This window comes from Cucumis sativus, chromosome 5 (genome assembly GCF_000004075.3).
Source record: "Cucumis sativus cultivar 9930 chromosome 5, Cucumber_9930_V3, whole genome shotgun sequence".
Classification (NCBI taxonomy): Eukaryota; Viridiplantae; Streptophyta; class Magnoliopsida; order Cucurbitales; family Cucurbitaceae; genus Cucumis; species Cucumis sativus.
In genome coordinates, this window is record NC_026659.2 from 10,944,197 (window position 1) to 11,010,126 (window position 65,930).

At 30.7% G+C, this 65,930-nt stretch overlaps 4 protein-coding genes across 6 annotated transcripts; 1 reads left to right on the plus strand and 3 right to left on the minus strand.

Annotated features, from left to right (window-relative positions):
• Positions 1-9,047: 9,047 nt before the first annotated feature.
• On the minus strand, positions 9,048-12,055 carry LOC116403748 (AT-hook motif nuclear-localized protein 1-like). 2 transcript variants are annotated; one of them, XM_031885288.1, is made up of 6 exons: positions 11,861-12,055; positions 11,370-11,706; positions 10,515-10,582; positions 10,268-10,399; positions 9,670-9,831; positions 9,048-9,565 (listed from the first exon to the last, which is right to left on the minus strand). In XM_031885288.1, exons 2-6 carry the CDS (start codon positions 11,686-11,688, stop codon positions 9,329-9,331), a joined length of 918 nt encoding a protein of 305 aa, XP_031741148.1. In that variant the 5' UTR covers positions 11,689-11,706; positions 11,861-12,055; the 3' UTR covers positions 9,048-9,328. The 2 variants fall into 2 exon arrangements, with proteins under 2 accessions (XP_031741148.1, XP_031741147.1); XM_031885287.1 differs by having other exon boundaries at positions 11,370-12,055.
• Positions 12,056-19,457: 7,402 nt separating this feature from the next.
• Positions 19,458-20,161, plus strand: LOC116404026 (AT-hook motif nuclear-localized protein 1-like). The gene is made up of 2 exons (XM_031886173.1): positions 19,458-19,541; positions 19,646-20,161. Exons 1-2 carry the CDS (start codon positions 19,458-19,460, stop codon positions 19,880-19,882), a joined length of 321 nt encoding a protein of 106 aa, XP_031742033.1. The 3' UTR covers positions 19,883-20,161.
• Positions 20,162-31,742: 11,581 nt separating this feature from the next.
• LOC101213383 (NADPH-dependent pterin aldehyde reductase) lies at positions 31,743-33,866 on the minus strand. Its single transcript, XM_004149581.3, has 5 exons — positions 32,927-33,866; positions 32,774-32,843; positions 32,492-32,685; positions 32,168-32,340; positions 31,743-31,961 (listed from the first exon to the last, which is right to left on the minus strand). Exons 1-5 carry the CDS (start codon positions 33,212-33,214, stop codon positions 31,862-31,864), a joined length of 825 nt encoding a protein of 274 aa, XP_004149629.2. The 5' UTR covers positions 33,215-33,866; the 3' UTR covers positions 31,743-31,861.
• Positions 33,867-41,696: 7,830 nt separating this feature from the next.
• Positions 41,697-51,795, minus strand: LOC101212019 (non-lysosomal glucosylceramidase). Of its 2 annotated transcripts, none has more exons than XM_004149576.3 (20): positions 51,522-51,795; positions 50,273-50,351; positions 49,145-49,255; positions 48,738-48,794; positions 48,566-48,636; positions 48,089-48,188; positions 47,863-47,933; positions 47,445-47,545; positions 47,250-47,353; positions 47,087-47,140; positions 46,869-46,924; positions 46,668-46,706; positions 46,406-46,550; positions 45,377-45,558; positions 45,227-45,294; positions 44,433-44,505; positions 44,303-44,364; positions 43,299-44,223; positions 42,521-42,811; positions 41,697-42,372 (listed from the first exon to the last, which is right to left on the minus strand). In XM_004149576.3, exons 2-20 carry the CDS (start codon positions 50,345-50,347, stop codon positions 42,102-42,104), a joined length of 2,856 nt encoding a protein of 951 aa, XP_004149624.1. In that variant the 5' UTR covers positions 50,348-50,351; positions 51,522-51,795; the 3' UTR covers positions 41,697-42,101. The 2 variants fall into 2 exon arrangements, with proteins under 2 accessions (XP_004149624.1, XP_031741550.1); XM_031885690.1 differs by having other exon boundaries at positions 49,145-49,239; positions 51,522-51,794.
• Between the last annotated feature and the right edge of the window lie 14,135 nt (positions 51,796-65,930).

Here is a 65,930-nt window from a genome sequence, read left to right on the forward strand (position 1 = left end):
ATGTGACGCGATAGGATTAGTTGACGAGGAAGAAGCATGCACTTGATGCAAAGAACTAGGCATTCTATGTAGTAACACAGGGAGAAGTGTCTACGCCTAAGTGCCTACACTGACATCTTACTATTTTAACTTATCTTAGACTTGTTTTGTTTTTTTTTTCTTTCCTATAAACTAACTTTTGCTGAGATACCAAACAAAATTATAAATTTCAGACCTTAGGAAAACTTAAACCTTTTGAAGAGCTTGGAAGGATAAGTGTTGATTGGATTTAAAATTAATAAACTAAAAAATGTGTCATTAAAAGTATGTGATGGTTATTGGTAAAGAGGAAAGTTAAGTTAAGGTGCAAAGTTGAGGAAAATTTGGCTATGTGTCAAGGGATTTAGTATTAGGCATTGAGAGGTTATATGGTTATGGGTGGCTAGAAATAGGGAAAATAACCCCTAAAGAGGTTATTAGGCATTTTGGGCTTGAGGTTAGGCGACCAAGGCTTGTGGGTGACATTAGGCGAGCAAACCTCCAAAGGAGTCTTATGAGGCAACCATTATTCACCTAGCCGAGAAGAGCTTGTCTTTTAAAGGTTAGTTGGGCATTAAAAATCCTAGGTGAGATGGTTGGCAAGGAGACTAGGCTACATGGTGTTGGGCAACGAGCCTAGCACGCAAGGAAGGGGTTCAACCATGTTCAGAGATTAGCATGGCGCATGGTGGAAGCCCTAGGCATTTTGTTTAAGTTAGGCATTTTGCTTGAAGTTTGGGTGAGATGATGAAGAGTTGACAAGTCGATGAGTGCTCTACAAGTGTCCTTAGCATGCTTAAGTTAAATTTTGACAAGCATGTGGTGTCAATAAAGGTTCATGCAAGGCTCATTATATATATGTAACTTCATAAGAGAATTTATCTCATATTACTCGTGCATTTTGGCTCAAATTACTTTCAAAAGATTCTGAATTGAGTCTAGTTTATAAGTTGGGGCCGCTGGTCAATTTTAAAGAAAGGAGGAGCAAGTTTAAGCTGAAGAAATGGAGAAAGGTCAGTTTTTAAAGCAATTTGAGCAAGATGCACTTTTCGAAAACCACAAAATGCATCTCTTCCGATTTGGAGCTACCATGGTTTGGTAAACAAGTTAAGACATTTTCAAGCAACTTTGTAGAAGCAAAATTTTTCCAAAAGAATTATGGATATTTGGTTATGATTTTTTAAACTAAAGATAAGTTTTTGAGTGAAAAATCAATTTCTTGACAAGTTGAAGGTTGTCAAAGTGACAAGCTTTGCTAGGCAAGATGGACAAGATGGGCATGTGTGTTGGGAAAGAAAGAACCAGTGGCACATTTGGACCTATGGTGGATGCACAGCCTGCACGCACAACCAAGGAGTTACCTAACAAACCCTACACACAAGTGGCATGCGAGATGTGAGACAACACGACCAAGTGAGGCGTGTATTGGGGCAAACTTGACTCAATTTTATATAGCTTATTTCTTTACCATAGCATGCTTAGATTCATTTTCTTTATATTTTATATTTTTATGAATATTATGTAACTAGGCTCCGATACAAGAACAATGCAGTTAAAACAAAGTCCAAATGAAAGAAGACGAGCAAAATGAAATTTAAGGGCAAAATGGTAATTAAATGGAAGAAATTTCGAAAGATCACATGTCTGCTGCCACGTGTCGTCCATCCATTCGCGCGCAACTTCAAGGTTACGAGTTTGAATCTGAGCCACGCGATTTATTTTTGCATTTTCAAGTCGCACGTCAGAGGTTCGAAACTCAACAACTCCAAAACAAATTGCACAACCTTTTGGGGAATGGCATTTTCGTAAGTGTCGCAAACTTACCGCTGTCACGCGTCACCCTAAGTCACCCAGGTAGTTTAGAAAAGTATGGTAGTTTTATATTTAAATTGGAAAAAATGGATGGTTTTAAAACAATCTAAGTAAAAGGGGTTACTTTTTTGTCATTTAGTGGATTCTTTTTTTATTTAATTTTTTTAACCATCACTTCATCACTTCTTATTCTCTCTCCTTCTTTCTTTATCATTCTAATTTTTTAATTTTAATAATTTATTAACCAATTATATACTTAATGGTTTTTTAATATTTTTTTCACAAATTCATATTTACTCTTATATACTTAATTATTTTTAACTTAATCATTAGTAATAATTTATTATTCTTAAATTTTTTAAAAAAAATTTCGCAAATTCATATTTACTTATTTTTGTAATAACTTATTATCTATATTTTTTTATTATGCACTTCCCCTTTTTTGGAATATGTTTGATAATTTCTTCTTTTATTTTTTTCTCCTCAATCTATTTCATAACAATCTTTATAATGTTTGATAATTTTGTCAATAATTTAAAGTTCAAATAATTTTTTAAAAAAATTATATAGTTAATCTATATGTTTTCTTTTCTTTTCTTATTTTGAATGTATCGAGTTCATACTGTAATTCTTAAATTGGCACAGTTTTTAAAATGATTGATCCAAATACACAAGAATAAAAGTATGTGTATTATGAATATTGTTAATTATTTTAATATTTTATTTATAAGTATGATTGATTAATTTTGTTAATGTTTTATTTATAAGTATGATCAATTAATTCTTTTAATGTTTTAATTAAATTTAAATTTTATGTATTTGGATTCATCTTTTTTAAAACGATGTCGATTTAAGATTTCAAGTATGAACTTGATACATGCAAAATAACTAAAGAAAGGAAAACATATAGATTAGTTACATAATTTTTTCAAAAAATCATTTTCTAAAGCTTAAATTATTGGCAAAATTATCCGAACATTATAAACATTCTTATTAAATAGATTGAAAATAAAAACATAATAATAAAAGAAAATAAAAAATTAACAAACACGTTACAAAAAAAATAAGGATGTGCATAATAAAAAAATAGGAATAATAAATTATCATAAAAATTATTTAAAAAATCATTAAGTTTAAAATAATTAAGTAAATAATAGTCAATATGAATTTTTTTTAAAATAACTATGAATATAATGGTTAATAAATCATTAAAACTAAAAAAAGTTAAGAATAATAAATTATTATAAAATTATTAAGTTAAAAATAATTAAGTATATAATAGTAAATATGAATTTGTGAAAAAAAATTAAAAAATTAAGTATATAATTGGTTAATAAACTATTAAAATTAAAAAATTATAATGATAAATAAAGAAGGAGAGAATAAGAAGGGATGAAGTGATGTTTAAAAAAATTAAATGAAAAAGAAATTCATTAAATGACAAAAAAAAAAAAAAAAAAAAAAAAACCCTTTTTACCTAAATCTTACTTTTCCAAATCACTCCGTCCGTTCGTGCAATCACTAAGTGCAAAACATTTTTTACGAATTTCTTCCATGTCAATTACCTAACTACAAGGCAACTTCAAATTCCAGCAGATTTCTGTAATGAAAATGGAAGGGTAAACACCTTGTGAGGTAAGGGGCATTGGAATTGTTAATCTTTTTCAGAGTTTTTCATTGATTTTTGTTTCTTGAATGGTTGTAGAATTACTTTAATTTCTTTCAAGAATTTTAATTCAAATTTTCTTTATTTTTTTTTCCAAATTAATTTATAGACTTTGATTCTTGAATTGTTGGAGCATCTTGTGCTTTTTGTATGCAATATACATTTGTTTTGAGAAATTAATGTTGAGTCTTGTTGAAATGCCTTCCCAATTCTTGTTAGAATGTAAGTTTGATTTGAGATCTGGTTAGAATTGTTTCATTTTTAATGCATAATTGAACTTGATCCTATCATTGTTAGCCAACTTTAATTGTTTTAATTCAATTTGATGTACTTTTCTTTTCTTTTTTCTTTTCTAAAATAAAGTCAAGAATTGATTGCAAAATTACTTTCCAACAATCTTGCATTCAACCCAATGATTCTAACATTTATTTTGAATTTGATCATTGTCAGATTTTTCCAATTCATAATCTTAGGTAAAGATTCATTGTCTAATATTTTGGGAATAATTGTGTGTTTAAAGAAGCAAGTTCCATAAATGCATAATTGTTAATTTCTCATCAATTAGAGGTCTTGAATCTTGTACAATTTGTTTGATGATTTAAGCAAGTTAAACCCTCAAACAATTTGACCAAGAATCATTTTAAATATCAAGTCATCTTTGTTTGTTTTCTTACTCATGATAAAGATTGCACCCAAAACCAATGCTCTTGCGTCCTTTATTTCTTAGAGAAGTTTAAGTCTAGCCTTGTTGAGTTGAATAAAATTTTCTTGAATTTTCTCTTGATGATTGTCCAACAATTGTTCTTTAAATTCTTGCAACAGATTTTGATAGTTCCTTTGGTCTACTAATAATTTTTTCATTAGTCTTGAGTTTAGGAAAGTTTGTTATCTGATAACTTGTAGAAATACAAGTAATTGTAGCCTTTTTATGTAAAATAATAAGGCCTTAATGCATAAGATTGAAAGAAAACGCGTAGAAGAATTGATTAAGTTGTGCATAGCAAATTGCAATAGAACTTTATTTGTCTTATTGTAGGATATTAGGCGAAAAGAAGAAGTATAGCCTAGCAATAGAACGTTAGGCAAGGGGTCACGCAACCAGCAAGGCGAAAATCATCACAAGCTAGGCGACTAAAGTTAGCAGACAAAAATGATTGTCGTGTGTCAGAAAATGACGAAAGGACATTTGCGGCGCTGATACAGCTTTATCAGAGAAATTAATGGAGTATAGAATGTTCTATCACGGATAAGTGTGGCATCCCATCTTTTGCATACTGTATGACACAAAAAAATAGTCTATGGGTCCAAGCCCAATAGGCAAATGGGCTCAAGCCCACCTAAAGTCCATGAAATTTCTCTATAAATAGAGACATTTTGTCATTCATTTAAGGAGATCTTGCCTATAAATGGAGGCATCTTCTTCATTAACAGCCGTGTGAAATTGGATCCTTAAGAGCAAGCTTATACTTCTATTCTCTCTTATGTTTTAGGTGAGAGTTTAGAACAAAACAGAGATGGATTCTCCTTACAATTTCTCCTCATCGTAACAGACAAAAATAAGAGCCAAGGAGGTATGAGAAATCGTACTCTAAGGCTCGATTCATTTCTTTGAATATCATTTTATGTTTCTTTTGTATTAAGTTGTAATATTAACTCTATGGCAGAGAGGCCTATAATTTGGTTATAATATTACATTTCTTCTAGCATTCCCCCATATCTTTGTTGTTTTCCATATTCATCTCGTTTAATTAGTTATTGAGCAATGTAATATGTTATTAGAGAAACATGATTGAAAGGATGTCGTTAGAAGAAGAGCGATGTCAGTTGGCTTTATGCTACATCTCGGGCCTAGTGAGGAAGTGCTTTGGGATGGGGTGTGTGACACTATCTCTCAGGAACAAGGATCAGGGATGTCCATCTCTAAGGTTAGGAGTTGGTATTAAGTTCATTGTACGACCTCCCAGAAGTAGATACTTGGGGTTATGATCAAGAAAAATAAGGATTTGGTTGATTGTTTACTAAATGTTTATCAAGCTAAAGTATTCACGTTATTGTTTATGTTTACAATTTAAAAATGTTAAGAAATGCTATTGAAAAATCTATCACTCACTAGGCTCATTTAGCTCACACTCTTCAAAATGTTTTTCACTTTCTAGGTAGAGATTGTGTTCTTGAAGCTTGATTCGTCGTCATCTCTCTCTACTAAAGGATTTTGTCTTACTATCACATGTGTATTATTGTTTTGAATTTATGTATAGTTGGTCTTTATTTGTGCCAAACTTAGGTTAAAGTTTGTTGAAGATGCAGTTTGTTTCTATGTAATTATGGTTGTTAAATGTCTATGTAGAACTTATATAAAGTTTGTTTCATAAAGCGGGTATCACTCAATTGTGTTTAAGTTATATATTTTAGCTTTCGCTTGTGTTTCATTTAAAAGTTAAAGGTTAAGGGTCAGTTTGTGTCATTTAGAATGAGAGCGATATCGGCTTACTTCACTCCGCCTCTTGGGTCTAGAGTAGATGATCTGAGAGGGAGTGTGACAATGTGTATTTGGTAATGTTAATGTTCTATAATTATTTTTTTCATATTTTAATTAATTATATTTTTTTATTTCTTACATAATTAAATTATATTTAGACTAAAAAAAAAGCAAAAATGTTAAAAAAAGATAACACAAGAAACGAAAAACAAAAAATGATTATCAAACAAATTTCTGTTTATGTTTCTTTTTTTCAAGAAACAAGAAACGAGAATAATTATCAAACATATAGTCTCATTTCTTAAAAACAGAAGCAGGAAATTTGAATAGTTATCAACCATAGTTCCGTTTCTTGTTCTATGAAAAAAAAAACAAGAAACGAAACATTATCATACAAACCGTAAGGGTGTCGAATCTGAAGAAAACCTTCAAACAAGAATCAAGAATTCAAATCAGTAAAGGAGGGTTTTGTGAGAAGAAATGCAAGAACATTAAAGCAAGCAATTAAATGATTTTGAGGTTTATAAGAAATTTAGGACACAAAAGATAAAAGGGGTTCTCTCAATCAATTAAAAGTGGGAATAATTTTTTCTAGCAATATTTCCATCATTCAACAAACAATAACATTGCAAACAGTTTCAAATACACAACTAATTAGTTCAAGAAACTAATTAACCTTAATTAATCAACAAAAATTGCATCAAGATTGGTACTAAACCTATTGAATATATTTTCTTCTTAGTAGTTTCATCCTTTAAATTTGCATTAAGATCTTAGACTTCAACGTTGTGACATTCAAAATCAAGGAAAGCCTCTCTATCTTAGCAGTGATTAATTAACTTAATTCAAAAATTAATTCAAATTAGACAATTCAATAAAAAAAAATTAAGAGAAAAGTCATACTTGAAATGAAATCAAGAAATTTCACTCAACGTGGTTTCAAAATTCATGCTTACAAGTGATTAGAGATTAAAGAAAAATGCATTGTATTATGAGTGATCAATTCAATCAAACAAAAACTCATGCAAAAACATAATTGTAAGATAAAATTTCTACCAATAATATTCAAACAAGTATTTATTTGGATTAAACTTTCTCTAAGATAAAATTTCTATGGGCAAGGGGAGGAATTCATTATGTTTTTGTTATTAGCAAATACCACTATTTGTTGTTTTATTGAAGAATTAAATTTCGGGTTAGTCTATATTGATCAATGGTCTCCATTGTGTTGTTACTAGTAAATACCAGTATATTATTATTTTGGATCCAGAGAATGTTAAAATTCATTTTTTCGTTCTTTTTAATCTTTCCGTTGAAGGACCAAGAGAAAAAAATCAACTCGAAAGTCACAAATCTCCAAGTTTAGTGTCAAAGCTTATAATATAACCGTAGTTCTTTTATAACAAACATCATATAGAGGCAATATTACAATAGTACTATGAAAACTTTTCAACATAAACAATTGTCTACATTTGAAACGATGTAGTACATTGTTCTACAAGAGAAACATTAATTAAAACAATCCCAAAAAACAATTTACCACATACCAAAAGACAAAAAAATGCATATTGTTGCTAAAAAGTCTTCCTTAATCCAACAAATTTTATCAATGCTTTTAACTCATTCCTCCACTTATTCAAGGAACTCTATAATGATGATTTGATGTAAATCCTTACTAATTAAGAATCTTGGCTATAATCTTCTTGGCTTGACATTCAGCTAAGTCAAAGTTAATTGTGAAATCTTCATTTCTTTCGTTTAGAGTTCTCTTGGCCTATTGTTAGTTTAGTTGATATATGTTTGTTTGCTACCATTCATTATTGTAGTTTTTCACCATTCTTCACTTGTGGATTGTTTGGTAGGAAGTTTTGTGAGATGATCGTTTGTGGAATGACTAGGTGACAGTTAGGACAGTTCTTATGCAATTTTTGTATGCTTAAGCAACCTTCTTCTCCCCTTCCCCTTCCCCTTCCCCATGATTTTTTTCGATTCTGAAAATCTGGGGTAGCTTCTATGTTTTCTTTCCTCTTCCCATGTACACTCTTCTATGTTTTCTTTCCTCTTTCCATGTATGCTCTTGTGCCTTCTCGTGACTATATTTCTATATTTATTTTTAGTTAATATGAAAATTATGCACCTTATTTAAGCTTTGTTTGATAACCTTTTGTTCTTATTTTATCATAACTTTTTGGTGAACTTTTCACCTTCCTTGAAAACACATTTGAATCCTAAGCCATATTTAAAAAAGAAAAAAAGAAAAAAAAGAAATGAAGCAAGTTGTACTCTCTTTAAGCGAGTTCATGTACTCTCTTGTCTTGTGATGTATGCTTATATTCATGTTGTCTTTGTAGGTTCTAATGGAGCCGACAAAGTTCTTGAAATTATCTTCAAAGAAGCTAATTAGGATCATCAAAATACATTGGTTGTTTTTAGAAATGAAGGATTTGACCATGGTTCAAGCAATAAAGAATATTTTCTGATGTGAAGGATTATCGATTGGTTGTTTATGCTTGTACAGAAAATCATGTTATATGTATTATGATGGTATATTTACACTGGCTTTGATTAAGGGCTGTAATTTCATACTTGTAAATTGTTCAAACTTGATTGAAAATGTACGAATATTACAAAGTGTATTATAGCATATATATATATTAAAGTGTCGAACATTTGTGTCTATATGGGTATTATGTACCATTTGTTAAAACAATGACATTTTTGTTATAAAAAAACTTTACGATTGCCCTATATTTGACAGGAAAAAAATGTCGTCAATCCTAAAACAATGACATTTATTTTTAAAAAAACTATCATGATTGATATATCCTTGACATTTAAAAAATGTCATAATAAACGAATTTGTGACATTTTTTTAACTGTTGTTAATATGCAAATGATGACAGTTATTTGTTGTTATAAAATAGTAATTAATGATATTTATTTTCTGTCAAATTATTGCGACAGTTTTCGAAAACTGTCATGGAAGGACTTTCATGACTCCCAATACTATGACTGTAAACAACTGTCACGGATTTTATTCGTGACAGAAAATAACTAAAGAAAAAGGAAGCATAAATCTGAATCCATCAAGTTTAAATTAAAAGGTTGAATCTAGAATTTTGCAATCAAACTATATATTCTACATTACGTAACATAGTTGAAGCCCTAGACAATGATATATCTTTCAATTACTACCTAAAAAGGAGTGTCAAAACTAAAATACTACTTGTAAAAAGAAAAAAAAAATTGTCAATCGTCCATCAACGTAAACAACAAACAATGACACCTACTCAGGATAGAACCTCGACAACGATGTGGTCAGTAATGGTTGAACAATACAACGACAATATATATCAACCACTAGTTAATGATACATTGATATCAGTTGGTTGACTTCTTAAATCTGGAACTACATTAGGTGACCATGTTTCCGCACGAAACGAAGATGTTGTCATAGTTGTCGTCGTCTTGTATGATTTTGGTTCAACACTAGAGATTGGAAATGTAGAAACCGGTAATACAACATCGTGTTTTGGCTTCTTCGGCTTTTGCTCATGTTGGTTACCAGATATAAAGCTTCCTACAACCACCTATCATTTTCGAAAGTAGTAATAAAAGAAGAAATATAAGCTCAAACAACAAAATTTTGTTTCGTAGTTTAAAATTACGGGTAGTGAAAGGAGAAGGCACATACTTGAACTGGACTTGCAGCTACTAACAAACCAGCAACTCCACCACCAACAACTCGTCCGTCTGGGCTTGCTAAGGAGACACTCATTCCACCAATTCTGCTCTTTGTTCCTATACTGTCACTCGGCATGAATGATCCCGACAACGACAATATTTCAAAACGACCCTAAAATTACATAATTATTTTGAAATTGTTAAAATCACTTTGTTAATGTCTAATATCACTCTAAAAAAATGTATTTAGTCACTCAAATTAACTTAAGATCAGCTAAGTGCAATGAATAATACTATTAGGATTAATAATTAAGTGTATAACATCATCTAATAAAAGATTTATAATTATACCACAATCTATGGATGAAAAACTCATACTAGTGATTGACTCCAACAATTGGATCTAAATTACTTTGTTATATATGCAAATTATTTTGCACTCTGCTATATATATTTGCTAATACGACAAAAAATGATTAAAATTACATATTTTAGAGTAATTTTTAAAATGACAAAATTAACGTTTAACTCTCTCATAATCATTTTCAAATATGTTTTATTTCATTTCAGTTATACATGCATAAATGGGAGATTAATAAAGTTATAACCTCATATGTTAAGGTTCCACCGGAGGAGTCGGGTTGACGAAGCGTTACGCTCGAAATCACGCCGTTAGCAGACAGAATGCAGATTGCTCGAGGTCCTTGTTGAGAGAATGAGAGAACCTTCATTGTTACGTCCTAAAATTATCACAAAATAACATCTTATATATATTGTCACATCCTCGTAGAAATGTGTTGACTAATCTAATTAAACATTGAGCTACAAAATTTAGAAAATTCATAACAAAATTACCTCCCCACTGCTTACGGTGATGATATGGGGTGTAAAATTGGCACCAACAGAACAAGGTACCCATTCACCTACAATGAAATGAAAAAATAACTCAACTCAACACTCACTAAAATAATATAAAATCACATATTTAGATTTTATGTTTCAACCCTCATTTTAATAAAGATAAATTATTTTATTTTAAATGGTAAAACTATTTTCAATATGTATAAGCATAAACATAATTATAGATATATATTTGGATGTATTGTATTATATTATTCTGTCTTTTAGATAATCTAGGTCTATCATGATCTAGTAATGATAAAAGGAAGTTTTTTTTTGGTCTATTGAAAATTTACTTAGTTCTACTATCAAGACCTTTTTTTCTTCCAATCAGCATTATGTTTGTGCTTAAACTGGTCTAAACCATATTTCGCAAGCAAATCTACATTCATTAATTTCAATCGTCGTTTAAGCTAATTAATCTTTCATATATGAACTAAGTCGGCTACCATATTCAAAAATAGTTTTATGATCATATTAAGATTTCCAATCACACTGCTAATTGATTACTTGACATCAAGACTTTGAGATTTTTTCATTAACATAAAAGGAATTTAATAAAAACCATAGAAAGCATGGACAACTGTTGTCCCTCAGGTCTCAAGAATATATTAGGTTACTTCAATATGATTAGTAATTTTTCACTATTTATGATAGAGATAAACTTTTCTTAGAAAAAATACTCTGAATTTATATGTAACAGTTATTAGTGATCCTACAAAATAGCTATAGCCTTTTTTCTTCCATCTATATGACTCAAAATCAAAGGTCCACACAAACTCAACACTGTTTAAGTCAAAAGTTTATTACCTAAATTCTCCACTTCATATTTGGTTTTGGTCAAGGAACTCGCCGGCCGCACTTTTCCACGTTTTTCCGCCGAGAAATCAATAACAGCTGCCGGTGCCGGTGCCGACGCCGATATGGGCTTCGGCGACAGTGCCGCCACATTCAACTTCCCGTCCGGCCCATACTTCCTCGGTCTCCCCCTCTTCTTCTTACCTGCCTCCGCTGCAGAACCCGCCGGACCACCCCCTTCCGATGGTGGAGCTGCGGTCTCCGGTCTTGGATTATTTGATCCAGCCACCGCCTCAATCCCATTTCCGGTATCCCCTTGTCCTCCCGTCATAAATATTTGTTTACTTCTCTGTAATTAAAAGAAAACCCAATTTTGTTCTTTCCAATCTCAATTCATCAAAGAATAAGAAGGGAGAAAATTTCGACAAATAAAATAAACAAGCAATTTAAAAAGAGAAGAAATTAGGAGGTTCCATTCCATGGACGGGGGATTTAGATTTGACCTTCAAGTGAAAATACAAACACTGAGTCTGTTCTACTAAGCTCTGGTTTGTGGTTTGATGGCACGGAGAGATCAGAATTTAAGACTAAAAATAGAGATCTTTTTCTTTTTCTTTTTTATTTCTACAATTATATATATAACTTTCTTTTTCTTTACTTGAGCTTGGGAAATCTTTTTTGCTAAAGCTCATTCGGACTCTCCAAATTCAGATTTAAGAAATATAAAATATTTCTTTTTCAGTTTTTAATTAGACTATGTTAATAATGGTTCAACTATGCTTACATATGGTATTTTTTTTTGTCCAATAATCATCACCCTTAAATCTAACTATAATTTCTTAGAGATTATTGCAATAGTTCACACTTTAAAACTATATGATATAATTTAATAAAGAAAAAAACCTAAATGCACACAAGCTTCATCCATTTTTTGTGTCACACAAGTGTTACTCTTCTTTTCTAAAATTATTTACTTTTTCTAAGAGATTTAATTGTGTGATAAGATAGAGGGGAGCATGGTCGTTAAGATTGCACATATTTTCTAAATTCTATTTTGCTTTCTAAACTTCTTAACTTATTCTATTTTGGTCTATGAAGTTTAAAAAACATACATGTTTTAGTTCTTAAACTTTTAATAATGCATATTTTAGTCAATGTCATAAGATTTTGTTAATTCTTTACTGCAACGATGAGGTGACTTATATATTTGAAGAACCATACTATCAAATATGACGACCACTTAAAGAAAATGGCTTAGATGGTAAATTGATGTTTTATGAGAGAACTAAAAGATGTAAATGTCTAAAGGTTATGATTGTTCTCATTTTAGCAAATTTTTTTAGTGTCCCAAGTTTGAGATATTTTGTGATTAAGTGTTTTATTTTATTTTTCTCCCAATTCTTTCTTCTTACTTTTTTTTTTTTGTTGAGGACTTTATCGTGGAAATATTTATTTGCAATTTCATAAAGTTTATTTTAATATTGGAACTTCATTGTACTTATTTTATTTTACCTTGTCATGAATTAACAATCAATATGTCAATTTATTTTGTCTTTTTATTCTACTCGCGATCATTCTTTCATTTGCTTCAAGATTTTAATTTGAAAAAAATAAATAAATAAAGGATGGATAACTGAAAGAGGATGTGAAAATTTTAAGTTGTTTTTAGAAGAAAAAGAACAAATTAGTTTATAATTTTGGTTTAATGTTTTTGATTCAAGTATGTTAATTATATATGTTTTCGGATTAGTACAAAATATTTAGAGAACAAATCAGTAAAAATCTTTGATTTATTTATTAAATTTAGTATATGATGAATACTCCATAACTTATTTATCTAAATATAAAAATCACATCATTATTTCGTTAAAAAGTTAACAAAATTTTAACAACAAAGGACTAAAGTAAGCATTTTACAAAAATTCGAAAACTAAACGTGTTTAATAGTTTAATAAGCAAAGTAAAATTTTAATAGTTGAGATTGATAAACTCTTATACTATTAATAGCCTCTGATTATACAGGCAATCACCACCAAATTAGACTCACACTTAGATTATGTTATAACTGTTAATTTTTTTATTTATGTATGCAAAATACTTTGTAATAATTTTAGTTGCATATATATTATTATTTGTTTAATACTTTGGCTTTGTTTATGGGTCTGAAGAGCAACTATTTTATTCTTTATAATTAATTTACTTATGAAGAAAAACAAGACAAGTTAGTATTATTTTTATAAAAAAAAAATATCTTTGAACATTAAATAAAAAAATAGGGTGAAGATTTAAATAAAGAGAGTAAATATGTGAACTATTTTCAAAATAGCAAACTGTGGTCCATTTAGTTTGAATAATTTACACGAATTTCCATGAAAGGTTGTATTCTTCATCTTTCCATTTTTTCTGTGGTAAGAAAAAGAAAAAACTCTAATTCATTTACATTGTTAGTAAATATGATATTAACAATAACCATAATATAAAATTTATATTTTAGATAGAAATTGTTTTGAATAGCAAACAGTGGATAAACTACTTTTACATATAACAATAATTAAAAAAAAAAAAAAAAAAAAACTTAGATGTGCTATAAAAAATTTGATGATTTAAATTTCTTGTTATATTTAAAAATGCTTTTCTTTTTTCTTTTTGTTTCTTTCTTTGGTTTTTTTCCTAAAGAAAAGCAGGACTGAGGTTTAGATCATCATCTCTACTCTCATCAATAAACTGGAAAAAGGCCTTTAAATATGTTTTAAAAATAATAGTTAATATGAAATTAATTGTCCAACTTTAAATATGTTTTACGTAATTGTAAAGCTTTTGTAATATAAAAAGGCCTTTTTGAGGCACCAAAATATAAAATTAAAAGTTTATGGTAGACGATGTAAAATAAGATTTAAACTTTTAAGAAGAATAAATATAATAAGAGAGAGTGAGAAATGAATTATGTATTGTAATATATTAATAAATATTTCTCGTAAGTGATATAATAGTTTATTTGGAATTAAAAAGTAAATTAAAATAATTTGCGTTTTGGTTGGAATCCGCTGGAGAAGACATAAATATTAAACTACAACTCAAATTTAATAGTGGGTAGACGGTTCTTATTTTATATATATATATATATATATATATATATATATATATATATATATTGATAAAACAATTAAAAAAAGGTAAACTTTTTTATTCTATTTTGAAAGTATATGATAGTAATTATTATGACCAAATATTATATGATACAATTTAGGTGAAAGAAAAGAAAATTATGGGTTTGCCAAGCCTTGAAGGAAATGTCTTCAAAAAGGAAAAGGAAAGGAAAAGCATACCTTAATTTCATTAATATAATAATAATATGAATAAAAATTATTATCATCATTATTATAAAAATAATTTGACAGTTGTACCCTTTGAAAGAGAAAAAGGAGGAAAATAATATACCAAATTCAGCCAAGTATATATAAATAAAAACTCGAAAAACTATTGTAGAAAACAAATAACTATATACATTAAAAAATATTAAGAAAATAAAAATGAACTTGGAAAGTTTCAAGAATTTTGTAAGGTTTCTTTTGAAATTTTATTATATTTATAAACGTACAGAGATTTTCATTTTTAATTTTATAAGACACCTCTTTGTTTCCAAATAAGACAATTAATATTATTTTTCCGTAATTTATTTTTGTAATTGTCACTGGATAGGCCAAATATTGAAAGTTTTGAGATAATATTATTGCTTTACCGGAAAAAGTTTTATTATTATTATTATTATTTATTCTTCTTTTAGTATCACACACGCTAATAGTTTTTTTTTCTTTAAAATAATAAAAGTTATTTTTTATTTTTTAATTTATCCCATAAAAATGATAATTAATGTTGAACGGTGTGAGTTGAACTTTTATAAATAAATATATAAATTTATCACAGTAAATAATATTTTGATTTTTTATGTATGATTTTGTAGAAATTTTACTCAATGTTTTGAATTTACGTAATGTTTTTATTACCTTATAATTAATTTGGTATAGTTTGAATTAATACAATTCATACTATGTTTATATGTTATTTATCTCAACAAAATAATATATCATAATTTAAATTTTTTTAAATAAATAAATACTAATTTAATTTTAAATTTGAATATGATATTAAAATAATCATTTACGATATAACAACAAAAATTGATATATGTGGTTGTCCATTTATTTTAATTATATAAATATAAATAAAGATTAATACATACGTGTTAAAATAAAACTAAAAGAAAAAGATAACAACATAATAACATAATGGTTTGAATGTCTTCTTCATGGAAATTTAGAATGCCTGTCAAACGAACGAGTCCTAGATAATTGAAACTGAAGTTCGAAAACTAAACAGAGTAATTATATATCATTTTTAGAAAACTTTGAATGAGTAGAGTCATTTTACTATATGTTAATATATGACATATTTTGCAATAATAATGTTTTAGGTATGCTAATCATTTGGTTGGATTAAAGTTAAATTTGAGGGGAAAATAGTTTAATTAAAATTAACTATACAGTAAAACAAATTAGATATAATTAAGTTACATTTGAATGAGGTCATTTCTCCACTCGGCCTTTTATGTTGACCTATGATATTTTAACTCGATAAATGTCCCTTTGAAATTCAAGAGTAAGGCGAAATCATCTTTTTTTTTTTTTTTTTGAAAGAATAAAAAATTAAGAACAAAAAGAAAATTGTGCAAAAGTATTTGGAATCAGATGCTAAGGTAATTTTTTTAAAAAAAAGGAAAATGATCTATTTATTCAAACATATAAAATAATTATATTGTATATTGACGTATACTTAATGTTTTAATTATTATTTTTTTAACCCACTTGTTTTCTCCACCATCCCTTCAAATATAAAATTTTATAATCTTAAGATAAACAAATAAATGGAAATATATATTATATATAAAGATTTAAATACAATCATTGACCAAGTAATTGCATAAAATATTCAGAAAGCATCTTGTTTCAAAAATAAAAATTTAGTATTGTAGTCCAAAAAAGGTTTTTTTTTTAAGAAAAAAGAAAGAGAAAATAGAGTGTAGATAAGAACCAACAAATTCTTTATTATTATTTGAAAAAATTAATAGGAAACGCATATGGGTGGGAACTTCAATGCACATTTGCACCCATTTCTTTCCCCTTTTTATTTGTTTTTTCCCAATTAATAATGGCCTGCATTATTATATGCATTTAACTTTTCCTCTTCTTAACCTAATTTCTTAGGAATAATATATAACAATCTAATATTTATACTGTTATTTTTCTTTAAATAAAACTATACAATATTTAATCTTTTTAAAACTATAAAATTATTATTTCAGGTACACGACGGTAGAAAAATATTTTTCATAAAATCATTTATATCAATTTTCTTTTTCTTTTTTCACATGAGGGGTCTTTTAAAAAATGGAACAAGCCAGTTAAATATTTACATCGTATAAAACAATTTCGAAAATAGAAAAAACTTATAGGTCCCTTATAAAAAATTTCAAAAATGTTTCATGATTACATTTGAGAAATGATCATTTAGATTTAGCTATTCTTGTCATTTTTAAAGATTTTTTTGGTACGCGGTCGTTTAGATTTGATATACGATCATTTAATTTAATAGTTTAAATTTGGTCGTTCAAAAATGTTTCATGATTACATTTGAGAAATGATCGTTTAGATTTAGCTATTCTTGTCATTTTTAAAGATTTTTTTGGTACGCGCGTCGTTTAGATTTGATAGTTTAAATTAGAATAGTCAAATTTTGACGATTTTTTTAAAAGATTTTTTTGGTACACGATCGTTTATATTTGGCACACGATTGTTTAGATTTGATCGTTTAAATTAGGATAGTCTAATCTCAACAATTTTTTTCAAGATTTTTTGTTACACGATTGTTTAGATCACGATCGTTTAAATTTGACTATTTTTTTACACGGTCATTTGCATTTGGTAATTCAATATTCCAACGATTTTTTTTTTATGATATTTTATATTTGACACACGAATTTGAACCAAATAACCGTTTGAAAAAAGTATATAAAAAAATCACTAAAGAAAGAAAAAGATGAAAAATAAAAGAAAAAAAAGTTAGAGAATGAGAGAAAAAGACAGTGGAAAGAAAAGAAAATGCATACGAAAGAATATGAATATGAAAATGAAGGGGAAATAGAAATATTTAAAAAATTGCAAAAAAAGAGAAAAGGAAAATGAAAAGAAAAAATATTGCACATGATGATGAGGAAGAGCAATCCTACAATTTTTTTTAAATATGGTAAATTCCACGTGCTTTTTCAATTGACATTGGTCCAAAATATTTTTTCTGTTTGTTCAATTTATGAAAGTTAACATTTATAAAAACTATTTAATATGATATTCAAAACTGTTCCAAAAACTATTATGTAGTTTCAAATATTTTTTAAATAATTTATTTGAGTTTGAATGCGTATATTTGATCTCTAAATTTTCAACATATTCTTTTTTAGTTGAGAATATGAAAAATATATGTAGAGTACTTGAATTTTCACTACAATCAAATTGTACTTCAATGTTATTTTAGAACTTACATTATACAGGTACATATCGGTTGTCGATCGACATCTATGAATGTGTTATTAAAGACTTTTAATGTTGATTTTTCTTTGATGTCAGTTTAGAACTGATATAGCAGAGGTACAATGTCGGTTCTTAACCTAAATCTGAGCTAGACAACAAAAGGAAATGCCTGGAGCACAAGTAAATCTGAAAGATGTACGAACAATGGAGATCATGCAAATGACACGAGCTATGAGCTACGATGTTGTGCAATAGATCTACAATGGTGGAAGCGGTACAGATCTACGGATGAAAGGTGAAGGTGGTACAAATCTACGATGGTGGAACATATTTTTACAACGGTGGGTGGTTTGGTATGGAACGGTGGTGGAACACATGTCAAATAAGTGGCTAAATGGTAGATGTGAAATCGGGTTCGGTTGGAAGACATTCTGAACCCAACTCATATTTTTGAGTTAGATAACCCGAATAACCCAAATTTAGTTTCTAACCCATCCCATCCCAACCCGTAAAATATGGGTTGGGTTTAGGGTTGCATATATATATAAATATTTTTTTCGTCTCTAGTTTCTAATGGTTATAAAAGTTCAAAATTGTTACATTTAAATTTCAAACATACATACTTCTAAATTTCATACAATAAATTCAAAGTTTATATACATAATTTGTTTTTTTATTAAATAACACACACACACACACACACACACACACACACATATATATATATATATATATATATATATATATATATATATATATATATATATATATAATATTAATTTGGGTTGGGTTGAACCGAATTTTTCAATCCTCCAACCCGAGACCCAAACCAACCCTTATAATATGAGTTGGATAGTCCGAGTCATTTGGGTTTAACCCATATTCTTACACCCCTACTAAATGGTATAAAATGAGCCGAACGATGGTGGCACGTGAGCTACACAGTGGAACTGTGAAAGAAATGAATGGTCGCACGATATTGGTGCAATGGTGGCGTGATGAGCTACGACATATGGTGGTGGTGAGGTGATTGGACGATGGGTGTTTGGGGGAGAGTAAGTGAGTGAGAAGAGAGGGTTTGGGAAAAGTAAATTAAGTGAGAAAAATATTTGGATATCCATCTTCAGTCTTTCCAATCGACATTAAATGACATATATGTTCAGTTTTTGGAGCGGACATCATAGGCCAAATTTCTTGAAGTGTTTTAAAATATAATTTTTTAGTTCATAAATTTGTAAGAACAGAAATTCTTCAAGTAGTTTTCTATTACTTTAAATAATTATATGAACATTTTAAATTTAAATAGTTATGTAAACAAACTATTTCCTCTAGCTCTTCATATTTGAACCGAAAATACATGATCGAGAGGAAGAGTCCTCCATTCCCAAGATATATGAATAACTAAAGGTACTTTCTTTAGAATAGATTTTGTAGATAATCTTTCTTTACAATTATGTCTTAATTGCGTTCTAATTTCAAATTCCAAACATGTTTTTGCATGAGTTTTTGTTGTTTTTGCATGAGTGTCTCCTTAGCAAGCCCAGACGGACGAGTTGTTGGTGGTGGAGTTGCTGGTTTGTTAGTAGCTGCAAGTCCAGTTCAAGTATGTGCCTTCTCCTTTCACTACCCGTAATTTTAAACTACGAAACAAAATTTTGTTGTTTGAGCTTATATTTCTTCTTTTATTACTACTTTCGAAAATGATAGGTGGTTGTAGGAAGCTTTATATCTGGTAACCAACATGAGCAAAAGCCGAAGAAGCCAAAACACGATGTTGTATTACCGGTTTCTACATTTCCAATCTCTAGTGTTGAACCAAAATCATACAAGACGACGACAACTATGACAACATCTTCGTTTCGTGCGGAAACATGGTCACCTAATGTAGTTCCAGATTTAAGAAGTCAACCAACTGATATCAATGTATCATTAACTAGTGGTTGATATATATTGTCGTTGTATTGTTCAACCATTACTGACCACATCGTTGTCGAGGTTCTATCCTGAGTAGGTGTCATTGTTTGTTGTTTACGTTGATGGACGATTGACAATTTTTTTTTTCTTTTTACAAGTAGTATTTTAGTTTTGACACTCCTTTTTAGGTAGTAATTGAAAGATATATCATTGTCTAGGGCTTCAACTATGTTACGTAATGTAGAATATATAGTTTGATTGCAAAATTCTAGATTCAACCTTTTAATTTAAACTTGATGGATTCAGATTTATGCTTCCTTTTTCTTTAGTTATTTTCTGTCACGAATAAAATCCGTGACAGTTGTTTACAGTCATAGTATTGGGAGTCATGAAAGTCCTTCCATGACAGTTTTCGAAAACTGTCGCAATAATTTGACAGAAAATAAATATCATTAATTACTATTTTATAACAACAAATAACTGTCATCATTTGCATATTAACAACAGTTAAAAAAATGTCACAAATTCGTTTATTATGACATTTTTTAAATGTCAAGGATATATCAATCATGATAGTTTTTTTAAAAATAAATGTCATTGTTTTAGGATTGACGACATTTTTTTCCTGTCAAATATAGGGCAATCGTAAAGTTTTTTTATAACAAAAATGTCATTGTTTTAACAAATGGTACATAATACCCATATAGACACAAATGTTCGACACTTTAATATATATATATGCTATAATACACTTTGTAATATTCGTACATTTTCAATCAAGTTTGAACAATTTACAAGTATGAAATTACAGCCCTTAATCAAAGCCAGTGTAAATATACCATCATAATACATATAACATGATTTTCTGTACAAGCATAAACAACCAATCGATAATCCTTCACATCAGAAAATATTCTTTATTGCTTGAACCATGGTCAAATCCTTCATTTCTAAAAACAACCAATGTATTTTGATGATCCTAATTAGCTTCTTTGAAGATAATTTCAAGAACTTTGTCGGCTCCATTAGAACCTACAAAGACAACATGAATATAAGCATACATCACAAGACAAGAGAGTACATGAACTCGCTTAAAGAGAGTACAACTTGCTTCATTTCTTTTTTTTCTTTTTTTCTTTTTTAAATATGGCTTAGGATTCAAATGTGTTTTCAAGGAAGGTGAAAAGTTCACCAAAAAGTTATGATAAAATAAGAACAAAAGGTTATCAAACAAAGCTTAAATAAGGTGCATAATTTTCATATTAACTAAAAATAAATATAGAAATATAGTCACGAGAAGGCACAAGAGCATACATGGAAAGAGGAAAGAAAACATAGAAGAGTGTACATGGGAAGAGGAAAGAAAACATAGAAGCTACCCCAGATTTTCAGAATCGAAAAAAATCATGGGGGAAGGGGAAGGGGAAGGGGAGAAGAAGGTTGCTTAAGCATACAAAAATTGCATAAGAACTGTCCTAACTGTCACCTAGTCATTCCACAAACGATCATCTCACAAAACTTCCTACCAAACAATCCACAAGTGAAGAATGGTGAAAAACTACAATAATGAATGGTAGCAAACAAACATATATCAACTAAACTAACAATAGGCCAAGAGAACTCTAAACGAAAGAAATGAAGATTTCACAATTAACTTTGACTTAGCTGAATGTCAAGCCAAGAAGATTATAGCCAAGATTCTTAATTAGTAAGGATTTACATCAAATCATCATTATAGAGTTCCTTGAATAAGTGGAGGAATGAGTTAAAAGCATTGATAAAATTTGTTGGATTAAGGAAGACTTTTTAGCAACAATATGCATTTTTTTGTCTTTTGGTATGTGGTAAATTGTTTTTTGGGATTGTTTTAATTAATGTTTCTCTTGTAGAACAATGTACTACATCGTTTCAAATGTAGACAATTGTTTATGTTGAAAAGTTTTCATAGTACTATTGTAATATTGCCTCTATATGATGTTTGTTATAAAAGAACTACGGTTATATTATAAGCTTTGACACTAAACTTGGAGATTTGTGACTTTCGAGTTGATTTTTTTCTCTTGGTCCTTCAACGGAAAGATTAAAAAGAACGAAAAAATGAATTTTAACATTCTCTGGATCCAAAATAATAATATACTGGTATTTACTAGTAACAACACAATGGAGACCATTGATCAATATAGACTAACCCGAAATTTAATTCTTCAATAAAACAACAAATAGTGGTATTTGCTAATAACAAAAACATAATGAATTCCTCCCCTTGCCCATAGAAATTTTATCTTAGAGAAAGTTTAATCCAAATAAATACTTGTTTGAATATTATTGGTAGAACTGAAACGTAGAATTCAGCAACAAACTAAACAGGTTAATGAGCAAAAAAAGCAAAAATCTGGGAATTAACATGATCCAACCATCTGCATCTAAAAAAACTACCAAAATCCTATATGAAAAATTCAACAGAAAAGATACACCTCCAACTAAAATGTTGTATGATTCTCTATTCAACTAAAAATTATCAAGTGAAGCATATCCAACCTATAAATTCACGAAAACAACACAACAGTTAAATCATAAAACCCAAAGAAGACATAAATTACTACAAAAAAAAAAAAAAATGGAAGAACACAAGTAGTATCTATAATCATTCACACACAAATAAACATCCCAAGCAGAAAAAGGAAAAAGGAAGAATGCAAAAAGTGTACATTCTAATAATTCAAATTACTAATAAAACTTATAGACATCAACTTTTCTTATACTCACTGATCAAATTAGTAGAGCAACACCAACAGTTAAAAGTCTACGTTTTACTTGGGATTAGAAAGATACTAAAAAAAACATCCATACAGTATATAATAGATCAAACAGGTAACGATTATAATATATAGATCAAATTCAACATAAGATTGAATTGCAGAAACTTGCTCAACATATATAGAAGGTGGAAAATTAATTCAGGTAAATGTTACACATTGTGTAGTCTTAGAGCCATGACCAAGAACACCACATAAGTTGGAACCATAAGAACACCGCATAAGAAGCGTATGATATCTTGCCGTTGCAATCTGCATCTGGTATAAAATAAATAGAAAAAACTTATTCTAACAGTAAAAGATTTGATCGCTTAATCCTTTCCGCGCATATATTCAAAGGCCAATTTCTATAGTAGTTTTAGTCGAAATTTTACTTCCTATACTAGAATTAAAAACGGGTCTCACAGGAGTAGCCTTTACAGGAGTAGTCTTGGTTCAATGTGTGATGGACATAAATCAAACATTCTAAATTCCACGTTTGATTCAAAATATTTTTCATAAGTCTAAAGTTGTACCTATGTACTTATGATCAGTTTACTTATTTAATGTGGAACTTTGGTCGCATTCCCAACGATCCTCCCCTTGAACAAAGTTCCAACTGAACCTCCCCTAAAGTAGACATTGATCCATTTAACTCTTATCTAGGCTAACTCCTCTCTAGAGCATACTACCTATTCAGTAAAGTTCAACCATGGATACTACCATGACTATTTTTAAGGTTCCACTACACCTTTGTTCGACCTGAGAAGAAAATCAACAAGGCTATACCAAAGATGACATGACTCTAATACCACTTTTAGGGATAACTTGGGATATAAGTCCTCTTGCCTTGTGAAATATTGCATAATCGATAGTTGGGACAATATTTTAAACTTCCATAAGATCCTATGAGCTTCATAAATAATGAATTTGCATATTTTCATACTATAACCAAACTTGATTAAAAGTAATAGCAATACTTCAACTACATGCAAATTAATTACCAAATTATGCAACAATTGATGAATGTAGTTCATGCATAACTTTAATTTGTCAACTATGACATACATGAAATATTGTTTCTACTCATACTAACATGCTAATAGACATGTTCAAGTACATCACAATAGCATCTCAATATTCACAAACTGGTTTAAATATATAAATCTATATGCAACACTATTACGAGTATAATCAATAAATATAGTCAAAGATTTTCAATCATACTAAAGATTTCTTGAACACAAAATATGCTACCTCAGTTAGACAACCCCACACTTGTAAATATTTAGATACATAACATATTCAAATTAAGTTCAACAATATTATTTTGTTGAGGGGAAAGAATTTTATGAACAAATCCATTTTGTTCACAAAACTCTATTATAAGGTATGTATGATCACCATGTTTAATTGAATTCTTACTTCTAGTTTTATGCACGATTCATGTCATAAATTATTTCCATCCAAGAATGCATATACTAATTCAAATAACTTTCGTTACTATAACATAAATTTGTCAAACTATAAAAAATATTATATTATGTGCTCATCAAATATATATTTGGAATATCACCCTTACATATAGTATAGAAATAAACTAGCTAAATTCTTAGACCATACTTACAAATTAAATTTGTGGAGCACAAACCTATGTAAAACTTCATTCAAACTTAACCAATTACACCTTTGTTCAGCCCTTGGGATGCAAGTCCAAATTCCATGACCTGTGTTACATAATTTTAAACTACCAAACAACCCAAATCAACCCTCAAAAACTTAAGTTAATTGTTAATAAGTTATAAAATATTTAGTTAACATCCCTTTTCTTTTGGCTTGAAAACAGAACATGCTATGCAACAAGACCTTCAAGTAGAGTATCAACAAGTCTTCTCGAGGGTTTCAATCTCAAATAAACAAAGTTCTGATGAAGAAGTAATTCAGCAATTCAGTCCAAGTTTAGTTTCAATTATAACGTCTTAAAAACCAAATATTCAAAGCAGAACTCCTAGGGGAAAACTGTTAAGAGATGCAAAAATGGAAAAGGTGAAAACCTAACGGCGAGAGTCAAATCTAATTCAACAACACTCTTTTAAGCAAGTTTTGATTCCAATCAATCCCAATAACTTCAACTTGATACTCGATGTGTATATGATTTTCACTCGTGCATCGGGTACTTCAATTCTAAAAAATAACTCAAAATTTCTATCGTGCACAAGAAACAAAAGATGGGACTTCGACACGAATGCGAAAAAGAAAAAAACGAAGATCAAATCACAATTTAAAATGATCATAATCAAGAGTGGACCACCTGGAAGAATTCATAATATAAGTCGTGATGAAACTAAAATCAACATTTCGATTATTTCACTTTCATTCGCTATGCATTCTCCAACATTTCAATTAAAACAGTGTTTATAACAGTTTAGGACAATGTTTTTACTATAATACAAATCAATGATTGGGAACAATGTTTAGTTTTCACTAAAATGCAATTGTGATGAACTTGCTTGACTCATTCCATTGATGTATGTAAATATTTATACGGAATACAATGAGATAAATATAGTAAAGTATAATGAAAGATAATTAACAATAATGGGCTAAATTAAAGGAGGAGATATGAGATCTTGATTTATTTTCTGACATCCCCTCAAACGAATGACTCAGATTGAGTCAGTAGATCGATAGTAGTAGTGGCGAATAAAGAACGATATTCTGCTTTGAGAGGAACACAAAGATGACAAAGAAACTGTTGAATCTAGTAAAGATTGACAGTAGTAGTGGCAAGAGAACAATATTCTGCTTCTGTGGAAGAACGAAAGAGTGTAGGTTGCTTTTTAAAAGATCAAGAGATTGGATTAGAGCCGCGAAGAAGGCAACGAATCCTGAGATGGAACGTCGATCAGAACTATCACCTACCAAATCAGAGTCACAAAAGGTTTGGAGAGAGAACGAACCTTTGCAAAAATGGATTCCAAGGGTTGGAGTACCACATAAATACCAGAGGATGGGTTTAACTGTCCAAAAGTGAATGGTGATTGGTTTGTGAATGAATTGATTTGACACGATTTACAAAAAAGGCAATATATGTGCGAGTAAATGTAAGATATTGCAAGGAACCAACTAATTTGCGGTATAGGGATGGGTCATTAAAAGGGAGTGCAGTGGTGTAGAGGTCAAGAGAAGTAGACATTAGTGTAACACAAGATTTTGCAGAGGTCATTTCGAATGTGTGAAGACCATTGAGATATTTGGCTTGATTGACAAATATGCCATTATAGAAGGAATATACTTTGAGACCAAGAAAATACTTTAAAGGACCAAGATCAGATATTTTGAATTCAAGGGCCAATTGAGTTTTTAGAAGAGAAGTATAGGAAGAGTCTAGGCCAGTGACAATGATATCATCGACGTACAGGAGTAAGTAAGTGAGAGAGATCCGACTGATCAAATGAATAAAGATGGATCAGCAGTAGAAGCAACAAAACCCAAGGTAAATAAATAAGAGGTAAAACGTTCTTGTAGCCACCTATTTTTATCCTACCAATAATTTTCTCTAAAAAATAATATTAGTAATAATGGCTAAACTTTTATTTATTTATTTTTGGAAAAAAAGTAAAAAAATTAGTAATAACATATATTATTGATATCTCATTTTCATTATTTTAGGAAATAAAAACAAATCAATTTATTTTAAATAAAATATTTTAATATCACATTTATTTTATTTGTACTATTTGAGGAAAAAAATAAATGAATTTGTTTTAAATAAAATATTCTAATATCAATTTTACTTATTTTATATCATTTTAGGAAAAAAAGAAAACTAATTTTCAACAAAAAAAAAATCTTTTAATATCCATTTAATTTATTTATTAATTTTACAAAATCTCAAAAAATCTCATTTAATTTAGTTTTATTTATTTTAGGAAAATGAAATTTACCTTATTAATATAATATAAAATTTTGATTATTTTTTTTAATTTATGGTACGCCACGGGTCTATAAATAGGGGCCTTTGTCATTTGAAAAAGGGGAGAGTTTTTTAAACAAAAAAAATCTTTGGAGGAGAAATTTTTTTTACAAAAAGTCTCTAAAGAAAACGTTAGAAATTTTTTTTTAAAGAATCTCTGCCATTTGGAAGATAAACTTGTGCAAAATGTAGTTTATTTTATTTCATAACATTAGTATCTTCATCTTTTTATGATTTTTGTTTTTGTTTTGTATGTTTTTTACTTCTCTTTAGCAAATCAAATTTAGTTAAAATAGACTTTGTGAGAGATTGTATGTGTTAGAGATTTACTCTCTCAAGATCCACACTTCAGCCACGAGTAATTTTATTTGGGATTTGGTTTTTTTCGTTCTTTAAAGATAGAGATAAAGAAAAATAAATATATATATATTTTTTCTTTTACTTTCATTGTTTTTTTATAAAAAAAACTTGGTCTTTTTCTTCTTTCTAAAAAAAAAGTAGAGAAAAAGAAAAAGACACAAGACTTTTTTTAAAACATTGATATTTTTTAAAAATAATATATATATATAAATAAGAAGATTACGCACTTATATTTAAGTTTCTTATGTCTTATTTATTTTTTATTAATACATCTATTATTTGTTATTAACATTTTTTATATTGCTATTTTTTTTTACTTTTTTTCTCTTTAACCTTTTATTGTGATGGTTACTTTTTATATATACTTAAAACCTATTATTATTAGTTTATTTATATAATTACTATTTATTATTATTATAATTATAATAATAATAATTATTATTATTATTATAATTATTATAGGTGGCCGTCACACCTTTTTTTAAAAAAAACAAATCTTTTTTCTTTTTCTTTTATCTCTTCATTCCTTTATTTCCTTTATTTCTTTTATTTCTTTCCCTTTTATTATTTATTTATTCATTTATTTATTTTAACTTATTTTTCTTGCATGCATGATAATTATTATCATGTAGTATTAAATTTATGAATATTTGTTACACTTGTATTTACAACGTTATCATAGTATTTTGTATCATTATATTTTTTATAATCATATTTATCTTTACATTTTATTATCCAAAAATTATCTGGGAGTCTGTTATTTCTAAATTCTTGAGGTGAGGAAATCAGTTCTTTGGAAGTCCAAGATCGATTTCTCATATTTTTTAAAAAATAAAATCTTATCTTACTTGCTTAATCCATCGTGTAATATATTTGATTCCATGGTATATTATTTCCTATTGACCTAATTTTGAAGATCTTTCTTAAATTTTCTTTTTTAATTGTTTAGAAATTTTTACTTTACATCTATTCTTTTTAATTTTTTTTAAAAAAGGTTTAAAATATAAATCTATATTTCATAAGTTTTCCTTAATCAACTTTTTTAATAACTCACTTCTATTTCGCTAAAAATATTCCTATGATGGAATCTAGGAAATTTGGGAGTCCGATTTCCTAGAATTCTTAAAGTGAGGGATCAATATCTTTGGAAATTCGAGATTTGATCCCAACAAAGAATGAATTTAATAAATATTTTTCAAAAAAAAAAATTATTCGAAGACTAGCCCATGATAGACTTTAAAAAATTGTAATAATTTCTCATTTTCTTAGGGTGAGAAACTTTTCTCAATACATAGTCTTAATTAATGGAATATTATTTCACTTATTTTATGAGATCATTGTTTCAAATATTGGACTAACAAGGGGTGAAATAAGACATTGGTTTAAAAATAAATTAAAAAATATTTTCAATTCAAGATTTGAAATTTGGTCACCATTTATCTAAATGGGGGTCATGGGGTGCTAATACCTTCCCCACACACAAATGACTCCCAGACTCAACTCAATTTCTTTGCAGACCATTTTTTTAATTGTTTACTTTATTTCGGTGTCTAATCACACCGTAAAAAAGATGGGTGGCGACTCTTATTTTCTTTTTAAACTAGCTCTTTTGAGGACGTCGGCTGCTCCACGTCGTCTCAGGCACGTGGCAACAACTTGGCGACTCCACTGGGGAACATGAGGTTTTTCCCCGAGAGTTTGGCCATTTTCTCTTTTATCTTGAATTATTTGATTATTTAAGTTTATTCTAAATTTATTGTGTGTAGTTATTGTGCATTTAATTATTATACACACAATCACAAGCCTCCTACTCAGGTTTTACCTTCATAAGATTAGAATTGAGAACATAGTAGTGTTGACCTTCGAGAAGCTTATGCTTCCATGCAGGCACACAAAAAATTCTCACTCAACTTGGTCAATTCGTCATGTATGACTTTTTGACTAAATTGAGAACTTTTATCATTTAGGAACTTTAGAATTAACCTCACTTTTAAATCTTGTATGCATTATACTAGTGTATCACAACATACATTTACACATGTATTTCTTTTTAATTTTATTGATTGATTTTTTTTTTTTACTTAGGATTGGTTCAATTATCACAATTGCATAAATTTATTTTATAAACAATATTTCATTCGTCAATTTTGATTTTTGTTAATCAATTTACATCCCAGTAATTTAGAGTTTTTTTTTATATATTTAAAAACAATTGTTTTAAAGAGAATTCAACAACTTTTGTCCATGTGTTTTCAAAGATTGAGCACTATTTTTTAAAAAGTTTTTTAAAAAACATATTTATCCAATTCTTTTTATATATATTTAGTAATATATAGTATCATTTAATAATTTTTTAATATATTACCTATTTAAATCTAAATAAAAAAATCATGTCAGGATTAAATAACAAGTTTTAAAAATTAAAATTTTAAGAAAGATTATTTGAAATACTAAAAACAATTTTTTTTTAAATACTAAAAAATATGATTAAAAAAATTTGCAAAAAAAAAAAAAAATCGATTGTGTAACTATCATTTTTGTTTCATCAATTTATTTTTTGAAAATATCATGCATATTATTTTCTCATTAAAGCTTGAATATTTTGAATGTTATTTTTAAAATGGACAAATATTTCCAAAGTAAAAAAATAATCCAATAAAATAAAGAAAATTTTAATTTTCCAATTTTTTTAAAAATAAATTTGGACATTATACTCGATAGCCATCAAACAAAATAAAAATATTAGATCTAGTGTTGGAAGAGTAACACTTTTCTAAGGAGAACTACAATGCTTTGGATGAAGTTGAGCGGACAACATGAGCAAATGCAGAAGAGGATAAGATTCAGAATAGGAGTTTGAGTGGAGATGGGATCAAATTGGGAGCTAGAGGTGGCCATTGAGAAGGTATGTTAAAAGGGTTTTATTTTGAGCTATGCTTTGATACCATGTAAAAATAACTGAAATTTAATTGTGATGAACTTGCTTTATTCTTTCCATTGATGTATCTAAATATTTATATAGAATACAATGAGATACATATGACAAAGTATAATTAAAGATAATTTACAATAATAGGCTAAATTAAAGGAGGAGATATGAGATCTTGATTTATTTACTAATATTCACTGTATTGCGAATCAATGATTATACTTTGGGGTTGAGGCCACACTCTCCTCGTCGACCAAGGGTACTATGTCATGGAAGTCAGAAACTGCAGCATTTTTCTCATAGGAGCTGGAAACTCACGTTTAGGAATCGATGAGTAGAATCGCAATCTGAATTGTATTTTGGTGCTAACCGAATAGTTTGAGAGGGAGAAATAGGAAACGATGACAACACCATGAATTGGGGGAAGTGTTCGACATTTGAAAAGGAGAATAAATCAATTAAAATTATGCATTCAAATTGTTGAAAACAAATGTGTTCTGCTTCAAACCAAAATTCGACACGACGTGGGTGCTAAATTGCTTCCAAGGTTAACCGTATAAGTAAGGAGTGGATGAAAAAATGGTGAGAGAAAGTAATTAGTGTTTTGGCAAGAAGGAGAATAATCACCCACTCCAAATCTTTTCTTTGAAAAACAGAATAATGGTTTTAGAATTAAAAAACTGTATTAAATAATTATTATTATTAAAATCAAATTTGAATTGAAACTTTAATTATAAATCATTACAATGACAAAGTCATTCGGAACAAGAGTTTCTAGATGACCCTCAAACAATTTAGTAAATAGATTAGCAATGTTGTGCTCCAAAGTGATTTTGACAATCTCCCGTATCACGTCATACTTCTTTCTCTATGTGTTTCCCTTGTTTGTGGCTGCAATGTTCTTACACATGCATATCTTTCTCCAGGATTCTAAAGATTTACATAAATATTAGGACAAATTGCAAAAAAATATCTGTAAAGTATATGGTAGCGTAGTTTCAATTACACCTTAAAAAAATTCAATGTTCTGAATGAAATAACGTGTTTGTTTCCTCGGTACGAAGATGTCACCTTTAGAGAAACATAACCACACACATTGAAATAATAACAACCAGAAAAATTGAGCTACTTTCTGTAAAAATGATATAAAATTCATGTTCTAACATTATTTCTCAAATATATATAATGAGACAAAGCACACGTCCACACAAACAACTTAGGGTGCCTTTGCTTTGCCATGCTTTTGGTTGTTGCCTTCCCAAATTTAGTGATGCTATTTTCCATATTTTAAGTCTCTATAGGTATATGTGAGGATTCATCAATGCAAGTTATGAGAGAGCAAGGCACTCTCCGGAAGCAATTTCAGTTTAGGAGCTATGTCTGTGTTTGGGAATGTGTAAGTTCTACGATTAATTTTTTTGAAATAGTTGCAAATTTAGTAATTAGATTCAAAATAATTAAATATATAGCAAAATTTGTCAAATTCTATCAATGGTAGTTGAAAATATTGGTCTACGAGTCTATCAGCGATATAAGTCTATCGACGATAATTTTGCTATATTTGTAATTTTTTTAGAATATCCTTAAAAAAAACTCCTTACACCAAATAACCACACTCATAAATAAACAAAAAAAACTGAACTTCCAACAAAATATTGTTCTGTTATATACACTCAAAACTAATATTTACATTTAGGACTAACAAAAAAAAATTGAATAATTATAATTGATGGTCATTTTATTGTTTGAAAAACTTGAATGTAATCAAAAATATTATCTCAAAATTTGAAAGTTGTTAGAATGAACGAGGAATGAAAGGTAGAATGAAAATGATAGGAAAAGATGATTGGATTCAAAACTAAAGAAAGAAAATGAGTTTAGTAATACATATTAGACTCAAAACCTTAACTGAAGTTTTCTTTTTCTTTTTTCTGGTTGCAAAATGGAAATTAATAAACATGAGGCAAAACACCAGGATCAGGAACGATGAGAGTTTCACCATTATCTGCAGTTGTAATGTTTAGTATCATGGGAGCTGCTTTGAGAGCCCTAAAACAAAAAAGCAAAATAATTTCAAATCCTCTTATATGTTGAACCATTTTGCATGTTGAATGAATTAAAATTGTTTCTATTATTATTTATATTTCTCAAAAGAATAATATGGTTTAATAATGTAACCATATTTTAAGATTCTCATATACTTTAAAAATTTTAATCTGTAGCACATTAGTTAACATTTATAAGCAGTTGTGTACCAGAGTTGAGGAGATTGGTATTGAGATGCGAAATGGCCAAGAATTGTAACACTCGCATCAGTATTAATAATGCCAGGATCTAATGTAACAATCGTCAGACCATTTGGTAGCTCCTTTGCAACCGATTTGCTTAAGCCTTCAATCCCCCATTTGGAACTGCAATAAGCTGATGCCTGTGTATAATAATAATTAGTTCTTCAAATTTATCACTCCAATTAATTAAAGTTTTAAAAGGTTGTCTATACTGTAGAATGAGAGACTTTGAAAAAGAAAGTGTTGAATGAAAAATGTTAAAATTAGAATGGGAGCATAGCTTATACTTACTCGGGCAGCAGCAATTCTTCCATAGAGAGAAGATACATTAACAATAATTCCTTTATTCTTTGGAAGCATAAGAGGAATGAAATGGCGCAACATATTTGCTACCCCTTTCATATTTGTGTCTATCACATCATCGAATATTTCATTAGGAATCTCCCACAGCTTCAAATTTTCAGCAACAACAGCAGCATTATTTACTGTCAACCATTAATTCAACACTCAATTTTATTATTTAATTAAATCCAAATGTAAAACATTAAACTCTCTCTATCTCTTTCTATGTACCAATGATGTCAACAGAACCGAATTTCTCCTTAACTGTCTGTGCCATTTCTCGAATGCTCTCATTTGATTTCTACAAAATAACAGATTCCATAATTTATAAAAAATATACATGCACGAGAAACATTAAATGAAAAAGAAAAGGAGACTAGCTACCACATCAAAGTTGAAGAGCAAGTGGTTTCGTGGGGAAGCATTGGAGAGTTGAAGTTGAAGTGAATCCAATTTGATTTTGTCACGACTACAACCAATGATTGTATGCCCAAGTTTTGCCAATTCCAATGCCAAAGCTCGTCCTAACCCTCTGCTCACTCCACTTATTACAATTACTTTTGTGGTTTCTGCTTCCATTATCATCTCTCCAACTTCTTCATTCCTTTCTTCTAGCAACTCTTGATGACCATTTGATGAATTGGTTGTACCCATCAAACTATCACAACACATTAAACAATTGTTCCTATATGATTTTGTATATAAATGAAAATTGTGTTAATAGCTCACACCACTTTTATATATAATGTGTAGAAGAGTTGGAACTCCAAGCTCCAAGCTCCAATATATTAAACATCTTAAAATATACACCCCCAAAAGAGAGACCCCATTAGAGAACAAAGATCTCGAACAAGAACAAAAAAGAAAAAAGGAAATATTTTCATTTGTAAATAGGTAAATATCAAACTATTTTCAAACACAAGTCACAGATTTCCAACGCTATCAAAAACTGAGATATTTTCATTTGTACTCAATAGACAAAAAAAATCTTCAACAGAAACAAAATTTTGCGTCAATTTCAAAACTCAATAAGCTTCTATTTCCACACAACCAAGTTTGAAGTATGCCCAAGTTTTGAGAATGATTGTATGCCCAAGTTTTGCCAATTCCAATGCCAAAACTTGGGCATACTTCAATAAAAAGTTTGAAGTATGCCCAAGTTCTATTTCCACACAACCAAGTTTGAAGTATGCCCAAGTTTGAACAAAAAAAAGTTTCAAATGAATGGAAGAAAATATGTGAGAATGACAATAAATCTCAATAAAAAACCAAATGGAAATAACATTTATCACACTAATTAACAACCCAACAAAAAAAAAAAAAAAACGTTAAATTCCAACCACAACAAAACTCATTGATTAAAAAGGCAACACAACCTAACACGTAACTCGTTTTCGATGGAACAAACGAGATTAACATATCAACATAATTCATTACAAAAGGAAAAAATCAATCCAAACTATGAACTTATCAACCAAAACAACTAAACTAAGATATGGCGTTCATCTCGTTTTAATCACGGCACGGAAGGAATACAAATCCAACAGCGGAAGATTTTATAGAATCACTACTCAATTTATTTTAAGATTCTCAAATTAAATTAAATAATGGTTCTTCCGTCGTAGGGTTTTTATCCCTTCAATTGGTATTAGAGTTATCTCAAATTTTAATTGAGAATTTTAAAATTTACATTCGTTTAGGTGAAATTTTTATTTTTGAATGTAATTTGCAAAATAGATGTATTCAATTTTGGCACCTTAGATTACAGTTTTTCATTAATTTGATTGATGTAAAAGTCTGCTGTTTTGGTCATTTTAATTCTGTAATTAAGCATGTAAGTCTATGTCGTTCGATGACTTTCGATGAAGTGACGATTTCGGTGCAACAGCAGATTTGAATTTTTTTTAAAAAAAAAGGAAAGTTAGACGTATTTAATAGATTTTGTGCGTAAGAAGTAAAGAAAATTGACGGATCTGGTTCAGTGGCTGATCAACCACATTGGAACAAGTAGACTGTGAGTAGAATCACGCATTGTGTGCTTCGTTTTTTCCGTTTTCTTTATTTTCTTTTGTTTAATTATTATATTAATTTAATTACTTTTTTAGGGGTGTCAAATTCGGTCTTTTTTTTTTTTATTTAATCCATTATTATATTTGATGTTTGATTAAATTAATTATGTACATAATGTATGTCATATAATTTAAAATCCCACATTAAGATTATAAGTATCATGCATCATTCTCAAATATAAGTTTTATATTTTAGTTGCATGATTTTCTAAGTATGTCCATTCATTTTTATATATTATAAATGTTGCAAGGATAAGACTAATGTGCGCAGGGAGGAGTTTGGTGACAAAGTTCACCTTAGTGAGGTAGCTTCCAACATTTGTATCCCGAAAGGTGAACAAGTGCGAACAATATGCACCGAGAGGTTGACGTTCTTAAACGAGAAGTCCTATAAATTTTATGAGTCACGATTTCTAAGTATAATCGGCCTAAGCAAGCATAGTCATTTGTATCTCGAAAGGTTAACAAGTGTGGCGTTCAAACACTTCCAGAGAAGGTCGCCTTAATCATGTGTCCATTATGCGATTATAGCGCGTTAAAGTTATTGCAACACCTAAGCATCTAATAGTATGTTGAATTTCTTTCACTAGTCATCTGCATACAAGTTAGTTCAACTCATTTCTCCTTAACTTAACTTACTCTTTGTGCATGAGTCTCGAGCTGTAATTAAGTAGTTGTAATTAGCATTACATTCTTTTAATTTAATCGCCATAAAGCCTAAACGATAAGTGGGATCTAGAACTAACATATATATCAATACTCTGTTTTCGACCCTAGATCACCCAAGTAAATTTGTTGTTCGCTTGCACTTGGGTGAGTCGTAGGAAAACCTTGTTCTCAATGAGGACTTAAGTATCATGTGATGAAAAGGTACATAGTGAGCATCTAGCATGCTATGATCATGGCCTATGAAGCATATGCAGAGAGACAATGAGCGGTCATGTGCAATGACCGGACTTAATGATGTATTGCATCTGCATTACAAACATCACAAAACTATTAAGTCTGAATACAAAATGAACCAAGTTTTTAGCACTGCAGGGGAGTTGGTTTTTAGATGTTACAGTGTAGTTTCACTTAAGTTAGGCAAAACATTTGATTTTGGTGAATCATGCGATTAACCGAAACTAGCGTGAAAAGGTTCAAGGTACCAGAGTGTTCTGTGATTGCTTGAACCAACCCCAAAATCAATATATCTTTCGAAAGATGACCTAGAAAAATCTCAATGGATGTGGTTGGTTGCAAATGAAAATGAGAATTTCCATGAATTCATCTAGAAAAGTGTCGCCATTGAGCTAACGAAAAGTGCAATTTTGGTTAGCTAAGCCACTAGGACCAAGAAAGATCATTTGGACATTAAGATGAATGATTGAGAGCAGAGACTTATTGCAATGACCAATCAGAACACTGAGAGTCATGATACAAATGATCAATGAAGTTCAGAAACTAGGTGGTTAGGAAGCTATGCGAAGTAGAAGCGATGATACCACAATCGTCCTCGCCAAGGAACCTGAATGCATGGATGCATCTATAATGTATTATTCTTTCAATTTTTCTTATCGCATCCTCATATTAGTGTATATATATACTTATGCTCTTACTTCTGCTTACAATTCTTTTATTTTCATAAATCAACTTTGTATTCTTTTGTTGTCGTTTTCTGTACAGTCTTTAATTTTTTCACAAGGATCACCAGTCATACCGCGTCATTAGGTAGTCTAACAATCATACACAAAAGTAGGGAACTAGGTTCCATAGGGAAACAAAGAAATCTTTGGAAATATGAAACGTCAAATCAAATCCTTCAGTTTTAATTTCCAAGACAAAATGAATGCACCGCCCTCGAGCCATGAGTTGTCACTTTCGTTTTTCACATCATATTTATTGTGACAAGACTGTAATCGCTCATTAACCACTCTCTTAACCCTAGTTAGGAAGGTCTATTTAAACACTGCAAACTTTGAACCATAACTTTTAGCCTAACCCAACAAGTCACAAATCCACACATTAAGTAATTCTCAAACTATTACCATTCCAAAAAGTTCTTCTTCAATGTTCTTCGTTGTATTCCTGCCATCTTTCACCAAGAAATACTCTCCTTTACAAAATTTCTCATCAGGTCACCCCATCATGAATAACAAACACTCATTTTTGGTGCCTAAAGCGATAAGGTTCCAAACTAAGAAAGCGCGAAAGGATGGAGAAGGTCGAGGAAGGAGATACAGGAATAAAAGATTATGTAAAGGATTAACCAAAAGAAGGTGAAAAGATGAACATGGATAAAAGATTATGTACTAAGAAGAACAGAGAGGTGCAACAGCAAATTGAGGAGGATGGAAAAGAGTATTTTCCACCGGAAAGGACTTCCTCGTCTGTTGTTGAATCTACAGGGTTGGAGACAATGACCTGCAAAAGGTAAGTCCAGAAAAACTCGAGCCCTTGGAAAAAAGAATGGGAGAGAAAGAGATGGAGAAAAAGCAGCTCGGGGAGTTGAAGAAGGAAGCGGTGAAAAAATTTGTTGTTAGGGGGGAGTACCCTATTGCAAGAGAGAAAATAGATCCTTATTCGAGAAATCCCTTGCGAGCAGAGGAAGGTGAAAAGGAAAGTAAATTTCAAGAAAAAGAAGAAGAAATCTGTCTCACCTATTCTCTTCTTCCAAAGTCAACTCCCTCGAAAAAGACTATACTTCAACTCCCCACAACTCCACACGACAACCCCCTCTCTTCGAATCCAACCCACAAGAAAACTCATCCATCTTTTCTCACTTTAAACTTAGTTGCATCTTATGTAATCTTTATTTCTTTTTGCTTATGTATGTTACAATGCAAGTAATCACTTTTGATGTATTCTTTTAAGCGTTTATTTTTTCTTGTCACAGGTATAGCTCCCTGCCTTATTGTATTCTAATTTCTCTTTGTACTTCAATAACACTTGGATGAAATAAAGTGTGCAAAATAAAGTTTCATTTGTTATCTTTGCGTTTAACTTGTTAAGGAATCTTACTTAGAAAATATATCTATCATTTATTGAGGCGAGCAAGATTTACCTCAAACTAACTCTTGTAAAAGGTTTCTTAAAGACTAATCGTATCATTCATTTTCATTAATGAGATCTTTGCTAATCTCTAAATTGGGGGGTCGAAGAACCTTGCAAAGCAAGCAAAAGCAAGGTGTTTTAACAAAAGTTAAAACTAAGCCAAAAATGAAATAACTATCTAGAAATTCAGTTTTCGCTAATTAAATTAAAATAGCAACTCCTATGTTGCCTCCTCTAGCAAAAATAAGAAGAAAAGCTTCAAAAGTAAAAATTTAGAGAGTTGAGTAATAAGAGGCGATAAGAGTTACAGTTGAGAAGAGAAACGAACTCATAGAGTGTCTATGATTTTTCACTCAACGCTCAACCCATTGTAAATATAATAAAAAGCATTCGTTCGCTCAATAAAAAGTGACTTGAAACCTTTTCAAAATTGTAGTCATTTCAAAATGTGAAAATAAGGTTTGTGAAAGGGAATGATCAAGGGTATTTTGAGTATTAAGTTTTCCGCCTACTAAACTTAGAAATATTTTTATAATAAGAAGTACGAGAGGAGAGATTCTTTGATAATGAATCAAACTTTCTCCCATTGAGAGAAGTGTTGAAGCACAGAGGGGAAGGTGAATTGCTAAAGAGGATTAGTGCTTGAGGACAAGCGTAATACGAGGCAATGCTTGAGTACAAGCATTATTCTAAACTTAGGGGTGTGATAACTTGACGAAATTATCGTTATTATAGCCCTTTTTATTAGAATAATGGGATAAAATACATAAAGAGATGATCAGAACGCATAACTTATGTTGTAAATACATAAATATTTAGAAATATGATTTACATAAATGTTGTTCCTATTTTACACGGTTATCATGTTTAAACGCATGACAATTGGAAAAAGAAGAACGGAGCAGTTCACACTTGATATCTCGCACAAAGGCAATGCGATAGATCACGCTTGGCGAGTAACAACCCCAGGCGATAAACCTAACCATCACGCGAGGAAAGCTCACAAAAAGACAAGAATTGTAGTTTGAGTGAAGTGACTTCACAGGGGCAGATGACAGCGCTGATACACTCAAAGGAACAAAGTTTTCCAGCCGAAAAAGCAACCTATACAAGCACTTCATCCCCACCGAGAGAAAGGAGGCCTAAATAGGCAAGAGAAAAAGAGAGACTCAAATGATCAGAGAAAATTATAGAGAGAGAAAGAGCTTGAACAAGTTACCTGGAGATTAAACAATTGTGATAAAAGAGATCATTTGTTGTTGATTTCCAAAACTTGTAGTAACATTTTTCATTCTTCTATCTTTCCATTTGTAGTGTATGTACAATTACGAATTATAGTGTATGTACAATTCATATTGTATAATGACCGAAGGCCTATATTCTTTATACATAAACTGCATATTTATACCTTTTCAATCCACCATTTCTTAACGTCTCATCTATCTTCGTGTTATTAAATGAGAAGAGTTGTGATAAGTCTTGATATGGAGTTCAACTTATAAATCTTATCGCATAAGTTGGGTTATGTTTATCACTTTTCTAGTGTAAATCGCCAACTGCCTCGAAGAGTAAGTAGCGTTCAAACACTTTGAGAAAAGGTCGCCTTGATCATGTGCCCATTATGCAATTATAGTGCATTAAGGTTATCGCAATGTCTAAGCATCTAATAGTACGTAGAATTTCCTATACCAGTCATATATATACAAGTTAGTTCAACTCATTCCTCCTTAACTTAACTTACTCTATGTGCATGAGTCTCGAGCTGTAATTAAGTAGTTGTTGTTAGCATTACATTCTTTCAATTTAATTACCATAAAGCCTAAAGATAAGTGGGATCTAGAACTAACATCTATATCAATTCTTTGTGTTCGATCATAGATCACCTAGGTAAACCTACGGTTCGCTTGTATTTGGACGAGCTGTAGGAAAACTTGTTCTCAACGAGGATTTAAGTATCATATGATGAAAAGGTACACATAGTGAGCATCTAGCATGCTATGATCATGACCTATGAAGCATATGTAGAGAGTTACAATGAGCGCGTCATGTGCAATAACTGGACTCAATGACGTATTGCATCTACGTTACACACATCACAAAACTATTAAGTCCAAATACAAAATGAACCAATAGGCCTTGCCCAGTTGTTTTGATGTAGGCATGTTTGTGTCTTAACCGTCAGTATGCCAACCTAGCTATGATACCAATTGTCACAATAGCAACCTTTCAAATACGGAACGAATGATCGTGTGATACCTGTTCTACTCCGTCAACAATTCAACCGATCAAACTCTGAAAATCGTAGACAAACTCACGATACCATGTTACCTCCCTTCACGTTCTTGAGAAAATTGTTTTATAAAACGAGAGAGAAAGAAATTCATTAACACCATCGTTAAAGAAAACATTGAAGATTGTCAATTGCAAAAAAAAAAAAAACCTTGATCGGGGACTCAACTATTATGTCTCCCCTATCGTATATTTTGAACATTTTTAGCTTTGACAGACTTGTAGATGAAAATGAAGAAACGTCACACCCTAGTTCAACGACCTAAAAAGTTAAGCAATAAACTAAACTACGTACAAAAAATAAAGATAAGATGATTTTTAGGTATTTAAGCATACAGCCATAGGCAAACAACGCCCTTGACAAGTATGCCTGTGACATGGCATGCATAACAATATGCACACGCCTCATCATGTACCGCATGTTGGTTAGGTTGAAAAATTAACCACGTGACAATAAGCTTAATTATTAATCTTAAAATTGTTACCCATTTCAAATTTATCCCTAACATAGACTTGCACGAAACCCATGCTATAAGATTTCTCCAAACGCTCTAAAGGGCAAATAATAATAACTTTTAAGAAAATCAACCGTTAAACCAAAAGAGAAAAATCCTAACAATATTGAAGGTATAACCCCAAACTGTCAACAACTTCTACATCAATTAGCCTAAGAAAAAAACACAGAAGTCTTAAAATCACTTGCACCCAAATCTAAAAAAAAATATGTAGTTTACAAATGAATCATACCTATGTATTTCTTTTTCTAAAATCACTATTCCAACTATGCCTTTCATTTCTTTTTCTAAAATCACTATTCCAACTATCTCTTTCAAACACACCCTAGATACCCACAAAAATATATTGAATTTTTGAATAATTTAGTGTGAAAAAAAAAAACTCTATTCAACAATAAGTGGTGGAAACAAAAAGGAAAAATAAAACTAGGTATTGTTTATGCGAGATTCTAACCAAAGGCTCAAAACTCACTTCAATATGGGACTATGCCCAACACATGCTAATACTTAAAGTTTAGATGAGACTATGCCCAACACACTTTATAGGATAGTTAAGTATTTTCCTTTTCAACATCTATGCATCCATGTTAGGGTCCTAAGATGAGTCAGCTGAAATAATGGAGGGGAAGAGTATGTGTTCCAAATTATAGCCGCTGTGTTCTCTTTCCGATAGTAGGTGAACTCCATGACTCGATCTCAAGGGATTGGATGCAAAGATCTTTCTTCTTTAGGCTGTGCCCATATTTTGCAGCAAAACTCAGCTGTCCAACCACAATTTGTCATATGTCAAACTCTAATTTCTTCATTTTTGAAATATTTTTTAGCTTTATCTACTATGTGGTTTAGGTGGAATACAAGACTCTGAGTTGAAACACCCAAGTATTGCTCGAAAATGTAATCCAATTTTATAAAATATGAACTCTTTCTGTTCATGCTGATGGTGATGATTGTAAGAAAAATTATCATTTTTAGTTTTGTCATTAAGAAGCCATAGTTTTTTTTTAGGAATCTGCCCAAACAGCCAAACTAAAATTGACAAATAAACACATGAACACCAAAACTAGTATTTTAGGATCTTCCTCAAGGCATCATGCCCAAAAATAAGAACTTTATTCCACAGATTTCATCAGCATATTCGTATATTCATACAGCTAAATGCTACTGTCTTTTTGGCACATATATATATTACACTTCCTAAATAAAAGATAATCCTTAACCAAAATCAAAAAGTTTAAGATAGGAAGATGATAGAAATCCAATTCGAAGACTTTATTGAATCAACAGATAGCCAATGGCTGTTACAAGAATTCAACCATACACAAACAGAACACGAAGAGAGGAAATAAAAACAGTAACAACTTTCTACTTCCACCTCCCACTCTCTCTCTCCAGAGAACTCTGCCCCTTTCTGTATAAACCATTCCTCCGAAGGCCTAAGATACTGTGGGACCCATACCAGACTTCACCACTAAACTCCCATGCACTTCCCCTTATTACCCTTCAAATATAATCGGTGGCCTAACAGAAGATAAACAACCTCTTCTAAAGATTTAGATTCTCTCATCTTATAATTAAGCTCAAGATAATGAAGGTACAAATAATCATTATAGTTTATTAAAATATATTGAACCTACAGAAGATTGAAAGAATCTAGAAAAACCTCTTAAGGGTGTAATCATAGACGGTTTGTAGAACACTTGAAGATGTCCCATCTTCAGGCAACTTCAAATAGCGGGCAACTTTTGAAAACCTAGCATGGTGTCTTGATATGGCATCGCTATCGAGTTCTTTCAACTCCTCAATGACAGATACTTTTTCTGAAAATGCCCATTGCATCGCCCAAATCGCAAGAGGTCGCATGTAACACAATGATCTGTACCGATCCGTTGTTGTCCAAGCTTCTGGTGTCTGAAAGTTGTATCTGAACACAACAAAAAAATTTATAAATACGAGTCAATTTCTGAGTGAAAGACACGTATACTTATACATCTAGGCGCTAAAGAAAACAAGTATATATATGTATGTGTATATGTATGTATGTTAATGTATATATGTATGATATGACTTACCCAAGGCCATCTTCTGACCATGCAGCTTCATGGATGCCTTCTGCTGTTCGAAATGCCATGTCAGTCATATCTTCATGGATCATTGAAGCAGCAACCGCGTATGTCACTCCTGACCATATTTCTCTTGACTGCATTGAAGAAAAGTCTATCGTTCCATCTGGAAGCATCCCATTTACAGCACCTCGCTTCCCATCCTTCACCTTCATGACATTGTAATTGTATACCTTCGCCAGTGCACTTTTGGCCTTGTCTTCATCAACAATGGGAAGAAGACCTGAAGCTCTCGCATACCTGGCAGATAAATATTATGCTGCTATTAGAACTCCATAAATTATCTAGTCTCACATTCATACAATGTCGAAAATGGGAGGAAAGATGAAGGATTTCCAAATGAGATTAAAGTTGAAAGGCAGTTCCTACTCTACAGCTTAACAATATTAATTATTTGGGTTAGTCCTGTGCTTGGGGACTTTGAAAATCAATATTAATTAAAAAGAAAACAATAATACAGAGGTTTAAACTTAGGATCTCATGGACCATCTCTAATACATTTTAAATCACCGTCTAACACAAAAGCTTAAGTCGATGGATGAAGGTAGATTTAATATTATATCATCTAATATTTAATTCTAGATTCTAGTCCAGACTAAGGTAAAACCTAACTGCTAATGCATTAGAAAAAGAAGTATATTAAAGTGATAACTCCTTTGAGTTGTATGGCATTATGCTAAACTTTTTGTTATTATTAAAAAACTTCAAGATTTTATTTCATATATACCATTGTCCAGCCAACTGATCAGCTTGAATGGATGAACTTGAACTCCCGCCACTACTGTCATAGTTGAAGTAAGAACCATTCCACAATTTCTCATAGGCACGTTTTGCCTTCTGAAATTTGAACCAAAAATAGTGCTCAGCATCCTTTTCATCGGCTACACGAGCCAGGGCTGAAGCAGCCTGCAACGCTGCCACCCATAAGCCACCACTATATGCACTAACACCAGAGACAGACCACGTATCATAAGTCTGATCGGGGAACCCATCATTCTCAATCATCCCATCACCATCTCGATCGAACTGATCCATATAAGCTATGGCAAGGTAGACAGGGGGCCAGACAGCCTTTGCAAATTTCATATCCCCTGTGGCAACAACATCCCTATAAATTTGGAGGACAAATTTTGGATTCAAGTCCTTCCACCTATCTGTATTATATAGATTATATCCATTCACTTCAAACCATGGATCATTAACTCCGATGTCATGAGGAACAGCTCCAAGAACATTTCTTGCTTCCCATTTTCCATTATCAAGAAGTTGCATCTTGCTGGGATCATGCATCATCACTGCTGCTGCAAAATCTCGTTGAATGCTGAGTTCGAGTTTTGGAAATAGCATTATTATTGCAAAAGAGGAGTAAAAATGAACGTCATAGGTATTCCACATTGTGTATTCAACCCCTTCAAGGTAAAGGAACTGCCCAACATTCTCCTCCCCCTTTTGAAGCAGATTTACTCCAAATGCAGAATTTGACGCGACTGAATCACGTAACTCATCAAGTCTTGAAGTCATCCTCCCAAGAATATCATTAGCAGTGTCATTTTCATGGGACTCATAAATTACACTATCACCAGATCTGCATTGATCAAGGCAAAATCCTCTTTCCCCTATGCTTACTAAACTCTGAATTGGAAGCGACCCATCTATACAAACATTTTAAAAAATGATACAATTTTAATCAAAATCATAAATAGCAATCTTAAAATGGTAGGTTAGATATACCTGTCCAGATTGTCCCTCCTGCATTTAGATAATAAAGCTCATTAAAGAGAGTAACAGGATACCTGCATAAACCCAGAAACTTCAAAATCTGAAGGAATCGATGAACAATAACCGATATAACAAAGCCTACCATTTTGGAAACCTCTTGTCTTCAAGAACAGGTCTTTGCCAAGCATCAATTTGAGATTCCCAGTGATGATGTTCTAAGTCGGTCACAGAAACACAGGATGTTAAGCTAACGTATTTTTGGAAATAATTACATGAAGAAAGTTACGCAATGCCTCCTTTTAATAATAGATTCAAGCTCATCAGTCTTTCGAAAAAGTAGGTGCACAAGGAGGATTCAATTTAATGGTGAGTGATATGATGGAGAAATTTTCTAACAGGAGTGAACATCAGAGCAACATTTCTTCTAAAGGGAAAGAAAGACAAATTTGTAGTTCCAGAAGTTAACTACATAAACAAATAAACTATATAATTTGATTATTTCTATTCTATTTGAGGATTGCAGTAAGCAATTAAGAAACAATGAATCTAAGAACACATATACAAATAGGAGAATGAATACAACACGATAAGAACACAGTGACATGTCATTTTTAAAAAATTTGAGGGCACGCACACCACAATGACATGTTTATTAAAGTAGACATTTTCAAAAACATGTATCACTTTCACATCATATTAAAAGTAAATAGGTTGGTGCATTATATATTTTAGAAAATTAGTTTGATGTAATTTACACAATTTATTATTACTGTCATATATATCTCTTTAGTCTACTCAACAAATATTTGATGCATGTCTAATACATTTGTTGTTCTAATAAATGTCTTATACGTGTCCAACAAATTTTAGACTGTCCAAATGTTCACACAAATTGTGGTTTAGACAACCTAATTACACGATACAACTAAAAATTACCTAGTATAGCATCACGTGCAATATCGGCAGCAGCATCACCAAGGTTACCATAGAATTTTGTGTAACGCCTGCACAGAAAATCATCTTTGATCACATAGATAATATGATTGATTCAGGTTGTATCATTTGTTGTACAATTTTGCCACTAACCTGTGATAAGTTTTTCCTCTACAAAAGTTCACTTCAGGACAGTCCCATGACAACGAAAATGTCACAGTACGAACAGAATCAGATGAAACTGTAACTGAAGCTGAAACGGCCGCACCAATGGACGAACCCACTTCAGAGGGCATTGACATATCAGCAAATTTAAGCCGATCAAACGATCCATGCTATTACAACAATAATAGACATGTAAAGCTCCAAAAGGAAGCAAGTAATAATAGAAATGATTGTTTAAGGGAAAATATCAATTTATAGTCATAAAACTTTAGGGTTGTATCGATTTAAACCTTAAACCAGTAATTATATCAATTCAAACCCCTAACTTTTGTAAGTGTGTCAATTTACCTCAAAACTTGTGTGTAACCATTAAACACCTACACATTCGTAAATAGATCATTCAGACTCTTAGTCAGAATTCCCTTTGAAAATCATCCCATGCATCTACTCTAATCATCCATTTTGTAAAGACAACATTTGAAAAAGACCTCACACGTTTGAGAATCAATGTATGAAAGATTTTCAAAGGTAACCCTAAAGAAAGATATAAATTGATGACTTAGAACATTGATGAGTTTAATTGACTCAAAATCATATATTTCACACGATATTGATCGAACAAAATTTAAGGAACTACAGAAGTGCTTCGAGATTTAAATTGATGCAATTATCAGTTCATGCTTTTAATTGATACAGCCCCCAAAGTTTAAGGTATAAATGGATATTTGCCCAAATTTTAATAAAAATAGATTTTCAAAGGTAAACCCTAATGAAAGATCTAAATTGATGACTTAGAACATTTATGAGTTTAATTGAGACTCAAAATCATATGTTTCACACGATATTGATCGAACATAAATCAAAGGACTATGAAAGTTCTTCGACATTTAAGCTGATGCAATTATTATTTCATGATTTTAGTTGATACGGCTCCCAAAGTTTAAGGTGTAAATGGATATGTGCCCAAATTTTAATAATAATTGTAGCATGGACAGTAAAATACATCAAGCTAAATACCTCTTTGATCTCAAGCCACATATCCTTGGCTGATATACCCTGGGAATTACCAGATATTACAAAACAAGGGCAATCTGAGACATGAACCCCATTGCCCTCTTGAGCGGCAATAGCATACGTCACAGGGGGAAATCCACTTGCTGTCCTGATTATTTAAAAGAGAAGACAATAAGAAATATAAAACATATAATATATGATTGATTATTGCTCTAATAACACCCTGTCTCAATCCCCTTAATAAATGACCAAGAAAGGCACTTGCTTGTGATGTAGAAGCACAGTATGCACGCCATCTTTCTTCCTAAAGAAATCATAAATATTGTAGGTTAGATTTGAACTAATGATTAATGATAATTCTCTACAAATGCATGAGAAAGATTTTAATTAAAGCAACACTTGTAGTCGTAATTAAGATAATAAAGAAAAGAATAATAATGAGGTCTAGCTAGTATTACTTTCTTACTTTGTTCTCGAATTGATATGGTTACCAGAATACTCAGAAAGCCCTCCAACTGAATTCTGAATAACAAGAGAAAAGAAAAATCAAGTCCAAAGAATCTCATGATTCTAGATAAATCCAGACAAATTCAAAGTGATAATCTAAAAGAAGAATAATTAGTTCATGGCATAACATTAGGAAAGGAAATTATAATCAAATTAATAATCGAGATGAACACATACTGCCCAGGTGAAAAGCAAACTGACGTCAGCATCTGTTTTTCCAGAATTATGCAGCTGAAATGGAAAATATATCAAGAGGCCAATGGTGAACTAAAATTCATAAGACCAACAACAGCATAAAAAAAAGGATAAAATAAATGTAAATACATAAATTCATTTCTACCGTGAAAGTAAAAACTGAGACAGGGTAACTGCTCTCCTTGTAATTATGAGGAATAACAGGTGAAATCTGACGGCAAACTATTCTAAGTTCTGGATCCGGTTCACCTGCATTGGAGGAAAAGGGTGAAAAATGAACTGGACGTTATATAAACAATGATGAACCAACAAATCATAAAATGTAAGATTAAAAAAATACCATCATATATCGTCCAAGCTCGAGGATACAGAGCATGATATGTAGAGCTATGACCCTTCAAATTCCAATCCCAAGATCCAATGCCTGATGATTCAACTTCCCTGACGGTGCATATGATAATGAGAAGGCAGGTAGACAATTATTTTTTAGTTATCCCATTCAACAATTATGAGGATCTCACGTTGAAAACATGATACCTCACAATCTTTATGATATCAGTCCATGAAGCCAAAATAGCCATTCAGTCCAAAATTGGGTCCAACGACTCAAGAATGGTGAACTCTAAGAAGCACTATCTTTGAAGGAGCATGTTGAGGATTCCACATTAGGTTGGAAAACCTCACGATCTTACAATTTTTAAACAATACAATGGTCAAATGTAGATTTATTAGATGTCAATAAAAAGTTTAGTATCTACCTCTGAGTTTCAGGGCTCTGTGCACATAGTACAGTAGAATACTTCTCAGCGTTCGGTCGTGAGACGAAAACCTATTGAAGTACTTGTAACTAGATTATTATTAATAATTGAACTGACTCAAACTTTTCTATAACTAATGAGTCCCAAGAATGTAAATGAAATTACAATGTGTATGATACACATTAAAAAGCGTTTCAAGATAGCAAGGAAGGACATATGAACTCACAGAAAATTGATTTGCTAAAATTGGCTTATCTTCACATTTTCTAGGGAATAGTTGCCATCGTTGAAATTCACCTCGGTAACTTCTTCCAATGCTTCCTGATCTAAACATTTAGATTGTTAGATAGCAAAACAAAAAATTAAAAGAATAGTTACATATAATTCTCAGATCAATCTGAATGTATCGCAAGCTTACATAATTAACCACTTCAAATAATCATCATATCACTCTTGAACAATGAAAATAGACTAAGAGCATGTTTGGGAGTGTTCTTTAAATGCTTACAATCACTTTTTCCATGTCCAACATCAAGTCAATGTTTTATTTTCCACATGTAAATCATAAATGCAATGAAAATTGATATTCAATGATTTTTGGAGTGATATCCATACAATGAAAATTGATATAAAGTAAGGATATCGTAAGGTGCATGTTGTACTAAATTCGAAAAGGAAAAAATATAAAGATAGAAATACTTACCCAAGACCACCTAGAGGAATGGCATGAGTATCAGTTATACGACGTCTGATAAAAGGATTTATCATAGCCCCCTGAAATGAAGACAAGAAGAGCTATTCAATAATTTCTAAGTCCATTTACTTACAAACCTAAGAATCAATCTGAACTAGCAATATTACAATAAAATTACTACCCTTCCTTTGACAGATTCTTCTCGTATATAGCGGAATAGCCTATACCCTACTGGAGCCTGGAAGAGAAGAAGAGTGAGCAATATGACATACCTGATAGTTCAAACCATGACCTTAAACTGCATATTTTGGATGCTCTAAGTACCGGAAAAGTGTAAAAACATTTATTTTATAAAATAGACAAGCATGTATTTTCACACTATCATATCTATAAAATAAGACCAATCCTAGATGGAGTGTCTATCAAATTCTGATATTAAAGAAATAAAATAATGAATACCAAGTTTTTTTAACTGCTTGGACACCAAGTAATACTGAACAGCTATCATACATGTTAATATTATCAACACACAAGATTATGACGGTACAATACAGATTTTAAAAGAAATCATCTTAAATTTAAAAATACCAGATGAATTATCTCTTTCAGATGCAACCTGAACTGCCAAAGTGAAGTTCCTTCCCTGTTTAATTTTCTTTGCCAGGTGAGTGATGGAGTTTGCCCTGGATCAATGCCAGTCTATACAAATTGAGGAAAGTTCAGGCTATGATATATATAATAATCAATAGGAATAGGCATTCTCTAGGAATTAATATTACTAGATGCATATATCCCTTACTATAAATAAAGATTAGTCTCCCTTGTTTTTAGCACTGCAACCGTTTCCAAGGCTTGAAAGGAAGGAATTAGCCTCTCAAATATTCCAAGGACCACGATCACAACAAGGAACACAAAGATGTAAATTCAAGCGAAGTCTACGGATACTTCTAGGCATGCTTTTTTAAATTAGTGGCCATTAATTGAACAGTTTAGTTCTGTTTATTCTGTCATAGACAAAACGGAACCATTTCCCCCTTGAAATATGTGAGAAGCCTTAACATAGGAGGATTATTTAGAATGTTGAGCAAGTGTTTGGGGCACTGAGTTTAGTTATGAAGTTTAGACTTGATATGTTGGAGTTAGGAAGTCTATGTTTTGAGTGTAAAATTGTAAAAATGGAGTTTCTCAATAAATGTGCAAAAGGGAGAAAGAGGAAAATATGGAGTTCCTAGATAAAAGTGAAAACTTCAATAGTGAACACTATTGAAATTAGTGTAGTTGTGTTATTTAACACCAACTTATAAAATCGGTGGGTCGAATACTCCCAAAGCTTCTTCTGTGAGGAAATGAGAAAGCAAATACTGTCTGATTCAAAAAATATATATATCTTCTAGAAAATAATTCCCTCTTTAAAAAGTATCCTCTCCTAAAGGGTAACTTCTTTGGCTTCTTAACATCCTTACTCTGCAATATTGGGCTAAAAAAGGACTCAAACTTTAAAATTTACATTTTAATCACAAAATATTTGACATACCATTCTTTAATAATTACTCAAATTCAAAAAGCATCCGTAAGAGTAGATCAGATGCACAGATAATACAGAGAGCTTATCCCCATTTATAGCATATTATGCAAAAGGTAAAGCTATTTTGAATGTCATTGAAAATGGATCAGATCATCTTTAACCATAAAAAATGATTGAATGCACCATTTAACCTTTTCAGTTAGAGATTTATTGATGTCCTCATCTTGCTCAACCAAGCCATTTCCCAACTTCTTGCCTTCTGACATATTTCTGTCAACATGGGGAAAAAATGATACAGTTATAAGTGAAGTTATATCCATAAAGCCTACGATAATCAAAGAGATGGGAGACCAACAAGAACTGAAATGACCCCTAATCCAAACATCATTCTTAATTTTTTCTGCATCACAATTACAATTGGCATACATACACAAAACGTTCGCACACACAGAGATAGAGATGGTGAAGTTAATAACCACAAAGTAGGAAATTAAAGCCGCATCTGATCATTATCTAATTTTGGAAAATTAAGCTATGAACACTACTTCCATCTATAGGTTTCTATGGTTTGTTGTCGATGTTCTACTCTTGTTTTCAAAAAGCATGCCAAGTTTTGAAAAGAAAAATAGTTTTTGTTATTAGAATTTGACTAGGAACTCTACTGTTTCCACAATATTAGGGAGCCTACCCGATCCACCTGCGCCAGCTCATCACAAACGTGCCAAGTCCACCACCTATGGCTGTTCAGGTTGTTAGCAGGATATTTATTTTATTCTTCATCTATTGGTGATTTTTGTATTGTTACGAATGTGTTCCTATTATGGTGGGAGTTAGTTTCTTCCTTGTATGGGTTACGAGTGTATAAATATGGGCATACTCTGCTGAATAAATACAACACGAAAAACTTGATCTCATCCCACTCAAACTTGTTGAGTTCTAAAACACTGATTCACAAGATCTGTGAATTGGGAGGAAACCAACATAAATTTCAAAACAAGAAAACTAAAAAACTAAATTGTTATCAATCCAGGCCTAAATTCTTATTTTTCTCAATACAAATTAAAGCCAACTATACGATGAGAAAAATATCCAAGTGTTCAAGAAATCATACTTCTCATCCCAAACAAGAATTCTATAAAATTTCGAATAATAAAAATTCAGAAGTTGAAGCAAAAAAGCATGGGAATCGAGGAAAATCAAAACCCAAATCAGTTGAGTCAAAAGATCAAGATGAAAAAAAGAAAAAAGTCAACCTCAGATTGCATTGTACAGGACAAAAAAAAACAAGTTCAATCAAGCAATTGGGAAAATAAAACTAAAATTATAGTATAAAGCCGGGGAATTAAGGAAGACAAAAAGCCAATCAAGTTGAATCGAATTACACTGAACCGGAAAAAACGAGAGAAGTAGAGAGAAAAAGGGAAATCAAAGAAGACATACATGATAAGGATGATGAGGAAAAAGGGAAGTGGAATTGAAGAAGAAGAAGAAGAAGAGAAAGCCTTAATGAGAGCTCCAGTGGCGGAAATGGAAAATTCTCCATTGCTTATTCATATAGAATTAGTGAATTGCAACTCAATCCGATTTTTCTCTCTCTGTCTCGTCATCAATTCATGCAAATTTCGTTTACCAATTCTTGCAATCATTTTTCCTTAGGACGGCAGCCTTCTTCCCATTGATCCAAATGTAAACTTCTATTTCTCGTCTGTCGTTTCTCTGTTGATTTTAGTTTAAAATGTTTATTTATTTCCTCTTTTTTCTTTTTCTTTTTTTTAATATTGCATGAAAATGCTAATAAAGTGAGTGAATGACGTATGGTTCTTCGTCAATGGTTAACACTTCAACATATACGGTAAGAGTGCAACCAACAAGCAACAATAAAATAATGGATCAACTCGTTTGGCTGGATTTCATTTTTTACTATAATATTGCTTTGCATTAAAAGAAAATAAAATAATGTTGATCATTTCTTGAATCAATTTTCTTTTATTGGAAAAAAGCTTTATTTAAAAACAAATTATAACCATGGGTCCCTTTTAATATTTTAATTATTATTGGCCATATACATTTTTCAAATTATAGTATAATTAAAACAACCATGGTCTTTTCTCCTCCTCAAGAAATCCTTTTTCAAATCTTATAGCTATTTTATAGATTCTTCCAATTCTCTATAGAGGACCAACTTGTAAGGAAAATAAAGTAAAATAATCCCAAGAAATAAGCTTGAGTGATCAAGTATGGGGAATTTAAACTAAGAGACGACCTAGTATATTGATTACCCTAAAACCTTGTAATTGATTGGTTTATTAATTTAACAATTGAATATATTAAATTATTCATCAACCGTTAAAATCCAAGGTAAATATGTAGTTGACGTACAGATGGGTCATGTTCGAAATAATCTAGAGTGTTTATAGTATATAGATAAGGATTGATGTCTTAATTTCAAATGTTTCCAAGAGTTCTTTGGTTTGAGGTTTTCCTAACATTAAATTTGAAAAAGGTGAAGTTTGTGATGCTTATCAAATTGATAAGTAAATTAAGTCTACATTCAAATCTAAAATATAATCTCTACTACTAAACCTCTACGACTATTACATATGGACTTATTTGGTCATTCTACCATTGCTAGCTATGGAGGAAATTATAATGCATTTGTGATTGTTGATTGTTTTTCTAGATTGGCTTGAATTTTGATGAAAAAACATAAGCATGATGTTTTGAAAAGTTTTATTAGTTTTGCAAAAAGAATTCAAAATTAAAAAGGATTTCTTATTTTTAAAATTAGGAGGGATCATGGAAGAGAATTTGATAATGATGTTTTAAAATCTTTTTGTGAAAAAAAATTGTTTTTCTCATAATTTTTTCTCTCGAGTAACTCCTTAACAAAACGCTCTGGTTTACCTAAATATTGCCAGGTGGAAGCCATTAACACCAGTTGCTATGTTTTAAATAGAGTTTCATTAGGACAGTCTTTAGATAAAACTCCGCAAAATTCCAAATAATATTGGATACTTCAATGCTTTTTGTTGCATATGTTATATTTTGAACAATGAAGAAAATCTTGAAAACTTTGATTCTAAGATAGATATTGGTATTCCTGTGGGATGTTCCTCTGCTAGTAAAGCTTATAGAATTTTCAATATAAAAGAACTTTAGTTATCGAGGAATATAGGCATGTTGTGTTCGACGAATATTGCAATAATATTTCTATTGAGTTTATTTGTAGTGATGATTTAAAAAAAAAAAACGTTTTGAAGAGGAAAAGAAATTGTTTCATGTATACAAGAAATGATTAACAATGAAAGAAAAAAAGACGATTCTTCCTCCATGACTAATGAAGTGGAGATATGCTATATCCCATCCAAAGGATTTTATTTTTAGTGATCGTGAACAAGGTATGCAAACTCGGTTTTCTTTAATTTGTTTAGTAATCTTGTTTTTGTTTCTCAAATAGAACCTAAAAGTTTTAAAGATGTCGAATGTGATGAGTTGGATTTTAACTAAACAAGAAGAATTGAATCAATTTGAATGGAACAAAGTTTGGGAGTCAGTGCCTATAGACCTTCTAATGCATCTATAATTTAAACTAAATGGGTTTATAGAAATAAAATGGATGAAAATGATAACATCCTTAGAAATTTGTGGGAATAACTCTTTACTAAAACAGTTATCTCTTTGTAAAAGACATATAGTCAAATTTGTAAGTTTTAATTTCTTGTCTAACTAGAGTTCAACTAAGGGTCATAGGGTAGTCTATAAATACTCTTTATCTCTTTGATATTTCATACACAACAAACATAAAGGAAATAATACCTTGCTCTCCCAAAGCACAATGGACATAGGTCTTGTCGAACCACTTTAAAACATCGTGTGTTCATCTTCTCTCTTCATCTTCTCTTCATCTCTCCATCACACAAAGAAAACCAGAAATTGCAATAAAAGAAAGAACAGAAAGATTCTTGAAAGCTTCTTCTTCAATCATTTGTAAACACAGATCTACACACCGGTGAAACTAAGGGAAAAGTAAAACACAAGTAAGTACAAAGAGAGAACTCACCTCTTTATGCAATTAGGTGGCTTCCTCGTGTCCATACGAGTGGCAATCCCTTCAGAAATAAAGCTAGACTTGTAACTCAAGGTTATTGTCAAGAAGGTATAGATTATGAATAGATTTTTACCTTAGTTGCTAGATTAGAAACTATTAAAATGTTGCTTGCTTTTGCTTCTTATAAGAATTTCATTTTGTATCAAATGGATGTAAAAAGTGTATTTTTAAATGGTTACATTGCGGAGGAAATCTATACGTAGAACCACCTTTGAGTTTTAAAAATTTTTACTTGCCTAATCAATCACGTTTATCTATAGTATATATAAAAGTCCCCATGTGAAGAAAAAAAAATTCCCATTATATCCTTGAGTTCAGTTCTATGTTCCAAATCACTCATTCGTTTTACAATAAATTCATTTTTAATTTTATTTTTTTATAATATAAATAATTATAAAAGACCCACTCTCCACACTACTTTTTTATCTAATTATACTTAAGTTTAGGAGAGTTAAAATATGCACATGATATGAAAAGTTAGAATGAAAATGGTTTGTCATTTAGTCACTGCTTTTTGAATTAATTATACTTTAAGTTTAGTGGAATCAAAGTATGGAAGATGTGATTTGGAATGCAAATGGATTTTCATTTACATTTTAGAAATTAATTAAAAATTAAATATCTTATTAATTCTAATTAACAATACAAATTTGAAGATTTGAAAGTTGAAAAGTTTTTGCAACATTTTTTTTCTACTATATAAAAGGATTCTTTGATTTTTTTTTTCTACAGCATTTGTGTGTATGTTCAAAACTTCTATATTTGGAAGTCTATTGGTTTAAAAAGTGTCAACATTTGAATCATATTGTTTGATTATAGAGTTGAAGACTTTGAACAAATCGTGGAGAATCGGGCAATGGGTGATCATGTAGAAAAATAAGTTTTCTTCCACGAATACCATTAAGCCCATCAAATGACATTGGATATTCATTCAAGTTCAAGACAAAATAATTTCTCATTCGTTTATGCTTTGCAATGACAATTAACAAAGCACAAGGACAAACAATTCCTAATGTTGAAATATATATTCATGAAAATGTGTTTTCTGATGGAGAACTTTATGTTGCACTATTTAGAAAAAATTCAATGACGACACCAAAAGTTTGGATAAGCCCATAGGTGACAATAAGTTACCTTCAAATTGTACAAAAAAGTATTGTTTATAAAGAAATCTTTTTTTCATATATGCAAGTCTTACATTTAAATTCTAACACCAACTGGCATATAGCAATGAGGACTTAAATGTGAAGAACTATAAAGACTAGGTCAACAAAAAACTATCTAACATACCAATCCATTTCCACATCTAAACTCATACATGCACAATTAAACCATAGAGATCCAATGACACCTAATATAATTTATGTAACCTCAAAACAAACAATCGAAAAGGAAATTATCAAGCATCAACACAACTCAACTCCAACTCAACCAATTACAAGAGCGATGGTTTTCGTACTTGAAAGTCGATTCTTGTAGAAGCAAAAACAACAAATCATCGCTAATATCGTCGTCACCACAAAGCACTACGCCGCCATGGAGGCTGAGAAATCCATTCTCAAAGCTCAAGGTGCCGAACTCTCTAATTGTTGCAAACGTAAGAGAAGAGGAAAAGAAAAAGAAGGAAAAAGAAGAAGATGAGGCAAAGAGATAAAAGAAGAAGAGGCATAGAGATAAAAGAAGAATAAGAAATGGGTGAACGATACCTTGTTCTTCCTTGGGCGAGAGAAAATCGTTCGTATGAAGCTAGGGCTATGGGAAATTTGGGAGGAGCTGTTCGTCGTCCCTCGTTCAGAAATTTGAGAAAGTTACGAACTGACAGAGCATTTGTTAAGTTTATGAAAATTTTGAGAACTTTGCGAGGGAAAAAAGGGAAATTTAATTTGGGGTATTGATGGAGAAATGAAAGAAAATCTTGGGGATAATTTTTTTTAGATAAAAAAAAACTTATTTAAAAATTAGTAATTCTTGACATTTAAGTAAATAAAACTATACTTGACGCTCTCAATATAACCTATTTGTTCTTCTACATAAATGCTTGACTTGATATGAAAGAATAAAAAAAACTCTCAAGTATAGCAAAACTACAAGCGTCAAGTAATGCTGATTTTGTAGTAGTGTGTCTTTTACTAGTAAGTTGAAAAATGCTCTATATGGTTTAAAAGAAGCTCCAAAAACTTAGTATGATAGACTTAGCAACTTGGGGATGACTTTAAGATGGAAATAATTTGACAATACTCTCTTTATTAAAGTTAAAGAAAATGATTTGCATGCTTATAGTGTAAATATATGTGGATGATATTATATTTGATCCTACTAATCCAACTTTGCGTGAGAAATTTTCAAAGTATATGCATAGCGAATTTGAGATGAGTATGATAGGAGAACTTAGTTTCTTCCTTCTTAGACTAAAATCAAACAACTCAAAGATGGCATTTTCAAAAGTCAAGAAAAATACACAAGGGATTTGCTCAAGAGATTCAAATTCAAAGAAGATAGAATTGCAAAAACTCCTATGAGCACTTCCAACTAAGCTTGACGTACAAAGATGAAAAAGGTAAATGTGTGGATATAAAGACTTATCGAGATATGATTTGATCCTTACTTTATTTGACCTCTAGTAGACCCAATATCATGTTCACTGTATGGCTTTGAGCTAGCTAGATTTCAATCTTGTCCTAAGAAATCACATTTGCATATTGTTTAAAGAATATTTAAATATTTGTTTGGAACTACTGATGTTGGATTATGATATCCTAGAACTGTTTGAGTTTTATTTGATATGATATTCCAAGGCACTTGCTAATTTCTTGGTAGTGTTTTAGTATCTTGGTTTAATAAAAATAAAATTTTGTTTGCTTTATCCACTACCGAAGCAGAATATGTTATGGCTGATACTTGTTGTGTATATATTCTTTGCATGAAACAAAATATTTGTAGTTTTGGATAAAAATTTGATAATGTGCCTATATTTTATGATAATATACCAGTGCTATTAATTTGACTAAAAATTGTATACATCATTTTAGAAGTAAGCATATTGATATTATGCATCACTTCATTAGAGAGCGTGGGCAAAATGATCATATCACTCTTGAGTTTGTAAACTCTAATAATCAATTAACAGATTTTTATCAAGCCTTTGAAAGAAGAAAGTTTTAGTAAAAACAAGTTTGAGCTTGGAATTATTCATTGTGATGCATCTTGAATTTATAACTTACTTAATATTGTCGTAGAATGCATGTATCGATAGGAATTAAAAAATTTGTATTAGTTTAATTATATGATTAGGGAGAGTTTTTACAAGCTTATTGTTCTGTTTTTTACTAGTAATGTTGCATAATTGTTTCCTTTGAATGTATTATTTAGAGGGAGAACTAACTAAGGGGGAGAGGTTGATTGTTTTGAATGAATTTCAATCATGAACTTTATGCTGATATGCACACATGATATTTAAATTACTTATTGATCACTTGTTGTTATGGTCATGGGCTTTTCAACTTATTTTTGCTAGATGATTTGGGAGATTGTTAGTTTCTTTTACCTTTAATCTCAAATTAATTAATATTTTAATGATAACAAATCTAATTTTGTTTACTAATAATTTTATATTATTTTGAATAGTTCATAACATAACATACAGCTCCGAACAATAGTTCAATGGCTTTTGAACCACTCAAATTATAGCTAAAAAATAGACACTTCAAATAAGAACAAAAAAAAACACTATGTTGATGACTTGGCAGCTTATTCACCAAAATGGACCAATCCAAAAGTGTATTTGAAACCTTGAGAGTGCAACACGTGATTTACTTTTAATTTTGATTGGATTAAAAAAGAAAATTGATTTTGAATCATTTAGTTTTACTTATTTAAAAAAATATATACTATTTTTAATTTTTGTAGGATTTAAGAACAAAATTAAATTATTATATTTGATCGGAAAAATGGGTAATAATATAGGTTGTGTTTGACCAAACCACTGTAAAATTAATCGTGTCCTATTCTCCAACCCTTTCTTCATCTTATTGCATTTGATTTTAATTACGTATTTTTGTTTGTTGAAATTGATTTAATCTATTATTGCATGCTTATTTATCAATCTTGTTATTTATCTTCAATTACGTTTTTTGTTAATTTATTTTTAAATTATATAATTAGTTTAAATTGAGTTTATTGTTCAAAATGTTTAATTAAATCTTATTCACCCCTCCAGAATTGTTATAGTTGAATTGGAAATTTTGAGACTAATAAAAAATTGTCACATCATTTATTAAATTAATTGTGAAAAGTGCAAATAATTGAATTTGAAACTAATTTAAAAAAATTGATGTGTGTTCCAAATTCAAATTGAAAACATAAATTGTTCAATTCTGATAATGTCACATGTTTTCATCATAACCGTCGGATCAAATTAATTATTTTGGTTCAATTAAATATAATTTGCTTAGATTAAGTTCAATTAAGCTAAAAAATAAACTAAATTGAGCGCAAAAGGGTAAATATGACCTAAATCTATGTGGTTGAGCACATGGGTCTGGTCCATGGACCAATCAGGCTTAAGCTCATAAAGCCTACCAGAGAACTCTATAAATAGAGAAGTTCTCCTTATTTGTAATGGTTGAAAATTTTTTAGTTCAGAAGATCTAGATAGAATTCTCCCAAGACCTAGATGATCAAATTCTAGAGATCGAACCACATCAAATCAACAAAAATACAATATCAACTCAAGTTCAACACCACGAATCAAAATTCTCCAGAAATCTCGTTCGAACAGTCATACCAATCCAAAAATAAATGACAACCTCTATCTTTTGAGGATCCACATTGACCCTCGTAGCTGACACCACGTGACCTAAGAATACCTACATGATCAAACCAAAATTCACATTTAGTAAACTTGGCATACAATTGTTTGGCTTGTAGTGCCTACAATACTATTCTTAGATGTTCTTCGTGCATTCTTCTATATACTAAATACACCATCATATCATCAATAAACATGACGACAAATTGAACCAATTATGGATGAAAGATTAAATTCATAAAATCCATAAAATTGTTATTGCATTCTTCAGTCCAAACGACATCAACAAAATCTCTTAATGTCTGTAGTTGGTCATGAATGTAGTCTTGGATATACCTATCTTCTTGTCCTTTAGTTGATGATATCCTAATTTCAAATAAATCTTAGAGAAGACAGTTACTCCCTTCAATTCGTCAAACAAATCAATTATTCAGTGTAATATATATATATATTATATATATATATACTTATTACGTATTGTTACTTTATTCACATTTCTATAATTGATGCACAATCTAAGTCTATCATCTTTCTTCTTACAAACAAAAATGAAACTCCCCAAGGTGATGTACACTAGGTCTAATGTATCCTTTGTTAACCAACTCTTGCCATTGAATCTTTAACTCCTTTAACCCACTCAACACCATTCTATAAGGTGCTTGAGAAATAGATTTTGTTTTTGGTAACATGCAACATAATGGTGAACTCCACTTATCAATTTGAAGGTAACTCTGATAGCTCCTCTAAAAGACATTCAAAAACTATTTTGCCACTGGAACATGCTCAAGCTTGAGCTTCTTTTCTTTCATTTCACTACATATGCTAGATATGGTGTACAACTCTCCCTCTATTGGAATTTATGTTCTAATACTCGTAATTTATAATTTAAAATCATATTATATTCAATAAAATTGTTATTGAGAAATTATTAATGAAATTGAATACTATAATCTTGAATCCAGTAAACTAAGGTCCAAGGTTATCTTGAGTAAACTTGAACTTTATGTAAAGACATAAACATGGATCAAATTCGAGTATATAGCTTAAACAGTTTATAGTATATGAATAAGGTTGGACATGTCCCAAGAAAAACTACCTACTACGATAGTTGTATACATTCCAAATTGAAAGGAGGAAAGAAAAAATTGTCACAAAAGCTAAAAATCCCAAATTCATAGTGTACACCTTATTCTAGGACACTATGAATGTTGTGAGACTCGTATCTAAAATAGAAGGGGCAAAATTTGACTAAATATTTTGAAGAAGGTGTTTTGAAAGGAAAGCAATGATAAGAAACCGATGCTTAAGTTAGTTCATGAGGATATTATAAGGTGAAGCGAGATGACTTTTGGTGATTAAGTATCATTAGGCGTTTGGAGTTCATCACGAGATGGAGTTAGGTAAAGAAGGTTTTCAATCTTGATTTGACAGGGATTTACATGTAAAGTTACGAGCTAAGCATGCTTAAGTTAAACGTAAAGCTTACACGTATTCCTCTAAGAGTAGAGCTGATAATATCTTTTTTATTCTCTAAATATTGTAAAAAGTGATTCATACAATGTTCATATCGTAAAAAAAAGATATAATAACGAGTATCTTACATTTGAAAATAAACAAAACATAAACTTAATGAATTACAAAATATGTCAATATAAAACATCAAATTAACTCCAATGTTGGGCTAGACATTGGACATTGCATATGGCGATTTTCCTTCACCAACCAACCTAAAAAGCCATTAAAAGTATTGAAAATGTAAGTAAAATATTGAAATAAAAAACTAAGATAATAAATAGATCACAAAGTTAAGGGAAAAAAAGCCAATATCTTTTTTATTCTCTAAATAGCCAAGTAAGCTAAAAAAAACAAAGAAAAAAAATGTAAATGTAGCAATGTGCACCAACTATCCTCCCCCACCCCTAAAGAGATAAAAAGGAATGCATTATGCAGTTTATCATGTACTAGGATTCAAGCAAGAAATGAAAAAAGAACAACGCAGAAATCAAGAATGTCAAAATTTAAAGCAGAAAAATGCAGCAATGCATATTCTGTATGCTTCACACAGAAATGCATATATAGAAAAAATAATAAATTGGCTTTACCTTTTATATATGTCAGGATTTTGAAGCTACCGTCAAAGCAATTGATAAAGAATACATAAAGGGTTCTCTTCAACAGAGTGCAACAATGTAGGTAATATGTACTTAATAGAAAATTTCTCCTATAGAATATAGGTAAAGTTTATCTTTCCTAACAACCAATGTGCCTTGCATTGTATAGCATTTCAGATAGTTAAAGAGTTGTACAGTGAACAGAAGAACCAAGAAACTTGGCTAACAAAATTTACAGTTACTTCAACGTTTATTTTGCTAATTATTTACACATTGTCTTTTTGGCATTATTGTAACAGAAACAGGGGAATATGTTACCACAACAGCAAAATGATTTCATGCTCTCACCTGCATATCAAATTCCCAAATGGCAATTCATAGAAAGAAAATGGAACCTTTCAAGCTTCAGGAACATCTTTAACTTTATATGAATCTAGAGTAATTTCAGTCAGTAACAACCCCGAAAACAGTGCCTACAAAATGATGAAAAGTAAAATCAATAACCATTCAAACCCCATCATAAAAATAATGAAACAATTCAGAAGAACAATAGAAAAAAATCAATTGAAAATTGAAAATTCCATTATTCATACATCCATTTGCTTTTGTACAACTCTTGGCCTCTTCTTTCATTGGCAATTCTGATGCTATGCTTCTGAGCTTCATCAAAGAATCTAATGAGTGAAGTATCAGGAGAAATATTACCACATTTAACTCCCCGCTTAATATCCTTAAATTTCTTGCTCACAGCGTTGCTCATTTTGTTTCACTGGTCCTGCATTCACAAATGTAGCAACATTATTCTTGAAAATCCCTAAACACAAAGCTGCTCCTTGTTATCCCTCTCTACTCTTTTCCCAACTTGCAGAAAACAAATGACAGAGGAAAGAACTTGATAAGGTAAAACTATATTGCTTCCCATTTTTTTGGCAAAATTTCAAAGAGTACAGTTACAGGTTGGGGCTCTACTTGTAACTCTTCAAGAGTATAGATAGGCTTTAGCAAACCCCTAATAATCTACAAACCATTGAAGACAAAAAGAGAGCTAATTGGTGCCCAGCTAAACAATAATCATACTCCAAATGTAACTAAGAACTCACCACCCATAGTTTGTGAAGATCAAAATTAACATCTACATAGACAACACCAGCCACTGATTCCACAATGTCAGCAAGAACTTTAGGAGCTTTCATCAACCCACCATAAGGAACTGAGTTACCTTCTAAGGCAATAGAATCAACAAACCATAAGGAACTGAGTTATCTGAACAATCAAAAAATAAAGACATGAAGTTAAAACAGGGCAAAAAAAATCAAATGTTTTTAAGAACAAACGAAAAGTGAAGGTTAATTTGAATACCTTATCATCGAGAGCAGCTGCATTGCACCTAACATAGTTATACAATCCATGGGTGACTGCAACACGAGCAAGCTTCTCAGTGCTAATGTTAGCAGCTCAAAGTAAAGAGAGATGGCCTTGGTGGAGGGGGGATAAATGAGAAAAAAGTAATTAGTAAGTATTTTTCAAGAGCACTTACTGAATAACATGATCCGTTTGCTCATCCTTTGGAACAAGTGCAAGGATAAGGCTAAGAGTATCAGACTATATGTTAATTAGAGATTGGTTGCAAGTAAAATATTCAGAAGGTAATGATCTTATTAGACTATATGTTAATAAGAGTTTTGTCTGCCTTGCTGGAGTGCAGTAAAAAATAATACATAATTCACTTTACCAAGATACTGAACTTGCTACAGAGAACGTTAGAAGAAAAAGAAAATATGCCTTTCAAACTAGCAAAAACCATGAAGAATAGAAAAGCTCTTAAAATTACCCTAGTAGAGCCTTGCAGCCAATGCAGGTAAGCTGTTTCTTAGCAAATTTCATTATACCACCGTTTGAAGGAGTAGAAATAAAAATTGATCTCGTGTGACTTACATGAAGAAGTTACTTGCTAGTGTTTTTCAAGATGGACTCAAAAATTAGTAGAAGAGGCTGCAACTTAGACATACTCTTTTATTAGCTATACTCAAGAAAACAGAACAAAATAGTGAAGGTCTATCGGTATGTTATTCTCTAGAACATAAATGGGATCCTATGACCTCTCGTATGCATGAAAGTAATACAATATTAATCTTCCTACGTGTATAGCATTAGAGGGGATGAAATATTGAATGGATCATTACCCTTTTGCTGCTTTAATGATCACATAAGGTCACCAACATTGGAAATCGTGGCAGCATCTTGTTGGGATTTATGTCCTAAAACTCGTAAATTATAAATATAATTAATTGATTATTATTGATAAAGTGTTATTATTATAATTTCAATAAATGTTATTGATTATATTATTAATTTTGACGTAATAACTCAAATCCAATAAACTAACCTCCTAAGTTGTTTGATGAGTCTTGAACCGTATATAGAGACATACATGGATTAATGTTCAAGATCAACTTAAAAGGATCTATAGTATAGGGATAAGGTTGTGTATCTTATCCAAGTAACACTATGGATATGACTCACTTTGTATTTGATATAAACACAATGATCCAACGAGTTCGTGTAAATGACATGTGAGTGAGGGTATCTTATGCAATGAGTTTTCATAAGATTGGACTACGAAATAGTAACTACTAGATGTAACTTCGTTAACTAGTTAGGTTTCTATTTCAATGAAATGACCTAGGTAACTTAGTCTTAATATTAAGTGTATTATGAACTCTTGTTCGTGAAGGATTGTCCTTTGATTTGTACGGGTGAGAGTGGTCAGATTGCTAACTCAATATACTTATCATTTTGGGGACAAAGACCTGGAGCTAGGAACATAATCACACAAGATACAATTCACTTATTCTCGACTTTAGGATAAGTAGATGGGTATTCCCTTAAATAATGTTTTCAGGACTTGAACAAAGGGTCATACCCTCTCTATGGCACGAGAGGAGTTTTTGTTTATTGATTGGATCCTAAACAGGTTGTTCAATAGAGGAGCACTGGTATTTAAGAACTAGAAGTAAACCTAGGGTAAAACGATAGTTTGACCCAGTTAGTGTTATGAACACTAGTGAAGGATTAACTTACTGTTATTGGTCTATATCCATGGACACAAAAATATATTTACAGGGAGAAGAGTTCAGCTGTAAGTCTTTAGTGGAGTGTACATACAGTTAACAAATGTTAATTAGTGTGGTTATAAGTTTAGTCAATTAATTATTGTTGTAGCTTCTAATCTGTAAGTCAATTAGATCCTCATCCTAGCTCGTATAGGCTAATGAGATTTATTTATATTGGTTATAATTTGAATTGTTCAAATTTACTTTGGGAATTAGTATAATGTATAGTGATACGTTATAATATAAAATTGGTATTTAATCAAACTTTATTATATAAATTTAATTTTGGATACGATTCGCATTTAATTTAAGTTAAATAGTTTAATTTTATTTTATTTAATTAAATGAATTTAAAAATATAAGATGTTGGAAGGCTATTCATTAAGTATGATTTAAATATAATTTAATTAAGTAATTAATTAATTAATTAATTTGAAACTTCTATTAATTTAATATTTTTAAAATCAATAGAATCTCATGATTCTCTCGTAGTCACCCAAAAAAGAGTTATAAATATGTAGAAGAAAATATTTTTTCTTCAATTAATGCTTTTGCCTCTCACCAAAAATAGTTTCTTTCTAAATATTTTCTCATGCCAATTGGTTCTCAATGATAGAAAAGTTTACGAGTGGTGTCCCAAGAGTTCTAGTAGATTCAGAAGCGTCAAACTGTGTAAGTTTTTTATTATTTGTATCTTTTAATTAAAAAGCATGCTTAGTATTTTATAATTTAGTTTCTAAATATTATCGATGTACTGGTATTTTAGGATTCCCAAATTAAATTGAAAAATGCTTCTGTAAAATCTTTCTGTTGCCTAGACTTTTATCCCTTCACATCTCACTATTAATGATAAAACTAAGTAAGATAATCTTGTTTTAACTTCTAAGTTCAGTCACTCTTAACTTTCTTCTACAACTACAACTACAAGAATCACAAACAAACTTTCTTCTAAGAGCTTTCAACCATAATCACGTCATGAAATAAGATAACATATCACAAACAACAAGATAAGATATGTAGAAAGGAGAAGTTTTTATTGAACTAAAGAGACCTTCATGACCTCGTGACCATCTATGAAATACCTTTTTATCCTCAATTTTTGTTCATAGGACTCTCATTTCCAAGGACGCCAAGACTATGGGATTAAATATAGATTGTTCAACCAAATGCAAACCACTCACTCTTAATCCTCTTGACTAATAGAAGAGCAACTAAAGAACATATACATAATAGAAAATCTTAGCAATCTTATTCCTCGACTAATAAAAGAGTAACTAAAGAACAGATACATAATAGAAAAATAAATGTTAGAATAAATAGGAATACCAGAAGGCAGGTGCACACATTCCACGCTTAGCATACTTTACTCTCATCAATCGACATAACACGACATAGAAGAGAAACAAAAAACACTCGCAGCTTCATGAAAAACAAAAAAGGAAGAGAGAAGGAAGAAAAGAAAGATAAAATCAGAAGAAGAGAACCTAACTATTTGGAAGTAAAGCCAAAGAAATCAGAGTTCGATATCCAAAAAGAATATATTGATAGTTGAGCTAATTTATAGAATTTCCTTCCTTTTGGTTGATTTATGGAACTCATTTGGTTTATCCATATTCACTTCATGCTTTTGAATCAGGCAGGTGTCGAGCTTACGATTAAGCGTCACTGCCTACTGATGAAGGGCTAACTTTTCTCGTTCACTGTCTGATG

Bases quoted from the DNA above. Each gene is read 5' to 3' on its own strand.
- LOC116403748 (XM_031885288.1), bottom strand. From the start codon at position 11,688: ATGACGGGAGGACAAGGGGATACCGGAAATGGGATTGAGGCGGTGGCT. The intron at 10,583-11,369 runs GTAATAAACTTT...ATTTCATTGTAG, and splicing joins ATATGAAGTGGAGAATTTAG to GTGAATGGGTACCTTGTTCT. The intron at 9,832-10,267 runs GTTATAACTTTA...ATGTAATTTTAG, and splicing joins GTGGAACCTTAACATATGAG to GGTCGTTTTGAAATATTGTC.
- LOC116404026 (XM_031886173.1), top strand. From the start codon at position 19,458: ATGAGTGTCTCCTTAGCAAGCCCAGACGGACGAGTTGTTGGTGGTGGA. The intron at 19,542-19,645 runs GTATGTGCCTTC...CGAAAATGATAG, and splicing joins TAGCTGCAAGTCCAGTTCAA to GTGGTTGTAGGAAGCTTTAT.
- LOC101213383 (XM_004149581.3), bottom strand. From the start codon at position 33,214: ATGTGTTGTGATAGTTTGATGGGTACAACCAATTCATCAAATGGTCAT. The intron at 32,844-32,926 runs GTAGCTAGTCTC...GTTATTTTGTAG, and splicing joins TGCTCTTCAACTTTGATGTG to AAATCAAATGAGAGCATTCG. The intron at 31,962-32,167 runs GTACACAACTGC...TTTTTGTTTTAG, and splicing joins TACCAATCTCCTCAACTCTG to GGCTCTCAAAGCAGCTCCCA.
- LOC101212019 (XM_004149576.3), bottom strand. From the start codon at position 50,347: ATGTCAGAAGGCAAGAAGTTGGGAAATGGCTTGGTTGAGCAAGATGAG. The intron at 44,224-44,302 runs GTATATCTAACC...ATGTTTGTATAG, and splicing joins AGGAGGGACAATCTGGACAG to ATGGGTCGCTTCCAATTCAG. The intron at 42,812-43,298 runs GTATATATGAAA...TTTATCTGCCAG, and splicing joins GATCAGTTGGCTGGACAATG to GTATGCGAGAGCTTCAGGTC.